At 44.5% G+C, this 72,089-nt stretch overlaps 1 long non-coding RNA gene across 1 annotated transcript; it reads right to left on the bottom strand.

Moving 5' to 3' along the window:
- Positions 1-26,651: 26,651 nt before the first annotated feature.
- On the bottom strand, positions 26,652-70,234 carry LOC135365882 (uncharacterized). The gene is made up of 3 exons (XR_010413983.1): positions 69,815-70,234; positions 28,022-28,102; positions 26,652-26,863 (listed from the first exon to the last, which is right to left on the bottom strand). It is a non-coding gene; the product is annotated as an uncharacterized LOC135365882 (long non-coding RNA).
- Positions 70,235-72,089: the final 1,855 nt, after the last annotated feature.

Genomic DNA, 72,089 nt, shown 5'->3' with positions numbered 1-72,089 from the left:
TTACAGATTATATACAGATGTTAATTTTCACTTCCGCGAAGTTCACTAAGCCGCGTTCCCATAGACTTGACAAGCTTGGCCTTGGTTGCGTCCCAGCCAGGTTTGTTCACACCTTCCATGGCAGTAAAATCTAAAACAATACAAATAACGCACACACGTTATACACTGGATGCTGTGAAAAAAGAAACCGCAGCGGCTCGTGCTTTCATACCTAAAATGGCCCACACTCCTGGTTCATACAGCGCCGGTCGTCTGATTTCCCACGGGGTCCCTTCGAAACACCGCCGTAAACGGAACATGTTCGCACTGCCTCCTCAGTGAAGATACGCCCCAGGAGGGCCCTAGCCATGACAGTGGCTGACCGAGCCAGCCGAACATCAGCTAGAACGGCAAATGGCACGAACACTCCCGAGCCGACAACAAGCTCAGCTACCTGCAACAAATGTACGTACATAAAAATAAACATACAGAATGGCGAATGAATAAACTGACCCCAGTGACACGGAAACTTCTGGTGGAAATGGGGGCAATTAACTTCTAAGATAGGAGGAAAAAGGCAAAGCAACAGTGCATTACCAATGATAACGTACCCCTTCCTCGGTGGCGTTGTACTTCAGATGGCAACATTCTGAGGCCCCAAAAGCAGCTGAGTGTCGCTCTGCTGCTGGTGTTGAATGGGTCGCCATCATGCATGGCTGCACAGTCGACGCTGAGGAGGGGGGCCGCAAAATTGAGGGAGTGCCTGTGTCATCCGCAACCACAGCACTCTGAAGCCTGCGTGTCAGTTTCCGGGCGTCGCGTAGTAGGCCGTCTAATTCTGTCAACGTGTTCATTGAGACAAAGATCAGGTCGCGGTAGTCACAACTAACACACTAGGAAAACGTTAGTACGATCGAGACATACACACCTTTATATTTTTCGTTTTCGTCTTCAAGTTCTGCAACTCGTTTTCTCAGGTTGGTGATCTCCTCGCGCATTTCTCGAACTTCATTGTTCGACTTAATCTCCGTCAGAATCTGTCGGGCTTGTAGGTTGGAGTAGTTTGCTTTTTCGCACCTGCCCTGCAGAGCCGAAATATGAGGAATAAGAATGCATAACTCATTCTCAATTTTCACTCGCGCAGTCCTGGAACCGCTAATAGAAACAGCATGCACGTAACGAAAACAGGTAAGAACTTAACAGAACGGCCGTACCTGCGCCGCAATACTTTCGGGGGCATCGTTTCTTCCTCTAATCAGGTCCTCCATCTTCTCTATCAGGGCGTCATGGCCATCTGGAAAAGTGTACGGTTAGCATTGCAGCCGAAAGAAACATGCGATGCTGTAATTAGCCGATGAACAGCTGACACATATAGGTGTTGGTTACATAAAATTGGCGTTATATACTTACCTGATATGTCCACCAGTTTAGCAGGGTAGTAGCCTTGGTCATTCCAGCGAACTTTGATTTTGTGCTCCAACTTACACCTGTACCCGATCTCTCTTTCGCTTGATGCAATCGAATTTACAAATATGGTACAAGTTTTCACTAAAAAAGTAAACTAAGGCAAACGCCATGACGGATTCTACGACAAGGAAATTGAGCGTCCTCTCCACGTGGCGTCCGCGTTTGAATGGGAATTTTCCAGGTCATCGGTGGCGTGGTCATCCATGTCATCGTCTTAGGTTGGAGCGCTGAACACGTGGCCCAATGAATAGACTTCTGTCCGCATGGGTGGAAAAACCCGCCACAATGTTGTTAGCCTAAGATATTTTTGTGGAGATAGTGCAGTGATTGCGTTTAATACCTTTGAATGTGCACCGTTTCTTTACCAAATGATTTATTGCAAGGATGAAGCCCAATAAAGGGAGAATAAGCTGTGTCTTCTCTGTCTGTTCTATCGGGGTTCCGTCGTTTTTAATCATATATCAAGCTCGCCTGCTGTAATCGATCCGACAATAAATCTTCCAGCAGACTTTGAAAAGCAGGTGCCGTGATTTCGAATTTTGCACCTACTGCTCTTGGAAAAATACTTGACGGGTGGGCTGCTGAGCTGCAACCCACTTGCTCAGTGTCACAAGTAAAACTGCATTATTTGACGTGAAACTATTTTCCGCATTTATTTGTTTTATTGTGTTCCTTTAAGAGGACGAAGAATTGACGAAATACAATGTCGGCCATTCGACTAAATGAGCTTACCCAAATAAATGAGCTCGAATAAATGAGCTTACCCTTCTAATAAATGTATATCCCCCCCCTTACTCAAATGCGTGAGAAATTTTGCTTCCATGGAATGTATTTTTGATCGCATAACACCAGCGAAAAGCAAAAATATATTCCACGCAAAATCACTCACTCTAGAGTTTTTATGTTGTGTTCTGCTGTCTTGAGATGCTGTGACGTCCGCTTGCACCATGAGTTCAGGCTTAAACCGAGTTGCGATACCGCAAAACTTGGTGACCCTCAACCATGTCCACAAACGCCGGATTTCGAATATTACCGTTAAGACGAGTCAAATGTGGCTGTTAGTAGCACATCATTACCGATTAAACCAGAGTTTAGCGAACGCTAATCGCTGTCTGAACTAGCGTTCGTGCAACCGGGCGTAATCCCATCCGTGAGGATCTGATTCGGAGGTAGTCAGCCCTCCAGCATGCAGAATGCGAAGGCATCAAAGCCTTCTGTGCTAGTAGAAATCACGGTAACACGGTAACCGTCTACGGTATGTTTCCATTAATGCCAAATAGCATAAAACCGCGTTCGGGGGTAAGAAAATGCGAGTTAATTAAATTAGGCATTAGTAGTCTAGTCGGCATTAGTAGAAGCCGGCCCAAAGTTCACTATTGCTGGCTAGCAAAGGAAACTCTTGCTTGCGTCAGAGGTTGCAAAGCTAGGCAACGACGAGCCTGCCTGATGGCATAAGTGCTTTGCTGTGGTGGCTGGAACGGTCTTTGAAGCAACGTCCAGAAAGAAACACGCCGTGCTGCTGGCAACGTTGAGTAAAACTTGCTAGCCTAATGTAATGTTTGAAGCATGGTTTGAAACGGTGTACTTTTTTCCTCGGACGTCATAGTTCACTGTGGTACATTACTATGCGCCAGGTATAGTCCAAGGTCAAATATCCAGTGCGAGAAGTATGAACGGTCATCGAAAGAGAGGACCTTACAATAAATTTCTTTCTGGCAGCGCTCCGGTAAGCCATTGTTGATTCTAGCGTGGTTCCCTTTTGTGTGGCATTTGGGTTTGGGCTCTGTTTGAGACTACGTCTGTGTGGGCCTGTTGCCCTTCGGCTCCAAGTCACGAGCGGTTCTGCAGTCGTCCATCGAAGAGGCGATGAGATGAAGACTGCACAAACACAATGATTCCTAGTCACCAGCTCGCTTGCTTTCTAGTTTTGGTATTCCTTCAGTTCGATTTGTGAAAAAGAGACACACTTAATAGAGAGCTGTACTCGCATGGGCTGCGGTAAAAATTATACAGCGCCACACATGCTGTCTTACTCTTTCTGCCTTGAGTAAAGTGTTTTGTCCGAAAAGTGACGCAGATCTAAAACGAGGTACCAAGCATTTCTCAAATTTAGGCCTTCTTAAATGAGACCGTAGAGCTGATCTCATCTAACTGTACGAACGCTCCGCACGAATTTAACAAAATCTGCAGTACGGGGGATTTGTAATGTAATGCAAGTGTTACTTTTTATGGAGAAGAAGAGACATACACTTTATCTTGGACTTTATCTTGTATTTATTGTACTGTGATCTACAAAACATGAAGTCCAATAAGATTTTGCAACATTTTCAAGGGCAATAAGATTTTTGCAGCGCCCTTCAACATTTTCTCCAACGTAGCCAGTAATATGTGACAATGTCGGATTAAAACTGTGTGTGACATTCCTAGAAACGGCAGGTGCTAGAAGCGAAACAGCATAGTATCTCGAGTAGGTACATATGGCGAGAAAATGATATCTTGTATGCATTCACAGGTACCACGCCAAACGCAGAAAAGATATCAGAGAGCAGTAGTTCCTGATGCGTGCCCTGAAAGACTCACTGTTGAAGACAGCTCCTCAGATGAATCTCAAGATGTTCCTGCAAATGAATCTTCCTGTACACCAGCCTTTTGCGATCAGACTGTGTTCTCGACAAGTCCTGATCATCACACATCTCCACATGAGATACCGTCAACCCCCGAAACACTCTGCACTACGATAGACAGTGAAAGTGAGTTCGAAGAAGGAACTTCTACACCAGAGACACCTCGAGGACTACACGATACTGAGGAACCCCTCTATGCCGGCTCTGGAGTGACAAACACTGAAGTGTGCCTCCTCCTAGTGACGCTGGCAACAAAATTTTCACTGACAAAGGGATGTTTGGGGCATCTTCTGCACCTCATTGGTAGCATTCTTCCGTGTCCAAACGCACTTCCGAAGACAAGCTTCCTCTTCTTCAAGCTGTTGTCAAGTCTTTCAAAACGGACTCGGACTGTCACTTACTACTACTGTACAGTCTGCAACGCGTACCTGGAGCATGGCACGTCGGAGCGATGTCCCTGCTGTGGACAAAGCGACAAATTTGGGACCTTCCTCTACCTTCCACTCGCAGACACCCTCCGTACTTTCTTGAAACAAGAAAAGCTGTATCTGTATTTAAACTACCCAGAGACAAGACGAAAGAAAAAAGCTGGAGCCATTGAAGATCTGGTGGACGGCAAGGCCTACCATCGTGAAGAATCAAGGTGCTCGCGAATATTAACTTTTCATTGTTTTGGAACAATGATGGTGTCAAAGCGTTTAAAAGCTCGAGGGCATCACTGTGGCCGGTTCACTGTGTTATTGCTCAACTAACCTCCTCTTCTGCGCAAACGGTTTCAGATCCTCACATCTGTATGGTTCGGAGCCAAATCCATTATCAGCACCTACCTAGTGCCATTTTGCAGAGAAGTTGCGCAGCTGTATTCTACCGGACTGAAATGGACTCATCCCGAAACAGGAAAAGAAATGGTGTCGTACCTTACAGCGCAAGTTTGTTCTGTGGATGCCGTCGCCAGAGCGATGATGCAGAACATCAAGCAATATAATGCAACGTATAGATGCTCACTATGTGAACATCCTGGGGAAAACTACTTTCGACCGACAGGTACCGCAGGACGACTGCACATATATCCACCATCATCGACACACCGCTTGCGGATCGGATCAAGAATGAAAAGCCAGGCTGTGAAAGCAGTAAATGAAAACAAAGTAATCAAGGGTGTCAAGGGGCCCTCAGTGCTTTGCCTTCTGCCTCATTTTGATCTTGCCACCAGCTTTCCAGTTGACTATATGCACACAGTGCTTCTTGGAGTAGTACGCATGTTCATGTCAAACTGGTTTGATAGTAAGAACAGCAAAAAAAGCTGGTACCTTGGAAGACATAAGTAAGCCGTTGACAAGAAACTGACGCAAGTAAAACCACCTCATTTCATTACTCGAACACCACGCTCTATTAAAGCCAGAATATACTGGAAAACTAATGAATACCGAGCGTGGCTTCTGTACTACTCTCTCCCCGTTTTGTCTGGCATATTGCCACAAGAGCACTTCGAGCAGTTCATGCTTTTGGTTGCAGCCATTTACTTGTTGCTTCAAAATTCCATATGCCGTAAGGACTTCATTTACGCTGAACAGTTGCTAATGAAATTCGTAAGTGAAGTTGGCGACCTGTATGGTGACCACTTCTACACATTCAACGTTCACCAACTTCTGTACACAACACTGGCTGTGCGAAGATGGGGTCCACTGTGGTCAACGTCAGCATTTTCATTCGAAGGCAGAAATGGGGACCTTCTTCGAATGGTCCACGGCACACAGAACGTTGCCAAACAGTTGGCGTCAGTAGCTGGAGTGGGAAATGCTCTAGCGTGTTTGGAGAATCGTATAAAAATGTCGCCAGATAGCAGATGTCATCCTCGAACCGCAGTTCACTTTCAAAAATCATCATGTGATAGTGAAACCATCTTGCTTCATTGCAAGGACAGCCAAGCTAGTGAAAATGTAATTTCAGTCATATCACCGCTTCAGCAATCGAGGAACACTGTAAGGGTCCATAAGAGGACCACCAAGGGTACATGTACCTACACATGGAAAGCATACAGGAACAAACTTCGCCGAAATCACTTTTTTTACTTTCGTGTTAGCGCCGCGAAGCAACTGTGGCTACGAGCGGTGTACAGATGAGGACAGATGGAGAGAGAACAGCAGGAAGGAGTGGGGGACAAGGCGGTTAGTATGCGTTCTGCGCCGACTGCAGGGGGAATTGTGCTGACATTCGTCTGGAAAGCCTCCGGAAAACCCTAGGAAAACCTCAGACAGCACAGCCGGTGGTAGGATTCGAACCCACCAGCTTCCAGTCAGCACGACACCAACAAGCGAGATGCCTTAACCCACTCGGCCATGCCGCTGGCGCCGAAATAACTACACTGTCATGTTCACAACGGTACATGGAGCAGAACATGGTAACATTTTGTGTTTCGCTCATGTGGATAGTGAGGTGTATGTAGTGCTAGAGGAACTTACATACGACGAGGAAGGATATTTCCGGAACAGGAGCATTTCCTTGGTGGTGCCAAGTGTAATTCCTGTAATTGAGAGTAGACAACTGGTAGCGATTAGTGCGGACGTACAGCTCCCGTCAACCTTAATAATAACACCGGAAAAAATATGGTCTCGCTACCGAGCGCGATTACAGCCACCCTTGGGGACATGAGGAAATCCTAGTTGAACAAAATTATTCTGTTAGTTTAACGCAAGGATTTTGTTCCTTTAACCTTCCCCCAGTGACCCCAGGGTGGCTGTTATCGCGCTCGGAAACGAGACCGAATTTTTTCCAATGTTATTGTTAAGGTTGACGGGAGCTGTACCTATTGTAAAATATGTTCGTGTGCTGTGCTATGTGTGCACACAACCTAATACAACAGAGCAGAACCTTTAGTAGCATAGCTTGCTAAATGGTAAAACTCTACAAGCACTACTGAGATTTGTTAGCGGTAGCTTGGTTTTCAAATATTCAAGTTTGAGTAGCCCAAACCCATGTTCTACAGAGCACAAAGTGCAGCAAATGGACTATCCATGCTTTACTGTGGGGGACACGGCTATCTGCAATCTTGAGTCTCGGGTTCACCAGCCTGTATTCATTTATCTACTTCAAGATAGTTCGGTCAATACTGAATTTGAGAATGGACTATATCCTGCACGTTTCTTATTTGTTGCAAACAATGTTGCGATATTTGGAGATTCCAGTAAGGACAAACCACGAGTTGTAAATTTCAGTTAGCCATGTCCCCGATAGTAAATATGTATTGTGTATATATTTTGGCCTTTTCTCGTATGATCATGATCTTTTAGGTGTGTGTGGAATATTCATAGTCACTTTGTGCAGCTATACTTCTCATGTGTTTGTTAAGGCTACGGTCTCACGGTAGCCATCTTGAATTTACTTACGGACTTCCTACGGCGGGGCGCCACCGTCGCGGTTTCCGTGGATGACCCCGTTAGGGAGAAACGCGCGTGGGACAGCTTCTGACTGGACCCTTTTGTCAAGATAGTAGGCGCACCTATCGCCATCGGCATCTCCAAGCCAAAGAAGGAGCCAAAGCCAGACTCCAGATCAATCATCAGATGTACTCGATATGTCGATATACTCAGACATGCCTTTGTAAATATGTAATCATTAAACATCGTTTCTGACATGGTGTCAGAAGCGGGGTTAGAAACAGCAGACAGAAGACCTCGAGAAGAAACAATGTAGCGCAAAAGAACGGATAGAAGACAGCGCCGGAAAAGACAGGCAAGAAAATACGCAAGTAGGAATTCCGAAACTATGGCAGACTGTGGTCTGAAAACGCCCAAGCCTCTCGATGTGTCATCGCAGTCGCCGAACACATGGGACGATTGACTAGAGAGCTATGAGTGGTATGCTACAGCCATACAACTGCACAAGAAACCCCCAGAAGTCCAAGTCGCCAACTTCATGACAGTTATCGGTCCCGACGCGCAAAATGTGTACAGAACGCTTTCCCTCAGCGGCGAAGAAAAGAAGCAATTGGAAGTCGTGAAACAGAGATTCAAGGAACACTTCACGCCAAAAGCTAATCACGCCTATGAAAGATACAAGTTTCACGAAATGAAGCAGAAAGAAGGCGAGACGTTCAACGAATTCCTTACCGCCGCACGACTCCAAGCGAAGAAATGTCAGTTTGGCGAGCTGACAGACGAGCTACCTAGAGACCGTATTATCGTCGGTATCAGGAACGACGACGTCAGAGAAAAATTACTGAGCGATCCGACGATCGATCTGCAGAAAACGGTCAACACGTGTAGGGCAAGTGAACAGGCATCTCAACAGCTCAAAGAGATAGCGAACAAAGATACAAAGGTAGTGGACTCCATTACGAAGAAGAAAACGAAGAGTACACAAAAGATGGACACAGAGATGAAAGAGCAAACACAAAAAAAAAAAAAAAAAAGACGGGACCAAGAAAAGCGTGTACGTTTTGTGGAAGGTTCCACAAACCTAGAGAATTTCCCGCATATGGCAAAACTTGTAACAAATGCCATAAGATGGGACACTTTGCAGCTGTGTGCCGAACGAGCAGGAACTTAGCACAACACAACGTCCACACGATTGATGAACAACATGACACAGAAGAGATGTACGTGTCCGAATTGAAGACTGAGGAAAACAAGACGGCGTGGCATGAAGAAATCCAATTTAAACATGGAACCAAGGTCACTATGAAGTTAGACACTGGAGCCCAGTGCAATGTCCTCCCATACAAAGTAGTCCAAGAAATGGGATTACAGGTGTTTGAGACATCTGTCAAGAGGATCTCGTCCTACAGCAATCACAAAATTCCTGTGATTGGAGAAGTAAGAGCTACAGGCATTGTACATGGACAGACAGCAGAGATGAGATTCCTCGTTGTGGACTCAGATGTAACACCAGTTTTAGGTCATAACACGTGCGAGACCCTCAACTTGGTACGAAGAGTGCACACTGTCCAAACAGTACAAGAGGACGACAAAATATTTCAAGGTATGGGATGCATAAAAGACTTTGTGTATGATACTGACATAAAAGAAGAAGCAACTAAGACTTTGGTGAACAGGCCACCAAGAAAAGTTCCGTATGCGATTATGGAGGAAGTCAAGCAGGAACTCCTCAGCATGGAACAGAAAGGAATAGTTGAAAAAGTCGTGGAACCAACACCATTTTGCAGCGAAATGGTCGTGGTGAAACAGAAAGGAAAAATAACGATCTGCCTCGAACCAGTAGAACTAAATAAGGTTCTAATCAGACGTAACTACCCACTCAAGACTCTGGAAGAGATTGTTGCACACCTCAGAGGTGCCAAGCGGTTCACTCTCTTAGAGCTAAAGAAAGGTTTCTGGCAAATGAAAGTGTCAGAACGCACAAAGAAGTATCTGGCCTTCAGCACACCCTGGGGCAGGTACTGCTTCAAGAGAGTCCCATTTGGCATAGCTACAGCACCAGAGGTTTTCCAACAGGTTGTCAGCAGAATCCTAGAAGGTATGTCAAACACAGTCAACTCCATGGATGACATCCTGGTGTATGCTGAAACAAGCGAGAAGCTACAAGAATATACACACAAAGTCATGGAAGCACTGAAAGAAGCTGGCGCAAAGCTTAACAGAGACAAGTGTGTGTTTGACAGCAATTCGGTCAAGTTTCTTGGTCATACGGTAACTGCAGATGGACTCAAGATTGACCAAGACAAAGTAGCCGCAATTGATCAAGTCAGCGAGCCAAAGAACAAGACTGAACTACAAAGGCTACTAGGTATGATACAGTACTTGCAAAAGTTTGTGTCAAACCTTGCAGACAAGACGGCACCGCTCAGAAAGCTCATTACAAAGGATTCAGATTTCCTTTGGACGTCAGAACAGATGCAAGCGCTAGCAGAAATAAAACAGGTACTAAAGACTGCCCCGACGCTGCAGTATTACAACGTCAATGGCGCAGTAACCATATCGGTTGATGCCAGCTCCAAAGCCTTGGGAGCAGTGCTGTTACAAGAAGGAAATCCTGTCGCATATGCATCTGCAGCAATCACAGAAGCTCAGCAGAATTATCCACAAATCGAGAAAGAGGCACTGGCAATCAGATATGGGTGCAAGAAATTCCATCAATATATATATGGAAGACCACTGACCATTGAGACTGATCACAAACCAATAGAGAGCATCGCAAGAAAGCCATTGAGTAGAGCATCTCCCCGATTACAAAGGTTTCTGCTGGATATACAACAGTACGCACCAACAATAGTCTACAAGAAAGGAAAAGAGCTTGTCATTGCAGACTTGCTTAGCAGAGACTGTGTCGATAACGAGTCCGCCGACATTTGCACACAAGACCTACAAGTCTTGGCAATAGCACCTATGTCGCCAGAAACGATGAACGAACTCAAAAAGGATCTTGCAGAAGACAAAGACATTCAAGAGGTCATGGAAACCACAAAAAACAGCTGGCCAAGTGACCCAAAAGGGCTCAGTGAAACACGAAAAAACCATACTGGTCCTTTAGAGACGAACTTACAGTTTACGAGGACATACTTTTCAGGAATGACAGAATTGTCATCCTCAAAGCGTCGAGGAAAAGACTACTATCACAGATACATGCAGGACACCTTTGCAGCAACAGTTGCCTGAAAAGGGCACGTGAAACAGTATACTGGCCTGGCCTAACAACAGACGTCAGAAATTATGTAGAAAGATGTAAAACATGCCAAGCCACAGAAAGAAAACCAGCAAAGGAACCATTCCACATGAAAGAGATACCCGATCTACCCTGGGAAAGAGTGGCATCAGACCTATTCAATTTTGGAGGACAATCATATATTATCATAGTAGACAGCTATTCGGGTTACCTGGATTTCAGAAAACTACGTGGAGAGTCTGCACAGGAAGTTGTCAATGTCATGAAGGAATTGTTAGCCACTCACGGTATACCAAAGGTCCTTGAAACCGACAACGGCCCCTGCTACACAGCGAAGGAGTTCAAGAACTTCACCAAAGACTGGGAATTCCATCATATCACCTCAAGTCCGAGATACCCACAATCTAACGGCCTCGCTGAACGAGCAGTGCAGACAGCCAAGAGTGTACTTCGAAAATGTGCCTTAGATGGAAGTGACATACAAATGGCCCTCCTCAACCTAAGACACACCAAGGAATGAAGGGCTGGGATCACCAGCACAGAGACTGTACAGCCGAAGAACAAAGACCACCATTCCAATGCACAGCAAACTACTACAGCCAAAGGTAATACAAGGTGTGAGACACAAATTGAATACAGAGCGTGACCGGCAGAAGAGGTATGGTGATCAGCACACAAGGCAAGCACCGAAAATGGCTGTAGGCCAATCAGTCAAAGTGTGGGAAGGACACTGACACTGGATCCCTGGTACGGTCATACGACACTTGGACGAACCCCGTTCGGTAATTGTTAAAACACAGAAAGGTCTACATCGCCGCAATACATCTTTCGTCCGTCCAATAAAAGCAGAACAGCAGAGGACAGACACTCAGACAAGAAGTGCCGAGCACTGTGTGCCCCAGCAAGTCACCCATTCAACTTTCCACGACGACACAGAAGACGACAGAACTCTGACCAGATCTGGTCGCTCTGTCAAGCCTGTCGTGAGACTCAACCTCTAAAAAGAGAAAAAGGGGGATGTCAAGATAGTAGGCGCACCTATCGCCATCGGCATCTCCAAGCCAAAGAAGGAGCCGAAGCCAGACTCCAGATCGATCATCAGATGTACTCGATACTCAGACATGCCTTTGTAACTAGGTAATCATTAAACATCGTTTCTGACACCTTTGACCTTGAGTCTCTTCTCTATGCTATTGTACCCGGTGTTTATACGCGTGTAGAAGGGACGATTGTCTCGTAAAAGTCTTCGGAAACTGCCGTGCAAGACGGCGAGTTGATTTTCGTGCCTTCCTGCTTTGAGTAGCACGAGGGTAGCTGTCGCGCGCGTAGCGTGTGACGAAGACTGTGCAAAATATAATATATTTGATATATATAAAAATATATATCTCAAATGCAAAATGGTCAAACAACCGTCATAAAAATTGGACGCAAATACTAAATAATTGCACTCAGCTGTGAAGAGTCTGTTCACGTGCCGATCGGTAGCAGTTTTATCGCAATACAGCTTACAGAAACAGGATTTCTTGAAATGAATTATGAAATTACCAGTTCTGTTGAAACTAGAAGTTCAACTCACAGTGCGCACACAAAATGATAAGAATCAAAGGAAAGGCATAACCGAAGTAAACTAGGGAAGTCGACAATTATACGCTATGTAACCTGTCCGTATTCGGCATAGCAGCGGCTGCGACTAGTAGGCAGTGGCGTAGCCAGACCTCCCAGGTAGGGGGGCTGGATACGAAAACTCGCCACCCCCCTCCGCTGATCCTGTGTCGACAACACACATATACTTGTGCACACTGCAAACTGAGGATAAAAAAAGGAGCGAAAATAGTTGATTTAGACGTTCACAGTACGATTGCACGTCTAAGCTGTCATGACCAATGAGGTGGTGTCACGAGATTGGAAGTATTTTGAAAAGCTCATACTTTGAAAACCATTCAAGAGTGCTTCTTAGATAGACGCCATGAACTGCAAGAACTTTCGCGATCGTCACACTGGTCCCCCTCCCCCACATATATTATGTTCTCGGATTTGCACGATTTGTGTGGGTCGGTCCGTGGCAGGTAGGGGGGGGGGGGACTGGAGCCCCCCTAGCCCCCCCCCCCACGTGGCTACGCCACTGCTAGTAGATGAAGATAACTTTTTTTTCTATTTGGCTGCGATTCGTGTTATCGCTTTGTGAGATGACGAGAGGTGTGATCTTTCGCCACGAAATGTGGTCATTTCACTAGTTTATTTCAGTCGTCTCCATCCCATTACGCGGCGCTGATTGCCCACAGTTTGTCGTGAGACGATCGTTGTACTTGCGAGTAAACGGAGGATCCGTCTACAGACTTCAGAGTTCAATCCAAGAAATTGCATTTGCATTGCAAGATAGTTATCGTGCGACAAAAATTCCTCGTAGCAAAATGGATGCGACAGCACTCCTTCCCCTTGCCTACATAATAAACATTTACCGTGGTGCCCCCTCCTTCCATGATCCGGTTCTTCATTCAGTTCCCCCACATGTAGAAAACAAAGAAACCAGTAGGAAAGAAAAAGGAACGAGACAAAGACGCGCGTGCTCTGGGGAAGGGGATTGGCTTATATTCTTTTCTCTCTGGGCAATAGTATTCACGCCTAGCACTGACAATTGTTTTGTAACAGCCTGCTTTCCGCCCCTAACAGGCTTCGCTGTCATAGAAGTTGTCAGTGGCACTGGGAGACCGAAGTTGATTCGTCATGCGCAGCGAAGGGCGCAATTGTTATGATTCGAGCCTATTGTGATAATCGCAGTTTCATTGTGATAAGTATTATAATAATAACGAATACAGTTCTATATGCCATTTGACAGCAGGGCTGCTTGTCCGTCGCGTAGCGAAAAGATTGCAACGAAACAGCTGTTGCACGAACTGCCGCAAGCGTTCATTGTACACGTACTCATTGCTTACTAGGGGCAACAATAGGATAGTAGGAAAAATACGATTTTTAGTTCTGTCCACAACAGTTGTTTCGATCCAAAGCCAATATGTTACTCTGTGGAAACCTTGCAAGAATGTCAGAAATACAAGCGAAGAGACACTCAAGAGCCAAGCTCTAAACAACAGCTTTGTTGCGTTCTCCTGTGATTCTCTCTTACAATGACAAATGAAATACAACAACCGAAGTAATGTCAACGCGTGCGCATTCTCGTTGTTTTTCCTCGGTCGTTCGTCCTGTGGCCATGTGTCACGTTGACCCGGTTGCAGCAGCACAGTGGATGCCAATCTCCCGTGAGGTGGTCTATTTCCAGGTCTCGCGTAACGGACTGTTACACTGGTTGCACACTGGTCATTTCAGATCTATCCGCTGCGCCGTGGAGCACTACGTAGAAGGTAAAAAGCATGTTGGTTGGAACTCATCAAAGGAAGACGTCACCTTTGCCGAGAAACACGCCCCCGGGTAGCGGTAGGGAGGATTTGTGTCAGATAAACCTGGGTTGCTAGTTGAACGCCGTCCGTGTCTGTCGTGTTTGTGTTCGTCCACCACAATGCGTCGCCGAGAAAGCACGAATTCAGCTGAAATCGCCCGCAGAGCGCTGTCGTCACTTCCGCACTTCGTTCGCAGATCATGGCGCAGACGATATCCCCAGGGTTCAACTAATTTCGGTATTATCGCTGCTGAGTCGACTTTTCATGCTGCTCTCATTTGTTTTGAGCAACGACCGCTCGTCAAAAACCCTTAGGAAACGTTCCTGGGTGGGTTTCCGCGAATCTGCAGTTGTGAATGTAGAAAGGCGCGTGTAAAAAAGGGAAAAATAGATTTCCCCCATTTCCTGTCTTTTTCTTTTTTTCGCTAATAGAAAAATCGGGAACTCAGACTCGATGAAAAGCATGGCGGCAAATGATGCGCAATGGTTCGTTGTGCTTTGTTTCTATGATGTTGTTTTACGCTTGATACACATAACCAACCAACCAAGCAAATACAGTCGACACTACAGTACGAGAATACAGTAGCATTTTAGTAGTTATATTATTTTTCTCTTTGGAATACAGCGTACTGAGGAACGTAGACCGGGACAACGTCACACGCGAAATTGATACATTAGGGAAACGGCAAAGGGAAATGTGACAGGGTTTTCATTTCGTCATTTCGACTGGGACATTTTACCCAACGCCGTTTCATCGAACGCCGATTTATCATCCCTTGCCTTTCGTCGTCCCTCGTCTCGGGATTTTACTGTCAGGCAAAGACAATTCTCCAAAGCATCGGGGTGCACAATCGGTTATGAAAAGCAGAAAAGCGTGAACGCAAATACAAGAAAACGTACATCTGGTAAAAACGTCTGTGATCTTGTCAGCCTGCTGGCCGGCATCAGCCCCACGCCATCATCATGTCTTCGTGTGCGTGTCTTGTTGTAATCTTGTATTTTGTTTCGTTAGAACGGATGCGGAAATGTTTTCTTCCCTGTCTCGCAATAATTATACTTGAGCCACTACACGAGGAGTTCCTCGTGACATTCGCACTTTAGGAATTAGCTAACTCTGAAATTAGCCGCAGGAATACCGCTGGTAGCCTGAATAACGCGGTCAGTCGGGGACATTTTTGGGGCGGGAACGGGACATTTCGGTGTGGAAGTTTCGGTGTACGGACTTTTTTTTTTTTTCGGGGATATTGTTTCCTACAACCATTCTTCGCTGTTTGCGAAGGCAACGCCGATAGCCACTGTCATAATAATAATAATTCGAGGCTTTACGTCGCGAGACAACTGCGATCAGTTACTGTCATGAAACAGGTTCTCCGTTCATGGGCTTATCCCCTTTACTATATACTGAGCCTATACTGATATTGTGACAATAACGTGAAGGTGGCAAATGCTATGAGCACAACATGGAGAAATGCAACGAAATAAAAGCAAGTTTCTCACAGACACGTAGCTGATTGACGTACTGTCACTGTCACTTCCCTGAGAGAAACATGCGGCGCATATGACACGCTACTGCTATTTCCTCTTCATGTTCACTCCCAAAATCGAAAATTCTCTTTCCACACCCAAGTCATCCAGTATAGCTTTAGAACAGGTTTTCTAGCCAATTTTAGATAGCTTTTGATTATGACACCCAAGTACTCATAACGTTGTACTAGCGCGCTTTAGCCCGAAGAGGAAAAGCCAGTTCGCCGCGTGACTCCGAAGAGGCACCCGAACATATGTATGTATATCCAATATCTTGTACTTCCTCGAAGGAGGAGCAGCAGTCGCCAAGTAAAGATGCTCCAGAGCAGTCGTGTGTTTTGAGCATCTAGACGAGCGAGAGGTTGTCTACACATTGAGCACGCGACCATTAGGATATCCCCCGAAACGTTCGTTTAGGGCGAGGGCAGTACTATTTTTGAACCGTGATGTGGGCAAGCTTACGCTTGTCCCATCCTACAGTTGGCGATACGAAGCGTTCGTCCTGAGTGTCAGCTGGATAGACTGCTTGGAGGGGACCTTGCCCCAGCATGATAAAGTTCCGAGGGGCAGTGGGGCAGACACTCAAGCCCCCACGTAGTTGTGTTAGTGTATATCACACAAACAAATGTCGTTGACTAACAACTCAGTGTGGGGTTGGTATGACATTTCAGACGCGACGGAGCTACGGCAGACGAGGACAATACGGAAAAGGGCGGTGTGGTGCCTTTCCGTCCTTTCCGTACTGTCCCGTCTGCCGTAGCTCCGTCGTGTCTAAATGCCGTTGATCACAAATTTTCCGCGGCACCCTTTTTTTTTTTCTTTTCTTCTTGTCTTGATGGGAAAGTTATGCATCAACTTGTACAACTTCAGGAAGGTGAATTGCATTGTTGCATTTTTGGTGATACGATATGCCATGTAAAACAGTTGACATGGTTACAGAAATACAATGTTTTTATTTTTATTTTACTAAGTTATTTAACTGACTAACTACTAACTACCACGTTTTTGTGGCTTCATAAGAAGAACTATTAGCTGGGAAGCCACATATGTAAGGACGCGTATATGTTCACTTGCAAGAGTCAAGGACGTCGGCAGATGGAAGGAACGTTATACGGAAGGTTTTCGAGATCGTGCAATGCGAAAGACAAGAATACAAAACACAGAAGTAGTCCCATAGCATATGCCTAATCTAATTTTATGAATCCCCCCCCCCCCCAAAAAAAAGGTAAATTTTATCACGATTTGCTGTTTCTTGTTCTCTTTCTTTTGTTTTTCTTTTTGCCATAAAAAAAGGATTTGACCGACAAAATCCCCTTGCCTACATAACGAATGTTTATCATGGTGCAGACGGTACCTGAATTCAGTCATACGCGTTACATTACGGCACACACGTGCGTGATTCGGGGACGGTTTTTTCTTTTGTGTGTTTGCGTGTGTGGCTGGACACGTTTCCTTGTCGACAGACAGTGCTGTGCGTAGCGGCGCTACTAACAGAGCAGCTCTTTTCGCTACTTTTTCAGTAGCGGAGGAGCGCTCGCGCTAAATTTCTAACCAATAGCGGAAAAATAATTCCCGCTACAAATTTTGGTAACGTGTCCGATGCTGCTACCGCTACTTTAGTGGGCAAGACAAAAGAAGTAACTCGTATTCCACGCCATTTCACTTCGACAAGGCAGTATCCGTGTCACAATCCGGCACGACCAAAGTGATATTTTCTAATTTCTGTACGCTCTTATTCTGCCTAGAATAAAGTTCAGAGCTGGTATCGACATTTTTCGTGCTTATTGTTCCTGCATAAAACAATATTTTATTGCCTAAGCGTTGTGTGGGCTCTATACTCATCATGGTTACATGTTCGTTATAAAAAAATATCTTACGAGGCAGCTTGGGAGTAGCGCCGGTACATATTTCCTTCCGGTAGCGGTACCGCGCTACGTTTCGGAATGAGTAGCGGCGTTTCAGAGGAGTAGCGAATAGCGGTACTCCGCTACCTAACTGCCGACCGAAGAGACAGGACGCAGGCAAACTGGTGCATAACCCGGTTCCTTCCGTTCGACTAGAAACAATGAAGAAAAAAAGAAATAAAGGAACAACACGAAGAAGCGTGTGTTTGGGAGACGGAAGAGAATTAGCTCGTAGCCTTTTCTGTGTTCACATTCATTGCCTAGCAGTGACAATTCTTTTGTAGGAGCCTGCTTGTTGCCCCTAACAGCTTTATCTAACACGCAGGATGTCAGTGACACTTGCAGTAACCGGATATGATTCTGCATGCGCGGCGAGGTGTGCAACTGTTCAAACGTATTGCGATAATTAGGTTCATTACGATAATTATGTTGATGATACCGATTACAGTTTTGTATTTCCTTGAGGCCATGGCTGCTTGCGCACCGAAGATAGTGCTGCACGAAATGCTACAGTCGTTCATTGTACCGCTAGATTTGGTCCACAGGCACACTACACGCACGTATTGCTCTCTAGGCGCAAACATAGGGTCCTACGATTTTTAGTTCGTTCACAACGGGATCCGGACATTTCGGTGCGGACATTTCGGTGCACGGACGTTTCGGTGCACGGACGTTTCGGTGCACGGACATTTCGGTGCACGGACATTTCGATGCACGGACGTTTCGGTACACGGACATTTTGGTGCAAAACGTTGCTGAGGGGTCCCAGAAAAATGGTCCCGAAAACGGCTGTCACAATGTCGACATATCATAATAAAACAAAGGGAAGGGGGCGGTTGCCATTGGAAGTAGTGTTGTAAAGAAATTTGGTTTACATAGAGAAGAACGTGCTTTATGTATTTTGTGCACTATTATAGCTATATTTCAGACCTGATCCGCATGTGTTCGTGGTCTGTCGTGACTTTTAAACTTTTGGGGCATTTTCTTTTTTAATATTTTGCGCCCCATGTTCTGGTCGGTGCTGTACAGATATTCATTTTTTTATTTCTTTTTTCGAGAGTAGATGAAGAATTGCTTTTTTAATTTTGTAGTGAGTATTATCTCGAAGGGGGCATCTTCAAGGTACGGATATTATGCAATTTTAATTCCATTTTTTGAGGGCGTGCCGGTTACATCTGTGGTGGAAGCATTTGATTAGACTTTATTCCCCTTGTATTCCTACATAATCTTTCCTCGGTGATTGCCGCGTATTTTCAAGGCCTAAACAACCACATAATATTACCGTGGTGCCCCAACAAAGCCTGTTAGACTCGCTGAGCCATAAACTGGTCGTCTTTTCAACAGTAAAAGCAGGGCTTTCATGGGTTATGCACTTATGCTTCATAGTGTCACGAAGCGAAATGGGTCGTCGAGTCGTCGAATAAACATCAAACGGTTTATTAGACTACTTGGTAGCAAAACACAAGAGTGATAGCTCTCTGAACACAACTGAGTCCAAAGAATGAATGCTCCAGCTTGGAGCGCACAAGCATTTAAGCGTTGCGCCGAAAAGTCTAGAAACAGCATGTGCGTCTGCCAGAGAGCAGGCGATGTGTCTGGAAGCTTCTTGCCTCCTCTTCAGCATGCGCCGGGATGAGATGTACCGTTTCGTGCCTGCCCTGGAAGTTTCACGATGATGATTCGTGGCATTGCCCCCTCCGTAGACGTGGCATCGTCCCGATGTCAGAACCTGTGTCGGCTCATCGCATTTCGTTTGCACCCTGCGAAGCCTCGTAGGCAACGTCGTCGTCTTTAGCATTGTCGTCGGCGCCGTTATCGATTAATGCAGTTGTCTCGTGGTCGTCGATGAGTATTTGCAGGTCACTGGTAAGGTTTTGAGCGTCGCGGCGGTCTGTATTGCTGTTCGTCGAGCTCGGAGACTGATCGCGTCGTGAGTCAGCAGAAGCATGCTGCTGCCGTAGAGAGTCTTCGATTGGGGCAGGATGACTATGCGCTGAGGGGGGGGGGGAGGCATCGGGTGAAAATCCGGGAAGGCCAAGGCGTCGGTACGGGACACGGCGGTGGACCCGGGTGGCTTCTTCACAGTGGTAGCAGAGCGGCCTCAAGTCTGACGTTCGCCGTACGTCTGTCTTGCGAGTTCCTTGTGCGCGTGGCTGGTAGCTGAGTGGTGCAAGGCTGGGTGGGTCGCGAATACGCCCAGCTGTTGCCGTGCCGCGCTGCCGATGGTGGCTGTCGTATTCATCTTCTTGCGGGTTGGGTGTCCCAATGGCCTGAATTCCGAAGGTAGACCACGCTGTCTTCGACTCAGTCGTTTCTGTTCTTCCAGGCCGTTGAGCAGGTGCCCCGCACCTCCACCAGAAATGTCACGAAGCGAAATGGGTCGGCGAGTCGTCGAATAAACATCAAACGGTTTATTAGACTACTTGGTAGCAAAACACAAGAGCGATAGCTCTCAACACAGGCTGAGTCCAAAGAATGAATGAATGCTCCAGCTTGGAGCGCACAAGCATTTAAGCGTTGCGCCGAAAAGTCTAGAAACAGCATGTGCGTCTGCCAGAGAGCAGGCGATGTGTCTGGAAGCTTCTTGCCTCCTCTTCAGCATGCGCCGGGATGAGATGTACCGTTTCGTACCTGCTCTGGAAGTTTCACGATGATGATTCGTGGCAATAGGTATGTCGAAGAGGCGGTTGTGGAAAGTATTGCTAAAGTAAGATGTGATAGTCATAAATTTAATTTTAATAATCAACAATTGTTTGCTGGTTTATTTTTAACATAGCTCATCACAATGGATGAGATCATGGATCCCTCACGGGATGGCCATGATGCGATAAAACGGCTTATTTCATGCTTGAAGACTTTTGTTCCATTTATGCAAACTTGAAGAGCCACGGAAAGGTGCAGAGTTTTTATCCAAACGGGAACACACGAACTGCTATATTCCCTTCTGAACACCGGGACATGGTAACTTGGTAACTTTTTGGAATACAATGGGAATAACGTCTTGTCATATGCTTCCACCAAAGATGTAACCGACACGTCCTCAACAGATGGAATTCAAATTGCATAATATCCGCACCTTGAAGATACCCTCTTCGAGATAATACGCACTACAAAATGACAAAGCAATTCTTCAACTACTCTTCAAAAAAGAAATTAAAAAATGAATATCTGTACAGCACCGACTAGAACGTGTGGCGCAAAATATTAAAGAAGAAAATGCCCCAAAAGTTTAGCCATGACAGACCACGAACACATCCAGATTATGTTTTAAAGCTATAATAGGGCACAAAAATACATAAAGCACGTTCTTCTCTATGTAAATCAAATTTTCTGACAACACTACTTCGGATGCCAAGCCGCCCTCTTCCTTTTGTTTATGACGATATGTCGACATCGTGACAGCCATTCCCGGGACTATTTTTCCCGGAACCGGCGTTGCAGTGATCCCCTGCCGCTGTAACGCTTTGCACCGAAACGTCCGTGCACCGAAATGTCCGTACACCGAGACGTCCGTGCACCGAAATGCCCGTACACCGAGACGTCCGTGCACCGAAATGTCCGTGCACCGAAATGCCCGTGCATCGAAATGCCCGTGCATCGAAATGCCCGTGCACCGAAATGTCGGTGCACCGAAATGTCCGTGCACCGAAATGTCCGCACCGAAATGTCCTAGACCCGTTCACAACAACGATTATGAGCCAAGGCCAATATGTTAGGCCGAGGACACGTTGCGAGAGACAAGGAACAAACAAGGAAGCACACAAGAAACACGTTTCGAATAACAGCCTTATGCGTTCCCCCACGATTTTCTTTTACAATTCGACAGGTGGTACAACAACCGAAGGAATGTGAACGGGCGCGCTTTCCCATTATTTGTCTCGGTCATCTGTCCTCCTCTGGCCGTGTGCCATGCTAACCGGATTGCAGCAGGTCAGTGGTCGGAAATCTCGCGCAAGTTGGTGTATTTGCTGCTCTTGCATAACGTACTCAAAGTGTTAGAAGACTTTTGTGGGAGAAGAATATATACGATAACTTTTCACGAGACCGCAGGACGTTGGAGAAGGTAAAAAAAGAAAGAAGACGAGAACATATGGTGAGACTAAACGGGTCAAATTTCAGGTATGTTAGTACGGGCATTGTGATATTGCTATGAACATGCCCATGCTGAGTTCATCGTACTGCGGAAGCGGCCATTCGCTTGGCGAGGGTAAAACAACGGGATGAGGCAGTGAGGCAACTGTAGCAAACATAGAAAAAGAGGAGATGGAACACAGCCATTATAAATTGGTAAATGCATATATTGTTTATGATAACATCCGGGTCGACCTGAACCGCATCACATCGTACGCTCTTGGATAGCCGCAAGTGAAAGTTGGCACCACTGTGGTAATCTGAAAAAGTCAAAATGCACAAAAACTTGGCAATGCTCTCATGGGCAGAAATGAAATATCGAAGTGAGATATACAGCAGAAGACAGTTCCAAACCTAGAGAACGCTGTCCATCCTCACCCTTTTACTCCTGTGCTGCACCTCAGACTATCAAAAAAAATCATCGGGGGAGAGTCGTAATACAGGTGCTTCTCAGTCCTGCCCCCAGAGTCAAGGCAATGACACTACACTCTAAATCTTTTCACACCTCTAAAGGTGTAAAATGGGTGGAAAATGGTTGTACACAGGAGTAATACACCCTTTGTGCATCCCAAAAATCTGTTTGAGAGCTCTTGAGGGTGTAAGAATGGTGTATTACACCCTTTTCTGGAAAATCTCGGTGAGGGTGTGATACAGGGTATATTCTAGGGTGTGTTTGAATCTTGAACATACATTTACTTTGGTCACTGAAAGGAGATCGAGTACTGCAGACATGACAGGGGAAGGAGCGCATTACGTAACAACAACAACAATTATATTTTGACGATGAAGTGGGCAGGTTTTCCACATTACATAAAATTACTTACGAAACACTAGAAGAACGCACGACATGACGAAATAATAAACACATTGCATGATTAACAGCCAGGCGTGGATTAATTCAGGCACACTAAGGAGAGATTGACGCCAGTTAAGAAATAACATAGGGAATCAGAGAGCGCGTCACATGAGTTGGCATAAGTAAGGCACACTACAGAAGCGCATGACATGGATTGATAACGCGCCTGCCATCCGGGAGTTTGTGCAGGTTCAGCACGTCAGGTGAAACGCTCTTCCAATTTTTCAAAACAGTGGATTCCTGAGTGGTAGCTACCACATGGACATGCAAGTGGCAATCGTATTCAACGGTGGTTAAACACAGGGCAATGAAAATAATCTGACAATTTACAACATATATTCCTAAGATCTCTGAAAATACCGGGAAGTCATTTTCAGCCATTTCTTTTACAATTACACAACTTGCTGAAACTGCAAAGCTATCAATCGTGACACTTCTGACAGAAGCTTTCTTATGTGACATTCTGGTACCTGTTCAAGTGACACGTCTCTTCTTCCATCAGTTTTCAGTAAAAAACAACAACAAAGCCGAGCAAACAATTCAGAGCATATAACAGGCCATACATACCATTTTTCATATAGCTCATTGAAGTGTGTCCTGGTGAATTGGCTATTCTTGAGTTGCCTATGTATAGCCGTATATATTTCCTTAACATAGTTGATCGCATTAGAGTTCACCAATTACCATCCTCCATGCCATACCACCATATGCTGCATGAGCAGAGCAACTTTTACTGAATACTTTAGATGCAGTGAAACTTTTTATAGATATGTTCATTTGGTGGTTATCAAAATGACATACAAATACACTTCATTCCTAGATGATCCTGGGCATATGCCCAGAAAGTGTTGTCAGCTCGACGCGAAAAAAGATTTTTCGCATCAAGCTGACAACTTTTCTACGTATTTTCTTATTCGCCGTTGAGAATCACGCCCTTCCACATGATTACGCCCTAGCTATGTTGACGGTGTTAAACTACACCTTAAAGGGTGCGTGCCCTGCACATTTGGGTTTACACCCTTTAAGGTGTAAAAAGATTTAGAGTGTAGACTAAGACCACTGATGCCTAAGACCATACAAGGCGGCAAAGGCCACAGTTTGGATTGCCTACGGGGAATAACAAATAAATAAGAGCAAGCGCACTGCACCAGTACAAAGTTACAATCACTTGGTTACAACTTACCGTTTCTCTCTCGCCAGCCGCCGACGCAGGACTGATTTCCGACCGCAACTCCACGGTTTCCGAGGATTCTTGCACGGCCGTGTCATTGCCGCGCGTTTCCAGTTTGTGCGAAGCGGCAGCAGCAACGATACTATGAACGTGCAGCCTACCGCAGTATCAACAGTTCAAATCAGAACACGACGGTCAGCACCTGCCAACACGGCATGAATGAATGCGTCCCGCAGCACAGCGGCGGCACAGCCAGAGCTGTACGCAACCAACGTGACGTAACGAACACAAGTGACGCAAGCGCCACCTTTCGCAGAATACTGGAGTTGATCACACGGTAGTTACATGCTCCGCCACGATGTGGCCACCGAAAATCCTGTATAGTTTCAATTTGGTCGGAATGCTTTGGAATGCTTTGGAATGCTTTGGTCGGAATGCTTGGGAACGTAATAACCTGCGCTGTGCTCTTCCAATCATGCTGAAATTTTCAGCAATTGTTTTGCGCATAATTGCCCATCCACTGCCACTTCTAGGCTGGTGTGGTGACATTAGAACACCTCGAAACAGGAAGCCAAAGAAAGGCATTTTTCATGTTTTTCTGAAGGCGCTTCCGGATTATCGGCGTCATATATCAATAAGAGCGAGACGGTCCACCCTCCACGTATCACAGAACAACACAACGCAACAAATTGTGTGCCGCTATCTGCTCTCCCTTTTGCGCCAGTTTCGTACAAAGACCACCCATAATCGAAAATATTGGCATGCTCCAGGCCTTGGCGCCGCAACCGCATGCCTGGCCGAAAATCAGAAGACGGTCCCCCCAAGTCAAGAATCATAGCTTCCGAATGGCACCAGTTTCACCACCAACAGACGAAAATGAGAGCTACAGGTCTGGTACAAAGTTGCCTCTTTTTAAGAGGGGAGTGAGATCATAGCCTTATCTGTATTTAGATGCAAATTTGTCTCACTGAATTGTAATTTTCGCAAGAGGTAATGTTCCGGACAGTGCTATGTTACTATTGTGTCCATGCACAGCACGAGGTCATAAATAAAATGGGCAGTTACTTCGTGTTGTTCGTTTTCACTTTGTTTCCTTCTTCGGGGCATTGCGACAGTGTACTATTTTTGGTTCATTGGCGCAAGCATGTAAAATTTGCTGTAAATGTATGCCGGTGGAGCATATCAATGTTGCCACGAAACCGGATGTCGTCAGCAGAGTTGTTTTTATTTGGTCTCTCGAAAACCACGCCATTTTGTTAGCTGAAATTTTCCACACAACATGTAAGCCTGCGTGGCAGTTGGACAAAATCAACTGCCGGGTTTCCCAGACTGTCCCTTTAATTACGAGGTGCGTTCAAGTCAAACCGGGACTTTCTGTCTCCTGAGTGTACAAATGACTTGCGCTACTTCTTTTTCGTCATTTTCACACGCGACAGGCCTCCGCATTCACCACGTGGTGGTCCAAAGTTTGTGCAAAACAGAGGGCACGTGCTGCACAAGATGGCCGACAACAAGGTGAGCGCGCACATCCAACAGCGAATTGTGAAGGCATATAGTCATCTGAAATTCACAGAAGACTTCAGGCTCAGTATGGCCACGATACACTTAGCCACAGCAAAGCGTTTGAGTGGTGCAAACGGTTCCGAGACGGCCGTACATCAGTGCAGGACGACCCCGCCCGGGGCGGCTCAGAGCCCGGTGTCAGAGTTCCTGAGAACATCCAACTTGTGGGGCGCCTATTCCTCAAGGACCGACGGATAACATGTCTCGATATCAATAGTGCATATAATGCGATCAATATTGCATATTACTGCCAGGTTCTCAGGGATGTGCATAAGACGCTGCAGCAAAAGCGGCCGGGCCTCATCACCAAAAGAGTCATCCTCTTACAGGACAATGCACGCCCGCATACCGCACATCTCACGACACGCACCTTACAGGAACTTGGCTGGGAGTTGCTGCCACATCCCCCTTGTATGTATGTAGTTAGAGGTTTTTAGAGGCGCAAGGGCTACGCCACATCCCCTTTACAGTCCAGACCTCGCCCCCGGCGATTTCCATCTCTTCGGGCCACTGAAGGCGTTCCTTGGGGGCCGCCACTTCAACTGCGACGATGAGGTCAACAATACAGTCCGATCATGGCTGCTACGCGCCGGTAAGGATTTCTACGCTGCTGGCATCCAAGCCCTCGTGAAACGCTGGGACAAGTGCATTAGTGCAGCTGGAGATTACGTTGGAAAATAAAACTAATTTCTCGCCTATAAGTTCATTTTACTTTTGCGAAAAATGAGAAGTCCCGGTTTGACTTGAACACCCCTCGTATCTTGCATATATGTAATTTACATTTGTAGCTGGATATATTTAGAAAATACACGCCTTTCTGAGGCCTCGGACGCTCCTCTGATTAACTGCGATGCAATGTGTTCATCGTGGTCCAGTAGGTTTTGTGACGTATATCTGCTCTGAAAAATAGGGCACAATTTGTGTTAAGGTTCTGCCATGGCTGCTGCCCTGTGCTGTTGTTTCCTCCCTCACAGCATTCTCAATTTCAGGTGCCCTGCAGTGCTAACAAGCGGGTTCTTGTTTGTCTTTCTGCCTGCGCATTCTCTACCGGTCAAAGTATGCAGTTACGGAAAAACGCGCAACATAAATTTACAGATGCAGTAACCTGCATGCAGCAGTGCATTTTCAGGCACTTTAACTAGTATTACTGCATCCATATGGTCAAACATGCTATTATGCTCTACGGGAGTTCCCCTATGCAAGAAAAAAGAAAAGAAAAGGAGAATCATGCAAAATAACCAAAACCACACTGAAGATGGCGTATGTCTGCATTAAAGTTGTAGCATTTGAAATACAAGCACAGCAATATTAATCTAGGTGATTTAGGTAGAAAGCTCTGTACGTCTTCGGCGTAGTTGTAGCCCGATGTAGTAAATAATCACTCGTATTTAAATGTTTTTGCACCTATCAACGTATAGCGTATTTTTCTACTACATGATTTATTTTGCAATGTCACAATTACCATACACATAAACAGTTACAGGCCAGCATTTTTGCTGTATCCAGAGCGTAGCCATTTTGCAGGGACGGTGGAGCCACAATGCGAGCATTTCCTGTGGGGACTGTGGGTACCTCGGCTCAATCGATTGACGAAGACGTGCGCTTGGGATACAGCTTGTCGTCTGGGGGGCCCTTTGGATTTAAAGATGGATAAATGCATGTTTTCCCACGTGACTGCGTTTTATAAGACTTAGGAATAAAACAGAGCAAAAACTGGGGTCGGCAAATAACGTGCTATTTATTTATTTATCTATCTAATAACTTCTGCGCTGCTGCAAATGCTATATTCGGTACCCAGTTTGTTGAACAATTTATCGAACATAGTTATTATTCTATGTTTATGTGGCCTAGTCTTATAACGTATATAACTGTATATAACCTGTCTATAATCTAACCTTATAACTAATGTGTGACATGGTTTTTAAAATGCTTGCAAATCCCACTACGTGGCGTAAACAAGGTGTTCATAATTTTATTGTTGGTGTTGCTTACTCACACTTGATGACGATGTGCATAACATGAATTTTGTAGTTTGCGAAGAACACGAAGATGTTAGCTGTGGATCCTGAGTAGTTCAAATTTGATTGAAAATAATGGCTGATGATTACGGAAAGCTTAATTGGACAAAGCATTGGCTGCTGTGTAAAGATTTTGTATTACAACGTGTAATGAAAGAATCTTCAGACTTAATCTGGCAATGTGCAAGCAATGCAGGCAAATTTAACGCATTGTTACCTACTGCACCACAATTTCATTTGAGTGAATGCGCAAAATACTGTGCGTCAACATGAGAGCGTTAGTTATTAGTAGAGTCAACCACACTGCAGTCCTGTCCAGATAAATATATGTTCACCTGCCGTCACCATTACGCCACTGGCTGTAGGTTGTGTACTGTGTCGAAAGTAAGGGCGTGTTCTCGGTCACGCTGGTCCCTAGCTAAAATTATGGTCTATACGAAGACGTGACCAGTATTATGTATACGAAAGATGTTACGAAGACATCGCTCAGTTTCTCTAGATCCTGAAAGGTCGCGATTGCTGCTTTACACGGGAAATAAGGAATGACGTTGTGCTAGAATGTCACAGTCGTGCATCAGGATTAAGCTCACATTAATTTACTACATCAAATTCGACCAACTTTAAACAGTATTTATTTTTACTGGTGTATTGGTGGATATTCGGCTTTTTGGTGGAGTGGCTCTCTTACACTACTGTGTGTATCTCGATAGTAACAGGACCCACATGCAATGATAATGTGCACAACTGCAAACAGAGAGAAAACACAACTAACTTAGCCATACTTCCACGCGTACCAAGGGGTAGTCCCACCCTCAGCAACAAATTTCTGCACATGTGCGCATACTGTGGTCATCTGTAAGAATAAAATATATTAAACGAGCAGAAAATATGCCAGTGAAATGCTATTAAGACATTGACAAGACAGACACAATTCTCATTTTGATTTACAGAAACAAGATGATGACAATGATACAATGATGATTCTGACCATAATGAGGTCATCACAATCTGCATTCGACATGGTTCTAAAAAAATGAGCGAGGAAATTACGGCGAAAAAATTGAGGCGAAAAAATGACGAAAGAAGTCGACCCAGGCCGACAATGCGCGACGATAAGCGCACGCGCAGCCCTCCGCCCACGGGTAAGCGCGCGGTCAACCCTCCGCATATGCGCAGCGGAAAAAATTGGCGAGTGAATTCAGCCCAGGGGTCAATAAACGCGCCTATGACTCTCATTGCCTGTGTTTCTCATAACTTCTATACTACTTTACCCATCATTCAACATCAAACTCCACATCGCATCACATCATTGCCCATCATTCAACATCAAACTCAACATCACATAACATCATTGCCCATCATTCAACATCACACAACATCATTGTCCATCACTCAACATCACATGATTCTGAGTGATGCGATGGTGAATGATGTCGGTAATGGCCATCATGAGTGAATGCGGTGTATTTTTTTCAGCGCAGTTACACACCCCGGCGGCTGACTGAAGCTGGCGAGTTCACACATCGGGGGAGGAGGGAATGTCTTTCTTCTTTCGTTGGTTTATTCACCAGCTCGGTGACTCACCTCGATAGCGGAGAGCAGCCATTCTGATAAGTGGGTCAGAAGCAGGGTGTTCTACAGTCGCCTACCCCTTTTGAGGTGTGAACTCGCCAGCTTCCGCCCCCCGCCAGGGTGTCGCTGTGCTGAAGAAAATGCCACTCCCGCGTTCCGTGGACTTTTGTCGAGACATGTACATGTCACGTTATGTCAAGCCATGAATAGGTTTCAAAGATGATGACGCTAGCTGCCGAATAAACCTTCTCATTTTCCCGTACGCCCTTCACGAACGCATTTTGAGTGGTGAACATAGTGCCATATAGTGCCCACAAAAAAGAAAGAAAAGGCCCAGATGGCACAAGTGTGCGTTTGTTCTAGATGATATCAGAGCAGTAACGTGGTTACAGCATCAACGTGATAAGCTAGGATGCGTTAAACCCTCGATGTTCCCAGCACCGGCAAGTAAGAAATGTCGATGAGAAGAAAGCAGAAAAGGATAACGGACGTGTTTTCGTTACCGTTTCCATTTTCGTCACTGCTTTATTTTCGTTTCCGTTATCCGTTTCTGATACCAGCCTTTGGTTTCTGTTATCCGCTTTTGATACCGGCCTTTCAATTTCGTTTCTGTTACGTTTCCGTTACTGTTTCCGGTAGTGGAAAGGCCGTTACAGAGCTCCGGGACACAGCCCGTCCGGCTCTGTCAGCACCCTGTTTTGCCGAAGTGCTGCTTCGGTGTCACGCGTACACACTACACAAGTAATTTGACGTCGTTGGGATGCGCACATCTTGCAAGATGTTTTTAAAAATGTAGGAACATGTCTTCAATCTTCACTCACTCTGAGTCCAGCAACTCAAGATGGGCGTAACCTTCATCCAATGTCGCATTCCTAAGCGGACGCTCACTGTAGCCATAGCCACGGCGAAATGAAAAAAATAAAAAAAAAAAATAAAGAACTAAATATTGTAGGCTGTTATCCTCGTGCTATGGTGGAGTATAGTCATGTGTTGATCTCATGGGTTATGAGGACAGGGACGAGGTAAGCGAGGGATGCACCCGCGAGATCCAATATTGCACCTTGTTTCCATGCTCTCGTGTAGTATTTAGAGCATTACAGGGAATGGAGTCCTCAAACTACAAAAATAAAGTGAAAAGTCACTCAAATGTCATCGCACAATAGGAACAGCCATTACCCGAATTCAATACCGGACAATAATTTTCGTTTCCGTTTCTGTTTCCGGTAATGGAGGACCGTGCTATGCGTTTCTTTTTCCGTTATCAGTACAATCTTCAATTACCGTAATATACCGTTTCTGTTTCCGTTACCATTACTGTTACCCTTCCCTGCAAGAAAGCTCAACTGCTTACATTTCATCTATAGGCCTGTTCCGCTGGAGCGCTGGTCTGTTCATTTTTAATTATTTATGATTTGGAGATCTACAGAGTGGAAAATGTTTGTTTTCTCGTCTGTCCCTATCGCAAAGCCAACTAGGGGCTAACAGGAAATCTAGTCCCTAGTTCAGCAGTCTAGCGGCGTAGTTTTCCTGCTTGACAACATCGCAATATTAAAATTGTGTTGTTATTCTTGTTAGGTTGTACCCTAAGTTATAGATATTCAGAAGATGAACATTTCTCTATAGCTTTCCAAACAAACCGCTCGAAAGGTTTCGCCACCGTTGGATTAGCGCTGTTCGCGGTGTGCAAAGTCAACAACAACTTTGTCCATTAGGCTTTTCGAGGCTGTACGTGTTGTGTTTGTCCATAGATGGAGCTCGCGTCCACTAGTTTTCCTACCTGCTCTCAGCAGTCGCCGGCCCTGTCTGTGAACATGTGAGTGAGTGACAAAACATGTAAGAGAGAGCGGGAGGAGTGTATCACCTGCCTGTTCCGATTTCTTGAGCCTCTCCAATTCTCGATCATGCCATGCCAATGTGGTGTAAAGGTATCATCCCCGGCCGGTAATCAGTATAGGCTCTAGGTTGTAGCGCTGGCTTTCATTGACTTTTTCCTGAATTACTTGTAAACAACCTTTTGTTTGCAGGGCACCAAAGGCTGTCTATGCTTGACACCACAGACTTCGATTTTTGAAGAAATCGGAGCCATGCGACTCAGTTGGAAGGCATTCGAAAGAAACAATTTTGATGCCGTAACGCTTGGCAACCGCTAAAATTTTCTGTGAACACAAAATGAAAGTAAGGAATCACGACAACGTACTGCGTGCATGCATCATTATTAGAAGCGTTTTTAAGCCATGTGCAAGTCATGCGTGCTCTGTGGTTTTTGCGGGGTGGCGCTGATATAAACCATTTCAAACGTTGGAAAATAAATCTCTCCAAAATCCAGCTCCCAACATGAACTTTTAAAAATAAATATGAATATATATATATATATATATATATATAGTTGAAATAAATGGGAGACAGAAGACGAAAGTAGGGGAAGTAATAAAAAAGGGGTTTATTAAAACTTAAAAATCATAAAAGTTAGGGAGGATGTCTACGTTACGGCGGAAGCTCCGCCTTCTTCGGGACAAAAGAGCTAAATGTGGCCACGAGGCTGATAAGGGGCTTGAGAATGACGTGGTCGGTTGGGGGAATTCCCGCCACCTGGCGGTTGTTAATTGGGGAAATTCCATATATATATATATATATATATATATATAGGGTGAGGTAAAAGGATTATCAAACGGCCACGAAGTTTTACAGAAGTTCAAAAAAAGACGCGGAAACAGATTTTAGGGAAGTTAAAAACACTAGTTTATTACATGGGGAGACGTTAAAAAGTAAAATGGGCAAGGGGTCGACGTTTCGACAGTGGCACTGTCTTCGTCAGGGCAAAAAAGCCCTTTTGCCTTTTTGCCCTGACGAAGCTAAATGTGGCCACGAGGCTGATAAGGGGCTTGAGATTCTCAAGCCCCTTATCAGCCTCGTGGCCACATTTAGCTCTTTTGTCCCGAAGAAGGCGGAGCTTCCGCCGTAACGTAGACATCCTCCCTAACTTTTATGATTTTTAAGTTTTAATAAACCCCTTTTTTGTTACTTCCCCTACTTTCGTCTTCTGTCTCCCATTTATTTCAACTATAATTACGTAGCCGTCCGATCCAACTCCAACTTTTCAAGATATATATATACATATATATTCATACGCTCCTATCCAGGATAAAAGATGTGCATCTTTTGTCCTGACGAAGACAGTGCCACTGTGGAAACGTCGACCCCTTTTTTTCATTCAACTTTTAATTTCTGCCCATTAAATGAACTAGTGTTTCTCACTTCCCTAAAATCTGTTGTCCGCGTCTTTTTCCTTCCACAACTATATATATATATATATATACGCTACAAAATTTAGGTTCGAACGACCAGGATGTTGAATATAGATAGGGGAGAAAAGACACCAGAGACTGAAGTAGGGAGTAGGGGAAGTTATTTATTAAGCTGGCATTTAAACTAAGGGTCTGGGGAAGTCTACGTTTCGGCGGAAGCTCCGCCTTCTTCGGGACTGAGACCCGAAGAAGGCGGAGCTTCCGCCGAAACGTAGACTTCCCCAGACCCTTAGTTTAAATGCCAGCTTAATAAATAACTTCCCCTACTCCCTACTTCAGTCTCTGGTGTCTTTTCTCCCCTATATATATATATATATATATATATATAGATAGGGGAGAAGTATATATATATATATATATATATATATATATATATATACACACAGGTGTTCAAAAAGCCATTAAAGAAACAAGTAAATGACACTAGACGTGTTTGAAATTCAAAATTACAGATTAAGATGGCTTCTATGGCTCCACGCAGAGAAACAGATACTCATGGAACGATGCGACAGCACCAGAGGACACGTGTTTCGCCGTGTTTGCGACTCGTCAGCTCTGGGTAGCTGCGCATCGTTCGGAATTGGCAAACCAGGGGTCTCTCAGCGAGCGATATACACCTGGGAGTGTGACTGAGCACTCCTCAATGCCACAGTGCAAGCCAGTGAATTATAATGAGGCAAAAAAAAACGTTAAAGAAACAAGTAAATTACTCTAGACGTGTTTGAAATTCAAAATTAAGGATTAAGATGGCTTGTATGGCTGCACGCTGTGGCATTGAGGAGTGCTCAGTCACCCTCCCAGGTGTATATCGCTCACTGAGCGACCCCTGGTTTGCCAATTCCGAATGATGCGCAGCTACCCAGAGCCGATGAGCCGCAAACACGGCGAAACACGTGTCCTCTGGTGCTGTCGCATCGTTCCATGAGTATCTGTTTCTCTGCGTGCAGCCATAGAAGCCATCTTAATCTGTAATTTTGAATTTCAAACACATCTAGTGTCATTTACTTGTTTCTTTAATGGCTTTTTTCCCTCCTTATAATTCACTGGCTTGCACTGTGGCATTGAGGAGTGCTCAGTCACCCTCCCAGGTGTATAACGTTCGCTGAGCGACCCCTGGTTTGCCAATTCCGAACGATGCGCAGCTACCCAGAGCTGACGAGCCGCAAGCACTGCGAAACACGTGTCCTCTTGTGCTGTCGCATCGTTCCATGAGTATCTGTTTCTCTGCGTGCAGCCATAGAAGCCATCTTAATCTGTAATCTTGAAGTTCAAACACGTCTAGTTTCATTTACTTGTTTCTTTAATGGCTTTTTCTCCCTCATTATAATTCACTGGCTTGCACAGTGGCATTGAGGAGTTCTCAGTCACCCTCCCAGGTGTATATCGCTCGCTGAGCCACCCCTGGTTTGCCAATACCGAACGAAGCGCAGCTACCCAGAGCTGACGAGCCGCAAACACGACGAAACACGTGTCCTCTGCTGCTGTCGCATCGTTCCATGAGTATCTGTTTCTCTGTGTGCAGCCATAGAAGCCATCTTAATCTGTAATTTTGAATTTCAAACACGTCTAGTGTCATTTACTTCTCTCTTTAATGGCTTTCCCCCCTCATTATAATTCACTGGCTTGCACTGTGGCATTGAGGAGTGCTCAGTCACCCTCCCAGGTGTATATCGTTCGCTGAGCCACCCCTGGTTTGCCAATACCGAACGAAGCGCAGCTACCCAGAGCTGATGAGCCGCAAACACGACGAAACACGTGTCCTCTGCTGCTGTCGCATCGTTCCATGAGTATCTGTTTCGCTGTGTGCAGCCATAGAAGCCATCTTAATCTGTAATTTTGAATTTCAAACACGTCTCGTGTTCATTTACTTCTCTCTTTAATGGCTTTCCCCCCTCATTATAATTCACTGGCTTGCACTGTGGCATTGAGGAGTGCTCAGTCACCCTCCCAGGTGTATATCGTTCGCTGAGCGACCCCTGGTTTGCCAATTCCGAACGATGCGCAGCTACCCAGAGCTGATGAGCCGCAAGCACTGCGAAACACGTGTCCTCTGGTGCTGTCGCATCGTTCCACGAGTATCTGTTTCTCTGCGTGCAGCCATAGAAGCCATCTTAATCTGTAATCTTGAATTTCAAACACGTCTAGTGTCATTTACTTGTTTCTTTAACGGCTTTTTTTTCCTCATAATTCACTGGCGTGCACTGTGGCATTGAGGAGTGCTCAGTCACCCTCCAAGGTGTATATCCAGTGCCGTGTATGCCAAAGGGAGTCTGGCCATTAATGGAACCTGCCTATACCTGGAGCTCCACCCACTTTTTGAGCTCTCTGGCCAATCACGAGCCACAATACAGTTCGCTATTAGCCCCAGGCTATACAAGCTATATATCATCTGTATTAACTGGGTGCCGACATTTTCGGGAAACTGGATTGGATTAGATTGAATAGGATATTCCCTGACGACCTAGCAACATAATGGATTTTGCGCCCACTTTTAACGGCGCCATCTGGATGGTGAGGGGCACGCTGGGAAGACGCAGAATAGCAGAAGAGCAGAATTAGCAGAAGCAGAAGTGCTTGCTAGCAGAACTGATTGGCCCGCAGAACCGCTAGTTGGAACAGACTGCAGGTATTATGCGTATTTTAACTATTGGCGAATTCGGGTGGTTATTTCGGAGCAACTTTTTTTTGCCAGATCTCGAGCAGTCATATTCGCTTGGTCAAAATGAAGCAAATCTCGCATGTTCGCGTGGCGCTTTCCGAGCGCTCGGAATTTGCTAGCTAGCACTTTTTTGCCCGGTCTCAAAACGATCGAGCAGCAGATTGCTCAACTTTATCCGGTGTCATCACATCCGCACTGCAACGGTGGCGAGTGCCCTCATTGGCTCGCATGTTGAAATCACGTGGTTTAGCTGACGACAGAACTCGAAGACTTGCGACCGCGACGCCCCTAGCGTGATCCAAGTACCTAAAACCGCTAGATTCCTAGCAATCATGTTCGGGTGGCAACGGTCACGTGATCCAGCTCGGTCGCCGACCTAGCAATTTCCGAGCGCTCGGCCGTTTTGCTACGAAATGACCACCCGAATTCGCTATATGAAACATAACAAGATTGAACCAAGAACGGGCAAAGGTGTGTATATGAATAAAAGTATGTCATAAAATGAAAATTTTTGGCCATCCGTAGCGTTTTTCTTGCTATTTGCCTGTGATCGCTGTCGTTACTAGGCCTAACAAGGACGACGAAACATATTATTTTCAGGTAAACATCGACGCTGGAGCGTAATTTAAAGGTGATTTGCAAGATAATTGCAACAGAATGTACACTTACGGAATAAAATTGACGTAATCTGTGAAAAAAAAATTGTCATGAAATCCTCGCTTCGCCGTTCCCAGCTACGCCGCCATTTTCGGGAAAATTTTGGTGTCATGGCGGCCCGCATAGAAAACAACAGCCAATGAAAAACGGTCAATCTGATTGACAGGTCGAGCCCCTTTTTTAGGCTCCTCCTAATGGCCAGACTCCCTTTGGCATACACGGGACTGTGTATATCGTTCGCTGAGCGACCCCTGGTTTGCCAATTCTGAACGATGCGCAGCTACCCAGAGCTGACGAGCCGCAAACACGACGAAACACGTGCCTCTGGTGCTGTCGCATCGTTCCATGAGTATCTGTTTCTCCGCGTGCAGCCATAGAAGCCATCTTAACCTGCAGTTTTGAATTTTAAACACGTCCAGTGTCATTTACTTGTTTCTTTAATGGCTTTTTTTCCCTCATTATATATATATATATTAGGTATATAGGTATATATATATATATACTTTATATTACAAGAGTAGCATTCAGGGACACCCCCTCTGAAACCCGGCTTGACCTGATAGCAGAGGACTACGCAAGGAAGCTAAGTTTACAGGGTGGTGCGTGAGTACGTGAGGAGGAATAGATCTGGGCAGGGAGAGGAGGACATATCTGAGGCGAACAATTCCCTTTTCGCGCCCCGACCTGATAACAACACCGATAACACGCCCGGGAGCATTCGCGTAAGATAAAGAATAAGACGTGATGTATAACTGTGGGAACGAGCATCAGACTTTCCAGATATCGGGAGATTGCCGGATGAAATTGGCAGGTTGGCGCCTGTGATAGCCTTCTGGACGACAATGCACTACGGCACTAAATGCGAGTTCTAAGAGTGCAGCAAGGACAGCAGCTACGGTCCGCAGACGATACACAGACTACGTAATTTTATGATGATACCGTCAATATCAAATTGGTATCAAGAGTTATTACGAGCTAAAATAGAGGAAACTGACAAATTGGTGCCAGTGAGTGGCACTTGGGCGACGATTTGGCAAAATGTCTGAAGTATATAGATTGGGCTGGTTGATGTAAATCCACAAGCGACCAAAGAACAAACACGAAACAACAACAAAGCGACTTGTGTCTGATCTTGTCTCGTGTTTGTTCTTTGGTCCCTTGAAAATGAATGATTTGACCAAACGCTACTTCGCAGGCTCTGGCAAGGGAACCAGGTATGGGCCGCGGACTCATAGCTATTAAGCATGGATATACAGACTACGTAATTAAGTGATGACATCTTCGATATCACGTTTATATCCAGAGTTATTAATAAATGAAATGGAAGATACGGACAGTTTGGCGTCTGCGAGTGCTGTGGCGATGCGAGTGGCAATGATTTGATCAAACGCGACTTCTTTGGACCAGATATTTTGGAGCAGAACTAAATACCAGATTTGGAGATAACGCTAAACAAGTGCTACGCGTCCTCGAGTACATTATTTATTTCTCGCTTAAGATGAAGTAATGCTTAGATCAGGGCAATCAGGGCTCTCACACACGCGGGCCGCATGTGCATGGCTTGCAGTCAGCTATTCTGTGTCCCGAGGGCTCTTGACCACTAAATAGGATAAAGCTGCCCCCCCCCCCCCTCCCACACACACACACACGCGCGCGCACACCAATAATGAAGAATTCGGAATGAAACCAGGTCTTCAGGCATTGTTTTTACCCTTGCTCGATGTAGTGCTGCTCCTGTCGACGTTAGGAAGGACATTCACATTCGAGCAGTTCTTGTGACTCATGAACCTCAACTAGTAGTTATAGCGATTAGCGATCTGGTCTGAACGTGCATTTTGATAAACTACACTGTAAGTAATATGATAATTGAGAAGTAATAGTGGAGACAAGTGCAGAGAATGACATCATCTTAATTATTACACTAAGTTTATGTGCTTACAGCATAGCAGCAGCCTCTCCCGATATCATGCGCGAAAAACTGTATACTGAGCACAGAGAGGCGCAGTGAAAAAAAAAGAAAATAAATCGATGGAGTAGTTATGTTCGAGGGTCATTGTGTGAATATTTTTAATTATTTCTCTTGCCCTGATTTTCTTTTTCTTTTTCACGTTGAAAATGCAAGCAAAATCAGCAATACAGTGTGTAAACCGACAATTTCAGTGCTCCTGAACGTTGGGATAATCGTTCGTGAAGAACTATGTACGAAGAACTTACAACGCCTTTCAAATTTTCGATGTCTCACTTGGAAAAGAAGCTCGTTTGTCTCTGCTGGTGTGTCAAGTGAAGTTTTTCATTGACGAATTGTATATGCGAATGCCTAATAACTATACCGCTCAGCTGTTTACGCTAAGGTACTTTGCTATAATTGCGGTCCTTTCCAGGGTCATTACCCCCACCCCCAGGGAGGTGTACACTCCCCCTGAATTTTTCCAACCACTCCCCTGTAATTCATGAGATTTCCCGATACACCTTGGCCACCAATGCATATACGCATAGATATGTATCCATATAGATATACCACCCTATGGTTCTCTCCACTCGAAATCACGCAGACATCTTATCACGCCGGGTACCGCATCTTGGCTTCTATGCGCATTGATGATAGTGCCAGCCGCAACAACAATGACAAAGAAGAAATTGTCGTTCCTCTTCGCTGCTGATACGAGTTGCGCAACGGACCCAAGGCTGATACCTTCCGTTTGAATTCAGCGTGAGAGAGCCGCGACGATATGGCAAGGCAAAAAACTTGCCAAGATACGGGGCACAAAAGTGAACTTGCACAGCAAATCGCCGGCAGTCCGAACATTTACACGGCAACAGACACCTACGAGCACTGGTGCTAAAGTCTGAGGAAAAGACATCATAGATGAAAATACATATCCGTTACAAAAACAACAACAAATAAATCATGACTATGGCCTGGGGTGGTTCACCGCTTGAGAGCATATCCGTTACGAAGCCGTTTGAATTTCACTGTTCATGGTAATCAACCAATTTTTCTCGAAGTGCAGCACGCATAAACAAGTCCATGATTCGCTTACATCTCGACCTGCAAGAAATGACCCATAGTGTCCTTCTGAAACATTGCATCACTTGCCAACTTCTTTGAGAAAAGTAAAAAGTAACCTTTCTGCAACCCCGATGATGGCAGGGGCAACCAAGGAATACACCACAAAGAGTCACTGGTGTATTCTGCATAGCGAAGCCATTATCAACGACTTATACTAGGCCCTTGTACTGGGATTTTAACAGTGGTGACCGCAAAATTTGGAAGAGGCGCCGGCAGAGCCCTCTAAAACGGGCAAAACCCTTTGTATCATGGTGCCAAAGGCATATTCGAGACGGCTTATGCTATTGGCCTTCCCACTGGGATTGTAACGGAGGCGACCGCAAAATCCGTAAAAGACCGCAACAGAGCCCTTTAGAACGGGCAAAACCTCTTTAATCATGATTCCTAACAGATATTATCAACGGCTTATGACGCTCTTCTACAGGGATCGCAACAGAAGCGATCACCAAATGCAGAAAAGGCAGCAACAGAGTCCTTTAAAACGTACGAAACCCCTTGTATCATGGTACCAAAGGCATATTAATGACGGCTTATGCTATGCCTTTCTACCGGGATTGCGCAAGAGGAGACCGCATAATTTGGATACGGCGGCAGCAAGGCCTTTTAAAACGGGCGAAACTCCCTGTATCATGGAGCGAAAGAAAGAAAGTTATCAGTGGCTTGGGTAATCCTATTCTGCTGGAGTTATAACACAGGCGATCGCCAAATTCGGAAAACGTGGCAGCAGAGCCCTCTTAAACGAGCAAAACCCCTTGTGTCATGCTGTCAAAGACATATTATCAACAACTTATACTATGTCATTCTACCGAGATCATAACACAGGCGACCGCAAATATCGGGAAAAGGATGCAGCATAGCCCTTCAGAACGGGCGAGACCCCTTGTATCATGCTGCCGATGACATGTCATCAATGGCTTGTGCAATGCTGTTCTACTGGGATTGTAACAGAGACTACCGCAAAATAGGGAAAATGCGGCAGATGAGCCCTTTAAAACGGTCGATACCCTTTGTATCATAGTTCCAAAGTCATATAAGTATACGCAACGGCTTATGCTATTGCCATTCTACTGGAATTATAGTGGGATGCGGCCGCAAACTCCATAAAAGGCTACAACAGAGCCATTTAAAACGGACAAAAACCCCTTTAATCATGGTGGCAGACATTTTACACACCTATAAAGACGCGACGGCTTATGTTATGCCCCTCTCCTGTGATTGCATCGGAAACCACCGCAAAATTTGGAAAAGGCGGCAGCAGGGCCCTTTACAATGACTCAAATGATATGTATCGTGGTGCCAAAAAGGTACTATGAACGGCTTGTACTGGGATTGTAACAGAGGCTACCGCAACGTTCGGCAGCAGATCAAGCCCTTTAAAACGTGCGAAGCCCCTTTAATCCTGGTGCCAGGCCGTACATGGAGAGGTCGCGTTTGAAGAAACTGCTTCCGAAACGACACTCCCTAAGCAAAAAGCTTCCTAAGCTGATTTTGTAGTATGTATATGTGAAAGGAAGATCACGGGGTTTGAACCCCGTACCTTGTTCCCCTGTTGCACCCTGAGAGGTCGCGTTTGACAAAATGGCTTCCAAACCGGCACTCGAAATGGCCAAATGGCCAATTTCGTCAACTTCGGTGCTTAATATCATTTGATATAACAATAATATTAAAGATGTCCTAAGCTAATTTTGTAATATGTATATGTGAAAGGGAGATCACGGGGTTTGAACCCCGTACCTTGTTCCCCTGTTGCACCCTGAGAGGTCGCGTTTGACAAAATCGCTTCCAAAACGGCACTCGAAATGGCCAAGTGGCAAATTTCGTCAACTTCGGGGCTTAATATTATTTAATATAAAAATAATATTAAAGATGTCCTAAGCGGATTTTGTAGTACGTATATGTGAAAGTAAGATCACGGGGTTTGAACCCCGTATCTTGTTCCCCTGTTGCACCCTGAGAGGTCGCGTTTCACAAAATGGCTTCCAAACCGGCACTCGAAATGGCCAAATGGCCAATTTCGTGAACTTCGGGGCTTAATATCATTTGATATAAAAATAATATTAAATATCTCCTAAGCTGATTTTATAATATGTATATGTGAAAGTAAGATCACGGGGTTAGAACCCCGTATCTTCCCCTGTTGCTCCCTGAGAGGTCGCGTTTGACAAAATCGCTTCCAAAACGGCCAAATGGCGAATTTCATCAAGTTCGGGGCTTAATATCATTTGATATAACGATGATAATAAATATATCCTAAGCTGATTATGTAATGTAATGTATATGTGTATGTATATGTGAAAGTAAGAGCACGGGGTTTGAACCCCGTACCTTGTTCTCCTGTTGCACCCTGAAAGGTCGTGTTTGACAAAATCACTTCCAAAACGGCACTGGACAGTTTTATCAAGTTGTATAGTTTAATATAAAAGCGATATAAAATACAAAACGGTATCATTTGTATATTACTCACTCAAAATAAAGTTGTCTGTTCTGTGAGCCACTTCGAGTTCTGGAAAAAATGACCGTTCTCGTTTCGAACTCCTTCAGACCGGCCGTACAGTCTCAGCGCATGCGTATTACGATAAAACTTAGTCCGTCGAGCGCCTAGGAGGGAACCCTGTCTCTAATCGCAACTTTGAAGGCCCTGGGTTTATCAGTATTAACACTCACACATCGTGCCGTGGTTGGTATGTGGCCTGGAGGACGTACTGAACGAAAATTGGCGATGACATTTCCAGAATTTGACTGCCTTTGTCGAAAAATCGTAGTCTAAACATGGGCGATGTGCAAAAATCGACGGAATCCCCATAGGCGCAATGCATTAAATTTCATTTGGCGAGGGTGCACTAGGCTTATATTCTGCTGGTGCCTTTCATGTCTCCAGGGGTTCTTTACATGGTGTTTTTCGCTATTAGACGATGACATCTTCAGAATTTTATTCTGTTTTGCTGTTAATTGGCATAAACGCTGTCTCCCATTGAATTAACATCCTGTAAGGCAGCTTCCCGCATAGCGGCTGAGTATAGTGACGGAGTGCGCCGGCGGGGGGTGACCACGAATTTTGGGATTGTATATATATAACTTGGTGGCCGTTTGATAATCCTTTTACCTCAAACTATATATATATATATATATTTATATATGTACATGCAGGGTGTTTCTTTTTAGCTGCAACGAATTGTCATAAAAAGGGCAGTTGCCTTGGGACGCTTTTACTTTTCTCATTGGATTAGTCGACGGGGCTGCTACTGGAAACCGTATTTTCTCTCAATCAATGGACTAATTAACAGATATATTTTAACCAAATTTTTTATGATTGACTTTAGGGAGCACATTGCAATTGCGATATTAAAGCCCGATCTCCACATGATGCGCTTGAGCCACTGATGTAGCACAATAGTAATCACAGCGTGCGCTACAGACCTAAGTATTTTACTTCCGTCGTCCAGTGCAAAGGAGCAAAGGAGCGACAGTGATAGTACTTCAGCCATAGTACTTCAGTGACAGTAGCGATAGTGAAAGTACTTCTGGTGCATAGGAATTGCCCCGTTCACAGCTCAACGCAGGGATATGTGCGTTATGATAGTGTTCATATACGCATCGTCCTCTGAATTTAAAAACTGGAAAATTTCATTTCTTCAATAGAAGAAAATAAGGAAGAAACATGCTTAACTAAGGTACATTTTTGAATGTGAAACGTTAATATCGTGAGTTTCGCTGAACAGTACATTGTGGTCATCAAGTGGTCATCATTGTCATCATCATAAAAAATCAAGGTCGTGTCGTCAGCATGAGGTTCGAGGGCAGCTGCTATATTTCCTGGCATCCACCCGTCTGTTCAAACACTTCTTTCCTGCTTCAGCGCAAACGGAAAAGGGGAATATGTGCATTGTCATCAAGTATGAAGGGGAAAGTTGTTCGGTTACACTTCTTCTAGCAGCATGTTGGGCAGCACTGTTGCCAATATTGTTATTATCGCGTATCTCGGGGTGACATTTACTTCTGGACGTTCACAACAAATGCGCTGGTGCGGGAAGAAATTGAGTAAGTTGCGTCGCCATTATAGTACATTATTTTTTTATTCACAGCTTAAAATTGATTTACACATAGGTCACTCGATATTCAAGTAGTAATGTTATTTACTTCGCTTGTTCGTATGGGAGCTGCCTCTTGTAGCCTGCCAGTCCAGGTATAAAATGGACGTCTTGCGGGACTGGTCGTAGAAACAATAGACTAGTTGTCGTCGTGGTAATCACACTTACCCTATTTATTCATTATACGTTGAAGACCCCACAGTGGTATTATACAGGATCTTTTAGCGACAATGTCTCAAAAAGTTTTAATAGCACAAGAAATACGAAAAAAATGCGATCAAGTCATTTATCTGTAGGGCGCTTTTTCCAGGTGCTGCAAGTAACTTTATTAAATTTTCATTGTAATAAATTTAATTATCTGAACTGAACCCTTTATTTTGTTTTCTTTCTTTTCTTTTTTTTTTTTTGCCAGAAACAGAAAGCGCATGTTGGACTTGCCCCACACTACTACGAAACACATTCCTTCTACTGTAGTAATAGGTTAAAAAAAGTTGCGAAACCCGTCGTTTTCAAACGCGCAAATTGTCGGTGGCCTTCACTTCCCTGTCAAGATTTCAGGCAAAGACGACGAGGAGGGCACGGACCTCACCTCTTCAGATTTCTTAGCAATGTTAGAACGCCATGTTCAGCCATAGGGAGCAACCGTGAGAGGGAAACGGGAATTCGTGGGCCATCGTTTTATTTCGACGATTCTTGCATTAACTTCACGGAGAATTGAGCGCGGCTAACAATTTGCGGGTCTCGAAACGACAGTCTTCGCACTATTATAAATGTAGTAGGGAATGTATTTTGTAGAGCGGAATGGGGTAAACACGACACGTGCTCGCTGTTTGTCGCAAAAAAAAAATAATGTTCCAGTTAAACAAATTAAATGTATTCCATGGATATTTGATAAACTTACTCGTAGCAGGTGGCAAAAGTTCCCCGCAGATAAATTTCAAATCGTTGATCGCATATTTTTTCCGCAGTGCGCATTATTTTATTTTATTTTTTTACTAAAGTTTATTTTACATGGTTAGTGAAACACCCGTATAACGACATGATATAAGCGACATCGTAGAAGCGAAGGTATATTTATGTTCGGATGGGGTGCATTGCGGTGGCATTGAAGCGGTTGGTGAGAAATATTCCAGTCCAAGCGGTTGGCAGGAGGCGTTTTGTTAACGAGCGGTCTGCCTGTCCTGTATAATACCGAATAGGGTAAAGTTGGGCTACTTGAAGACTGGGGCAAGTTTAGAACAGTTTGGATTTTTCGCGTGGCATTTTCTTAACAATATTTTTTCTCGTCCGTGACACCAGGGTGAGCACAGTCGTTGTCTGGGCTTTGAAGTAACGTCTTGACGATCTGCTCCTGGCCTTTTTGACACACGTGAGACGCTGTTTTGCAGATGTGGTCGAGGTAAAAGGGGCTTTTTTCGTCCCATCTGTAACTTTCGCGATCATTGACTTCCAATTTACTCATTTCTGCTCCTCGGCTAATAAAATATGACCTCACCGTTATGATGCTGCGTCACTGCCCTGTGTTTCCATGTGCACTACTCGTGGCTGACCGTTTCGGCTGGCCCAAACAAAAGACAAAATTTAAACCCGGCATTAATTTTTTGATGTCGTCAACTTACCCATAGAGTGGAGTAAGGTGATGAAAATATGTAGCCTGTCATTTTTGGCTCGTACGAAATAAATATCTGGTTTAGCACCACCAGTAATTTCTGCATCATTTCTCAAAGATTTGGGAATTCAGTTAACAATTTATGGTACAATTTAAGCGATTATTCTGACTGCTATTAACAAAATAGCTGAACTGTCTTCAACATAGACCACCTTACCCTAATTGGGGATTGATGTTGCGAGACAACTGAGAGTTCTTTAACGTGCGATGAAAGTTCATCACACGGCACCATGTATATAACGTCGCTCGCGGAAGACGGCGTGTCTAAGCAACGTGTACCCTGCCACCAAGTTGCTGGCGTCCTCGGCCGGGTTCGAACCACCGATCTCGGGATCAGAAGGCGAACACGCTACCAACTGAGCCACCGAGGCCGGTGCCTGTCCTGTGTGGCAGGATCTTGTGCGACGGTGCTCGTGCGTCCTCGGCCAATTTCGCAGGGAACTGTGACGACAGTCGTCTTACGGCGTCTGATGCAAACTCAGAAAAGACAGCCAGACAGCACACTCGATGCTGACATTCAAAACTCCGGTTCACCTACCCGAAATGACCAGTGAACATGTGGTCAGCACTCTCAAAATAGAATTTCGTCGCATGACTCGCACCTAGCTGATTCCCCCCCCCCCCAATTCCGCTTGGCTAACATCTCTATAATCCCATAATAAAGAAAGAAAAAGACGTGGTTCTCCTACGGCCATTTTGAGACAGTGGCCTCAAAAGAGGGTCGTGGACAGGGATATTGTTAAAAGGAGTACAGAGGGCCATCCAAAAAAATTTCAGATTAAGACATCTGATGAAAGTGTGTGTGTCATTACACCGAATAGCGCGAAAAGTTTTGATGTGTGCAATTTGTTTCCCAGAAAAAAACTCACATAAACATAGCTCCGGGCCTTCACCCTTAACTCGCCAAACCAGCCATAACGAGGATGAGGAGGCATGATGGCACGTCACCGATGACGGCATAAGGAGACTCGTTCTGGTTTGCCGGGCAGTGGGGGTCAGCGCATTGTCCCTTAGCCGCCGTAAACCTGTTTTGCCAGTTCTCCCGGAGAATTGGGGATAGAAGGAGCGGCCGAAGCATTACCGAGCAAGGAGAAAGGCTTTATCAGAACCCCGAACAGCCGAGTAGCAGACGACAGCGGAGTAGCAGACAACATCTCTCTAGGCCAATCAGCGAGCGTTCTCCTTATAGCGTCAGCGCGAGGTTCCAGGCAGATCACAGGCTGGTACTGCTCTTCACCACCGTTGCGCACGGTCGCTTATTGCGGCGTATTTTAAATTAAATTTCTGCGATAATTATGACTCTGTGGTGTAAATTACTTCGTATGGTGCATCTTACTGGCAAACTTAACAGTTTTATAGGAAGAAAACTGGGTGTTAAAAATGACTTCTGTGCTACTTTAAGCGTGGCGTAGTGACGCTTATGCAGTTATGCAAATTGTCCCCAAAACACGTACGCCCCGCGCTCTCCGCGAATTGATGATGATAATGATGATTTCTTGCATAAGCATCGAGGCCATAATGCGCCAAGACAATGATAAGGAAAGTACTAGTTAAAAGTATAGTGATTCAGCTAAGATAAAACTGTACAGTTAGAGAATAAAAGGACATAAAGCTAAAACTACAATGCGTTTAAAACACCAACGTCTTCAAAGAAACTAAACACCCGTTCAAATGGTAGAAGAGCCTCATCCCCCAGCAAAAGGGATGGATGTAGAGGTGTGTGGTATGTGTAGAGCTCGTGGAAATGGTGAAGTCGGTGTGTTTCATGTGATGGACATGTAATAGGCATGTGGAGGACAGACTTCATCTCGCCGCATCGAGTGTAATGTGGAGCCTCTTCATTGCAGAGGAGGTGACTGTGGGTCAAATGAGTGTGCCCAATTCTCAACCTGGCAGAAACAACTTCATGAAGACGACTGTTAAAAATCTGTGTCGGTTTTACAATGGTGGGCTTAACCAGGTGAAGTTTGTTGGCGTGTAGTGTATCCCAGTGCTGCTGCCATCTGCTATTTATGGCCCTCATAAGTGTAGGTCGGAGGTCTTGGGCCGGTACATCAAAAGGATTCACCTCAGATGAAAGAGCATCTGTAGCAGCTCCATCAGCGAGTTCATTCCCGTGTATACCCACATGACTGGGTACCCAGCAGAATGTTAAAGAGAGACCCTTTTTAATTACCTTACCAGCAAGGCACTGTGCCTTCTGCACAAGGAGGTTTTTGGACATCACTATGTTGCCTATTGCTTGAAAAGAGCTCAGAGAATCTGTGTAAATGACTGACGACTTGGTGTGACTTTCTAAGATGTAGTTCAGTGCAAGGATTATTCCGTATACTTCGGCATTAAAAACTGAGAGCATGTAGGTAGACGATATGACTGTGTGAGTCCATCGGTTACCATTGCACATGAGACTGAGGTGCGTGTTTTGGAACCGTCAGTGTAAAAAGCTCTGTGTTGCCCAAGGCTTTCTTTAAGGGACTCAAACTTCTGCTGGAGCACAACAGGTGGTGTGTTCTGTTTCTTCAACATAGTCAGGGAGCTATTGAAACATAGAGGTGATTGCCACGGCAGGACCCGAGGACTAGCCTCTACTATGGTGAAATCATTATGTGGGAAACTGTAATCCTCACATCCCTGAAGAACACGCATGCTAAATGGGGGAACAATGCTGGGCTTATTAAGAAACAGCTGCTTGAAGCGCGTGCCTCCAACGCAGGTAATAACTGGGTTATTGGGATAACCTCTTACCCTCAAAGAGTACGAAACAGATAAGTAAAATCGCCTTCTTTCGAGTGACCATTCGTTGCTCTCAACATAGAGGCTTTCCACTGGCGACGTGCGGAAAGCACCAGTTATCAAACGCAGCCCCTGATGATGTACTGGGTCTAAAATCTTCAGGACAGATTTCCGCGCAGACCCAAAAACAACACATCCATAGTCCATTCTAGACAGCACTGTGGACACATAGACCCTGTGCAGGGTGTCACGATCTGCTCCCCAAGATTTATGGGACAGCACCTTCAATATTTTAAGTGACTTAATGCATTTTGTTTTAAGGCTCTTGATGTGGGGTAAGAAAGTGAGCTTGCTATCAAAGATGACCCCAAGAAATTTGTGTTCACCCCTAACAGCAAGGTCCTGTCCGTTCAGCTTAAGAGTAGGTGAAGGAAACAGCCCTCTGACCCTCGAGAAGTGAACACATACGGTTTTGTCATGTGAGAACTTGAACCCATTCTCGAGGGACCATTTGGTAAGTTTATTTAAAGCTACCTGCACCTGTCGCTCACATGCTGCTAGATTCGTGGAAGAGAAGGAAATCTGAATGTCATCCACGTACAATGAATAAGACATGGAAGGTGGGATTATGCTAGATACTGAATTGATTTTCACGAGAAACAGAGTGACGCTAAGGACAGATCCCTGCGGCACCCCGTTTTCTTGGATGAAAGGACGGGATAGTATCATTCCAAGCCGTACTCGGAATGTCCTGCTTTGAAGGAAGTTTGTTATACACCTAAGAAGGCGCCCCCTGATTCCGAAGGAGTATAGATCTTGTAGAATGCCATACCGCCAAGCGGTGTCATATGCCCTTTCAAGATCAAAAAATACTGACAGGCAGTGTTGTCTTCGGACGAACGCTTCACGAATCATCATTGTTTCCACTCGAACGAGGTGGTCTGTTGTGGAACGTCCAGCGCGAAAACCACACTGTAGTTCAGAAAGGCATTTATTTTCCTCTAGGAAATGGACGAGTCGAGCATTGACCATACGCTCAAACGTTTTGCCAATGCAGCTCGTGAGAGCGATTGGTCGATAACTGGCCGGGCTCGAAGTTTCCCTTCCGGGTTTTAACAGAGGAATTACAGTTGAAATTTTCCAGGCTGAGGGTAATGCACACTGGGTCCAAACTTGGCTAAAAAATTCAGATTAAAGATTCATAGATGCATCAGACAGATGACTCAACATAGAATACATCACCCTGTCCGGGACTGGTGAAGTTCCTTTTGTACACCTTAAGGAACGATGAAGCTCTATTTTCGTGAAAGGTTGATTATACATAAGATTGTCTTCAGAATGCATTGGAATTTTCCTCTTCTCTGCACTACTCTTTAATTTAAGGAACTCACTGGTGTAGTTGTAGGAAGAGGAGACGCTTTCAGAATGCTCACCGAGAACGTTAGCTTGTTCCTGTAGGCTTTCACATGGCTGACCATTCATTACTAAAAGAGGGGTAGCGCGGTTCATGTGTACACCTCTGATCTTATGAAGGCGATCCCAAACATGATTAGAAGGAGAATTGGAAGACAGGGATGATACAAAGCTCTGCCAAGAGGACAGCTTGGGTTGCTTGCGAGTCCACCTTGCTTTGGCTCTCGCCTTTTTAAAGAAAACAAGGTTTTCACTGGTGGGGTATCTTCGAAATCTACCCCACGCACGATTTTGAGATTTTCGTGTTTCTTCACACTCCTTGTTCCACCAGGGTTTTGGTCGCTTAGGCAAGCGACCAGAAGTTTCAGGAATACATTGTGTTGCTGCGTCAAGGATGACATGAGTTATGACATCGTTTGCTTCGTCAGTTGTCATCCTATCAACAGGGATTAAAGACAGGTCGCATTTCTCAGAAAAAGTCTTCCAGTCGGCTTGTTCCAGTTTCCATCTAGGGGAACACGTCAAGATACCTACTTGAGGCAGATACTTCAATACCACTGGAAAATGATCACTTCCCATTGGATTTTCTTTTACTGACCACTCTAAAACTCCAAAAAGAGATGGACTACATAAAGACAGATCTAATGCCGAGAAAGATTGTGTAGCGGAATGTACGTACGTATGTGACCCTGTATTCAAAAGACAGATGGAAGATGATAGTAAGACCTTTTCTATCATCTTTCCCCGACAGTCGGTCCTTGTACTACCCCAGAGTGGGTTGTGCGCGTTAAAATCGCCTAAAAGAATGAAATGATTTTGAAGTTGGCTGCATAAATCTTCTATGTCGTTTTGCGTGATGGATGCTGTTGGGGGTAGATAAACGGAGCAGACAGTGATTACTCTGTCCAGGCACACCTGCACTGCTACAGCCTCCAACTGTGTGTTGAGGTTAACTGCTTTGGCTGGAATAGACGCTCGTGTGACAATCGCCACACCTCCAGATGAACGATTCGTGTCATTTCGATCCTTTCGGAATATGTTGTGTCTACGTAAAGGAGTTGGAGAGGTAGTATTCAAATAAGTTTCCTGTAGACAAAAGCATGCTGCATTATAGGTATCGAAAAGATCATTTACGTCATCTAGGTTTGAGAACAAACCACGGCAATTCCATTGGAGGAAGTGGTTCATAGTCGCGCTTATTCCAAGAAGAAAGAAAATGAAGCGCAGCAGTTGGTTATGCCGACTAAGTAACACTTGTTTCATTTAGGGGGTTGCACCCTTCGCAGGGGTGGCTTCTGTGGTTCACCTGTCTTTATATCTCTTCCTCTGCCTTTTTCTCGTTTTTCTTTTGGGTGCATTTCAGGGAGGCTTGATCATGACTTTTGCGACATTCTGTCGTCATCATCAACCTCCATGCTTTGAGTACCTTTCTGGGAGGGAGCTGTCACGCCTCCGTCCCAAATCGACTGCAGACCATCGGCTTTCGAAAAAGCCGTGGCTGCTTCTTTTTGGCCAGTTGGACGGCTGACCTCCGTTGCAGCAGGAGACACCTGAGTGCCCCCGCTCTCCGCGAATTAGAAGTGGTAAAGGTATCATTGCGTGCAATGGGTAGCCTTCAGCGTGGTATGGCGTCAAGTTCCATTTTAAGCCTGTGGGGTACTTGGTAGCTGGGTTTCGGCGCAAATGCAATTTTACTGCTACTTTAATGTCCCCTCATGGAGTGTACCCCACTGAATAATATATATTCAACATAATTATTCAATACAACCGATATTCAACAAAATTAAAATACAACGTAAGTAGCAATTTGTCACGGAAAACCGTGCTGTCAATGCGTAGGGCTGTGTTGCGTCATCTACATTCGGCTTGAACAGTGCTTACGAATAAGACCTGGGCCACAGATTCTCGTGCTGTTCGTCAGTCCAACATGCATATGTTAATCAACTGCGACAGTTGTATCAAGTGCATGCACGTGAAATTGACTCAGCCTGCCCTGTAGCCGCAGTGCAAAGCAGACACCATGGGGGTTTGTTGCAAATGTAAATGGCGTCGTGGCCATTTAAAATCAACGGGATTTAAAGTGTCGACTGACCACATATATGTGTAACGTGTAAACCAGCAATACTTTTTCGCGTCTTGATTTCTGAGAGGTTCCGCAATCTTCGAGCGAGCCGCGCTTTATGTCATTAAGGTGGGATATGATCACATTTTAGCGAGTTACATTTTGGGGAGAGGGGAAAGGTTTGTTTGTGCTAATTATGTTAAAGGAAACTATAGCAGAAACTACAAAGCAGAGCGTTCTAGCGAATACTGGTTCAACGGAGACTGGTTCAGTATCCCGCGCATAGTGGCGGTGTGTGTCGTTCTCACAGGTCACTATCTTAAAGGAGCATGGAAGACCTAAAAAATATGCCAGGGGGAGTAGTGATTGGAATTGCAAACCGTGTGACACATATCACACAAAATATCCTGGGTTTTCCTCAGACGCTTTCAGATGTATGTCGGCACAGTTCTCTTAGAAGTCGGTCCAGAACGCACATTCCCCCAGGGCGTTAGTCGTGACGTTGCCCACCTTTGTGAGGCAGACAACGGCGAGCTCTTTCACCACCACCACCACCACACAAAATATACGATCCAACGCTCAATACTGGTGTGCGAAAGAGCTTTCAATCCCGTGGGTCAGAAAAGCTCCTTCCCTCGGCTGTCAGTCTGTGACGTCATCTCATCCCGCCAATAGCGAGGAGTGAGCATTTTTCCCTCGCGCTTCTTGCGTCTGACACAGGGTAGTCGACCGCTCGTCTTGCTCCCGTATTGTAGCAGGCGATTCTCGACACCCAATAAAATATTTCGGATGAGTTGGTCGTCACAACACGGCAAGGGAAATGGGAGAAAATGGTTAAAAATTGGGCTGTTCGGTGTAGCATACTTTAAAAGCGATAAAACCCGCGTGCCGGGGAACAAGTCAAAAGACGACACAACACACAGGCACACACACTGTGCCTGTGTGTTGTGTCGTCTTTTGACTTGTTTCCCGGTACGGGGGTTTTATCGCTTTTAAAGAAATGGGAGAGTTTTCCGCCGCTGCACGCATTCTTGTAAACTATCTTTCTCGGGAAATACGCGCATCCCAAAGGAAATATTGGGCGTGACAGTTTGTGAAGGTAGTATATTCATATGACGTGGTAATGTATATACAAGGTTGTCCAAGATAAAGTTCGGGGTTTGTAATGACAATAACGCAATGTATATGGCCTTTCGGGAGCTGAACTATGCATCGGACGGCGTATCATGCACTAAAATTTTATGTCAGTAGAGTCACTCTGTTAAACTTATTGTAAATAAATAGTGATAATAAAAAATCGCCAGATCTCTGACATTTTCTATGGTCCTTAACTGTTTCTGTTCCTTCCGCTAGATGGCACCACTGTCGGAAGGTGCGTTGCGGACGGCATTCAAACTACGTAGAGAACAAAGGGAAAACGTGATGTCGTGGTTTTTCTAGAGACGTCTTGTCTCCGTGGCATGACATGGTCGGCTCAGAAAAGGGAGTTTTCGAAATAGAAACTTCTAGTCGTTCATGAAAGTCGGTATGCCCCAGCCTGCGCCCCGCGAAGACTGATGCAGCGACGAAGTCTTCGTTCGTACATCTTCAGTACGCGCTCTCGCATGCCAACATAAATGGAGAGAAACGCTTGAGTAGTAGTACTAGGAAGAGACTGGTAACCGAAGATACTGGTGACCATCGGTCCCCACCTCTCTAGATAGAAAGGTATTTGGAGCAAGATCGTTCGCGCCAAGGAGGAGCACGCACCAAGACCGCCCCGCGCGTTTCGCGGCCGCACGTCGCGTAGAGAGGGGTTTCCTTCTCACATTCGAGCATGCATGAACATGCAAAGTACATAACCACCAACCAAAATGTTATTGCCCGCCATCTTATTCCCCCTCCGGCCCAGTTCCACATACAATACATCCTGAGTGAGGAAGAGTGTTTCATTTCCCCATGCTTCCCCTTAACATAGCGTACTTTCCTTCTCGCGTCCAGACGTGCAAGCAACAGACATACACATTTGTACAAGTGAAAATATTTTATTAATCTAAAGTACTAGCAATCAGCATAGAGAGGTGTAAAGTTGAAACGAACAATTTCTGCAGGCAACATTCACATCCTACACACACACACACACACTACAAATTTTATGATATTGTAATATCTGCAGTTAAACCAATTTAATATCAAATGGATAGATTGGATAACTCGAGTGCGCAGACAATCGCTTCCCCAGAGCAGATAATATTTATTAAAGAACATTCAGGAACACAACTTTTAATTAAGGAAGAGATTCTTAGTCCATACAACAATAATTAAAATTAAAATTTCTACCATAACAAGTCTGAGCTTCTTCTATGTGACGTCCATCTTCGTGTTGTAAATCAACATAAAAAAATCATACATGTAAATAATTAATTATTCCATGCTCAAATCATTTCAATGCTATTAAATACGAGTCATTTCGATTGAAGAGCACAACAGGGGGGACACACCGCACCATCCAGGAAAGCACTAATTAAACAAACAATAGTTAACACGGTCGGAGGGACATCATTAGCACAACTTTTAATTAAAGAATCTTTAACTTCGAAGCTTGCTATCAATACGACCTGAGCTAGGACGAATGCCGAGTAACGCGAACTATATAGGGAGAACAATTTTCATTGATATGAAAGAAATACAGCCCGCACTTTCTTGTGCATTCAGAATCATTACATGTACACACATTACATACAATTCCGACTCACATTTACGCACTTTTGTCGAACATTTCCATGAGAAGAACACAGTGACACACACACGCACACACACAAGCTCAGATAAACTTAATACCTGACCCCAGTCCGCTAGAACCGGTTTCACCTCTCCTTTCACACATCCCTCTTTCACTCTTTCCTCGAAACGCGCGGGAGATCTCCCTCAACCCCAATCGACGATTCCATCCCAAAGTCAAAATACATATTGGGTGACATCATCATTAGAGTGAAGGATGATATCAAACCACAAGTAACACCATAAATGCAACGACTGATCTTGCTGTTATATGAAGGCGATATTTTTTTATTATCCTAATTGAACAATATACAATGATCACAAATACTCTATATGTAAGCATCTTCAGGGTGGCCAATTCGAATTTTGTTGTAACTCACACCCCCGTTTTGTTTGTTTGTTTGTTTATCAGATCACCATCACAAATAGGTGTAAGAAAATAATAATTAACTACTTATAGCTACCAAATACGAATCTCCCAAGTGAAGAGCAAAACGCAGGAACATGTGGATAGTTGGAGAAGTAGAATCAGACACACGATCACAGCAACAATTATCATTAGTCAACACTACAAATATTATGCTAAAAAGAAGAGCACAAGTTAAGAACATGTATATAGATGGAGAAAGTATGGAGGAGTAAAATCAGACACACAGAATATTAGCAACAATTAGCAATAGTCAATGCTTAAAGAATTAATAATAATTATCTACGTATATCAATCGAAGGCTACCAAATACGAATCTATCAAGTGAAGAGAAAAAACAGGAACATATAGACAGATGGAGGATTTATATCAAACACGCAGAATCGTAGCAACCATTATCGTTTGTCATTGCTTGGAGGAATAATAATTCTCAACGTATATTAATCGAAAGCTACCAAATACGAATCTGTCAAGTGAAGAGCAAAACACAGGAACATGTAGATAGTCTGGAGGAGTAGAATCAAACACACAGAATCGTAGCAACAATTATCAATAGTCAATGTTAGAAATAACATGCTAACAGGGGAACATCGAATAATCATTAAAGGGATAGAATCGCGGCGAGCAGTCATAGAGGTAATTAAAACAATCAATAGTCAATGCTAAAAACTGCCAGAGGGATATTATTAACACAACTTTTAATTAAAGAAGAATTAACTTTTATGCACGCTGTCATTGCGACCTGACCTAGGGCAAACACGAAGCAACACGAATTTCTATAGCAGGACAGTGTTCATCAATCTGAAAGAGGCTACAAAGCCTACATTCTTTTGCATTCGGGATCATTACATGTGCACAGATTAAACGCAATTTTGACTCACGCATTCTCGGATTTTGTTGAATATTTCCATGAGAAGGACAAAATAGCATACACACAGAGACAAGTTCACTGTCCCCCAGTCCCTACAGAACCGGTTTCCCCCGTCTTTTCATTTGTCCCTCTCCATTCTTTTCTGGAAACCTACGGGAGACGTCCCCCACCGCAACCTACGGTTTCCCCATGGCCGAAATTCCTATTGCATGGCAAAGCAGTGGACTGAAGGATGATATCAACGCACAAGTAACGTCATAGATTTTTTAACAATACGATGGTAAAAGCAAACGACGTGCTTTAATTGAACGTAGAATCCCCAAGTGAAGAAGTTATAACACAAAGTAAACATCACCGCTTTTCTTTGCTTTTTCTCTCTGTAGCATTCATTATCACTACAGATTTTAAATATACTCATACCGTTTTTTTTAACGTTATGGATAAACAACCGCTTCACATGTATCGAATCATTATTCTCTCCCTTAATCAGGAGCATAAATTTGAAAATGAAAGAACATATGATAATACATCTATAAGCTTACTTTTATTTTTTTGAGCAGTTTCATGGCTTCGAAGACTATTTCAAGACAACTGCCAAAATAGTCCAATGCATAATCGAAAGAATGAGCATGACCTCATTTATCAACATATAATGTAAGGATCACTGTCCCAAATTTACATCACATGATACAAATGCAACGAAAGCAGGTAAAATGAGAACAACGAACATGACCATTTAGTGATGGGAAGCTCTTTTTTGTATACTTAGACAGTCATAAACAGCCTATGTCAGGAACTGATTTTCTGGCGGTGAAATGACAAAACATATGCATATCTAAGCAACAAACATGTATTTTTCATTGACCTACAAGAACGAGCTGGGCTGGAAATATTCCTACAAAGCCCACGAGTTCTCTCATGTATTCCTCGCTACATGCAAGCAACCTTTTCTCAGTTGTGAGGAGGCACAGACAAAACCTTTCTAGTTGGCTACAACACAATTGACCATAAGCTCCCCATCCCGTCAACAATAGAACGTGGAGATGTACGGTCTTTTTACGACTTCAAACGCCCCAAGGATGGAAGTAATTGATGGTGGGGGAGAATCGGTACACAGGATGACGATAAAATTCTCTCCACACACACCTCAAACCAACGCTTTTTCTTCTTTACACATTACTATCATGTTTCAAACTTAACAAAAAAACTCAATCGAAAATATTTTTGAGTGTCAAAACAGACCAACCAATGCTATATGAGGAAGAACTGTTTACATCAGCATATGGAATCAACAAGGCAAGCAGGACGAGCGAAAGCTTTGTGAAGCTTCTAAAGCAACTGTGAAAATAAACAATTCCACAGCTGAGAAAAAAGAACGAGTGTAGATTATTTCCTCTATACATCGCATGTCAATGAATGTTCAACTGGAATCTTGTAAACTACTCCACTTCTTTGCCAATCAACCAAACGAATTTGATTACATTAGAAGGAGAACACATAATTATTAATCATCTTTTCCAAATCGTACGGAGATTCATAGAGATGCTCCCCAAATGCCACAGTCGAGGCCTCTGTTGGAATCAGCGCGCAGACGAAATAGTGTTCTCACATATATTTCTTGTAAACTGCTCTAACTTTGCCCATCATCCAAATGAATTTGATTTCATTAGAAGGAGACAATGTAGTAATTTTAGACAAGCACCCAGAATGGCTTAATTTAGAACTCGTGAAAATAGATGATTATCATCTATAATGGTCTTTCAAATTCAAAATAGTATGCAGATACACATAAATACCCTAAATACTGCAATTGAATCCGTTTTCTTTTTTCTTCACTTTTAGAAAATTAGCATTCAGAGGGAATAGTGTGATGATGATGATTGGAGTTTAATGGCGCATTGACAACAAAGATCATAATGCGCCACAAACGGGAATAGTGTTCCTACACAAAACTATTGTCACATGTTAACATTGTCGTTAAGGCATTTTTCATCCTAGTAATCTAGTGTTGACATTAGAACATTCTCACTTTTTTTGTGTGCGAAAACTTGCAACAGTATGTAATCTGGATGTCTGAAAGCAACAACAATATAGCGGACGGAAAAAGTGATTTCATGGTCGACATGCAATCTCATTCATGACAATCATTTCAATATGGTGAGCATGTCAAAGGATGTGTAATCACAAAAGGCCTTTGCATCTCAATTGTCTCGCAACGTAAACCCCCAGTTATTATTATTATTAAAAAAAATGGAAAACCTGTGTTCCAGGTTACGAATACATTTACGAAGAGTGCGATTTTAGCAATATACAAGCTTTAGTCATGTGACTGATACGAGGACACGACAAGAGGACACGAAGGTCACACTGACATAGAATTTTGTCGATAACCGACGATATGATCAAGAAGAAGCTTGATTAAGAAGATATGATTAAACAGAAGCAAACTTGAAGAGGCAACTGCATTGGAATGATGTGCGTTCGTGAAGACGTATCTCCGACGATGAAGAAAGCGATTTCAAAGCAACACTCACGGTTTCAGCGATGCGCCCGAATCCCCGATGCGCAATGCCGGGCACCCATGTGGCAACATGTGCGAGTCACGCACGACGCATCCAAGCCCCCCCACAAACGCGCAATCGCAAGCCCAACGCGGTATCCCGACTGTGTTGCTTGTCTCCTGAAACGACTTCGTCATCGTCTTCACGAACGCACATCATTCCAATGCAGTTGCCTCTTCAAGTTTGCTTCTGTTTAATCATACCTTCTTAATCAAGCTTCTTCTTAATCATATCGTCGGTTATCGACAAAATTCTATGTCAGTGTGACATTCTGGGTGCTTGTCTAAAATTACTACATTGTCTCCTTCTAATGAAATCAAATTCATTTGGATGATGGGCAAAGTTAGAGGAGTTTACAAGAAATATATGTGAGAACACTATTTCGTCTGCGCGCTGATTCCAACAGAGGCCTCGACTGTGGCATTTGGGGAGCATCTCTATGAATCTCCGTACGATTTGGAAAAGATGATTAATAATTATGTGTTCTCCTTCTAATGTAATCAAATTCGTTTGGTTGATTGGCAAAGAAGTGGAGTAGTTTACAAGATTCCAGTTGAACATTCATTGGCGTGCGATGTATAGAGAAAATCTACACTCGTTCTTTTTTCTCAGCTGTGGAATTGTTTATTTTCACAGTTGCTTTAGAAGCTTCACAAAGCTTTCGCTCGTCCTGCTTGTCTTGTTCATTCCATATGCTGATGTAAACAGTTCTTCCTCATATAGCATTGGTTGGTCTGTTTTGACACTCAAAAATATTTTCGATTGAGTTTTTTTGTTAAGTTTGAAACATGATAGTAATGTGTAAAGAAGAAAAAGCGTTGGTTTGAGGTGTGTGTGGAGAGAATTTTATCGTCATCCTGTATACCGATTCTCCCCCACCATCAATTACTTCCATCCTTGGGGCGTTTGAAGTCGTAAAAAGACCGTACATCTCCACGTTCTATTGTTGACGGGATGGGGAGTTTATGGTCAATTGTGTTGTAGCCAACTAGAAAGGTTTTGTCTGTGCCTCCTCACAACTGAGAAAAGGTTGCTTGCATGCAGCGAGGAATACATGAGAGAACTCGTGGGCTTTGTAGGAATATTTCCAGCCCAGCTCGTTCTTGTAGGTCAATGAAAAATACATGTTTGTTGCTTAGATATGCATATGGTTTGCCATTTCACCGCCAGAAAATCAGTTCCTGACATAGGCTGTTTATGACTGTCTAAGTATACAAAAAAGAGCTTCCCATCACTAAATGGTCATGTTCGTTGTTCTCATTTTACCTGCTTTCGTTGCATTTGTATCATGTGATGTAAATTTGGGACAGTGATCCTTACATTATATGTTGATAAATGAGGTCATGCTCATTCTTTCAATTATGCATTCTTTCAATTATGCATTGGACTATTTTGGCAGTTGTCTTGAAATAGTCTTCGAAGCCATGAAACTGCTCAAAAAAATAAAAGTAAGCTTATAGATGTATTATCATATGTTCTTTCATTTTCAAATTTATGCTCCTGATTAAGGGAGAGAATAATGATTCGATACATGTGAAGCGGTTGTTTATCCATAACGTTAAAAAAAACGGTATGAGTATATTTAAAATCTGTAGTGATAATGAATGCTACAGAGAGAAAAAGCAAAGAAAAGCGGTGATGTTTACTTTGTGTTATAACTTCTTCACTTGGGGATTCTACGTTCAATTAAAGCACGTCGTTTGCTTTTACCATCGTATTGTTAAAAAATCTATGACGTTACTTGTGCGTTGATATCATCCTTCAGTCCACTGCTTTGCCATGCAATAGGAATTTCGGCCATGGGGAAACCGTAGGTTGCGGTGGGGGACGTCTCCCGTAGGTTTCCAGAAAAGAATGGAGAGGGACAAATGAAAAGACGGGGGAAACCGGTTCTGTAGGGACTGGGGGACAGTGAACTTGTCTCTGTGTGTATGCTATTTTGTCCTTCTCATGGAAATATTCAACAAAATCCGAGAATGCGTGAGTCAAAATTGCGTTTAATCTGTGCACATGTAATGATCCCGAATGCAAAAGAATGTAGGCTTTGTAGCCTCTTTCAGATTGATGAACACTGTCCTGCTATAGAAATTCGTGTTGCTTCGTGTTTGCCCTAGGTCAGGTCGCAATGACAGCGTGCATAAAAGTTAATTCTTCTTTAATTAAAAGTTGTGTTAATAATATCCCTCTGACAGTTTTTAGCATTGACTATTGATTGTTTTAATTACCTCTATGACTGCTCGCCGTGATTCTATCCCTTTAATGATTATTCGATGTTCCCCTGTTAGCATGTTATTTCTAACATTGACTATTGATAATTGTTGCCACGATTCTGTGTGTTTGATTCTACTCCTCCAGACTATCTACATGTTCCTGTGTTTTGCTCTTCACTTGACAGATTCGTATTTGGTAGCTTTCGATTAATATACGTTGAGAATTATTATTCCTCCAAGCAATGACAAACGATAATGGTTGCTACGATTCTGCGTGTTTGATATAAATCCTCCATCTGTCTATATGTTCCTGTTTTTTCTCTTCACTTGATAGATTCGTATTTGGTAGCCTTCGATTGATATACGTAGATAATTATTATTAATTCTTTAAGCATTGACTATTGCTAATTGTTGCTAATATTCTGTGTGTCTGATTTTACTCCTCCATACTTTCTCCATCTATATACATGTTCTTAACTTGTGCTCCTCTTTTTAGCATAATATTTGTAGTGTTGACTAATGATAATTGTTGCTGTGATCGTGTGTCTGATTCTACTTCTCCAACTATCCACATGTTCCTGCGTTTTGCTCTTCACTTGGGAGATTCGTATTTGGTAGCTATAAGTAGTTAATTATTATTTTCTTACACCTATTTGTGATGGTGATCTGATAAACAAACAAACAAACAAAACGGGGGTGTGAGTTACAACAAAATTCGAATTGGCCACCCTGAAGATGCTTACATATAGAGTATTTGTGATCATTGTATATTGTTCAATTAGGATAATAAAAAAAATATCGCCTTCATATAACAGCAAGATCAGTCGTTGCATTTATGGTGTTACTTGTGGTTTGATATCATCCTTCACTCTAATGATGATGTCACCCAATATGTATTTTGACTTTGGGATGGAATCGTCGATTGGGGTTGAGGGAGATCTCCCGCGCGTTTCGAGGAAAGAGTGAAAGAGGGATGTGTGAAAGGAGAGGTGAAACCGGTTCTAGCGGACTGGGGTCAGGTATTACTAAGTTTATCTGAGCTTGTGTGTGTGCGTGTGTGTGTCACTGTGTTCTTCTCATGGAAATGTTCGGCAAAAGTGCGTAAATGTGAGTCGGAATTGTATGTAATGTGTGTACATGTAATGATTCTGAATGCACAAGAAAGTGCGGGCTGTATTTCTTTCATATCAATGAAAATTGTCCTCCCTATATAGTTCGCGTTACTCGGCATTCGTCCTAGCTCAGGTCGTATTGATAGCAAGCTTCGAAGTTAAAGATTCTTTAATTAAAAGTTGTGCTAATGATGTCCCTCCGACCGTGTTAACTATTGTTTGTTTAATTAGTGCTTTCCTGGATGGTGCGGTGTGTCCCCCTGCTGTGCTCTTCAATCGAAATGACTCGTATTTAATAGCATTGAAATGATTTGAGCATGGAATAATTAATTATTTACATGTATGATTTTTTTATGTTGATTTACAACATGAAGATGGAGGTCACATACAAGAAGCTCAGACTTGTTATGGTAGAAATTTTAATTTTAATTATTGTTGTATGGACTAAGAATCTCTTCCTTAATTAAAAGTTGTGTTCCTGAATGTTCTTTAATAAATATTATCTGTTCTGGGGAAGCGATTGTCTGCGCGCTCGAGTTATCCAATCTATCCATTTGATATTAAATTGGTTTAACTGCAGATATTACAATATCGTAAAATTTGTAGTGTGTGTGTGTGTGTGTAGGATGTGAATGTTGCCTGCAGAAATTGTTCGTTTCAACTTTACACCTCTCTATGCTGATTGCTAGTACTTTAGATTAATAAAATATTTTCACTTGTACAAATGTGTATGTCTGTTGCTTGCATGTCTGGACGCGAGAAGGAAAGTACGCTATGTTAAGGGGAAGCATGGGGAGATGAAACACTCTTCCATGGAGTGGACTTCCTCACTCAGGATGTATTGTATGTGGAACTGGGCCGGAGAGGGAATAAGATGGGCGGGCAATAACATTTTGGTTGGTGGTTATGTACTTTGCATGTTCATGCATGCTCGAATGTGAGAAGGAAACCCCTCTCTACGCGACGCGCGGCCGCGAAACGCGCGGGGCGGTCTTGGTGCGTGCTCCTCCTTGGCGCGAACGATCTTGCTCCAAATACCTTCCTATCTAGAGTGGTGGGGACCGATGGTCACCAGTATCTTCGGTTACCAGTCTCTTCCTAGTACTACTCGCTTGCTCAATTCTGTGCTTGATATCTCCTACCGTGTTGATAGTCCCGCGGTACACCTCATCTTTGACGTAACCCCAAAGGAAGAAGTCACATGGGGTAAGGCCTGGTGATCGGGGTGGTGACGCCAGTGTGGAGGTGCCTCATCTTGCATGAATATGCAGACTTCTTTCTGTATGTGCAGTGCTTCGAGTTCTGGCAAGAACTCATACTGGAGCATGGCAAGGTAGCTTTCGCCAGTCACGGTGCCACTGAAAAGGGACCAACAACCCCTTGCATCCACAACCCGCCCCACACAACGACCTTTGGGGACTGCAGATGGCATTGTAACGCCCAATCTGGGTTGTTCGCGGACCAATATCGGTACTTATGGCGATTTACGTAGCCTTTGAGATGGAAGTTCGCCTTGGCGTTAAACAAAATTAACTCTAAGTGAGCTGGGCTGTCAGCGATGCGCCGCAGCCCACCACAGCAGAACTGCACACGGCGATCGCAGTCTCCTCACCCCAGTTCGTGAAGCCCTTGAAGTTTATATGGAAAGAAGGAACTGTCTTTGAGAGTCCTTTCTACATTTCCGACGCCGAACAGTCGCGCGGCGCTGGTTGTGGACATGCCAGGACGGTCTTCGAACGTGCCCAATACAGCGTTGACGAGTTCGTCTGTCGGTTTGCTTTTCGGGTAACCGTGCGTCTTGTTCTTGGCAGAACCTTCGTCGGTGAATCACTTTGCCTTCGTTTTTTTTTATTTTTCTATGGGGTGTTCTGACGGCGCAAGGCGGTTGCAATTCGCTCTGAATTTTCATTGCATGAGTGCGACACTTCTTAGCTCCGTATACCAGAGCACTATGTCTGTGCGCTCCTGTACAGCTAGTTGGCGTATTGTACGCAATGTGAATAAAGTGGAAACGCGGTACATACAGGTTCTGACAGCAGATGAATGAACATTGAGAAAACGGTTAACGATAGGATGAAAACAAGTGCACGTCGAATAACTCGAAGAGGTTTGCAGACGATTGCTAGAAGACAGAATCGTCTGCTTCAGTGATTGCTTGCTGGTTGCCTTCATTTTCCTATTTCACCTGCGCCACTGCGCCCACACACCTCGTCGCAAGCCCATTGGCCGGGCGGCTGTGCGCGTTGCGTTTGATAGACAATGTTTTGAAATCGCATTTTGTACGCACGCATGTGCGTGCATCGTCTCGGCCGTTTCAGCGGTTCCAGCATAGTTTCGAAATTGCACGGCCACACGGCGGTCTCCTATGTTCCGTGTTCTGGTGGTGTCAATCGACAGTACAGTTTCTAGAAATATGTTCGCGGGTTTATTCGTGTGTCACAGTGATTCTACTCGTGCTGTGCTCTTTCTTGACATAACTATCATGCCACGAACAGCCTATGAACTGCGAAACTGGAATGCTGTCATGAGTTGGAGCGTAAAGAACACGTTCGGGCGCCGTCGGATCTCCAGGACTGACAACAGACAGCATTACGTGCCATACAAGCGCTTTCTGCTTCGCTGTAACGTATGATGCACTATATGCAGCGCAAGAAGACGACCATCATGAAATGGTACGCACTCATGAGACTGGCTCGGTATTAGGGAGGAACGGTGTGTTCTTTTAGCTTCAAGTCCCAACTTGGTTACAGTGTGCCAGCAACGCGGTGGGCTTTGTATGAACAGTGTACCCATGTATCGGATCTTTGAATCAGTGCTTTGTGTCAAATAAATGCTTCTTTTAGCCAGAAGTCGCTCGAGTTATTTTAAATACCAAATAACGGCGGCAGGCGTGAAATCCAGTAGAAATCGATGGTAGCCAGGACCAGTCGAAAGGCCAGCAAAACATTGAGGCTCCTGATTGGCTGACTGGCTATGTATACAATGTCGTAATCCCATTGGTCGTCTGCCCAGTTTTGTGTCAATTATCTCAAACTATGGGCTCTATGGGGAGATGTTGGAGCCTGGTTTCACGTTACGTATTGCAATCATACTTTTTTTTTTCTACTTACAAATTTGCTTTATGCAGCTGTGTCATCGAGTTCGACACACTTAGTTGCTTTCAATGTTGAAATGCCGTCCGCAACGCCGCTTCAGACTGTGGCGTCATCTAGCGGAGGTAACGGAAACAGATAAGGGCCATAGAAAATATTAAGGAGCTGGCGTTTTATTTTGTTTTTCTTTGTTGTTGTTGTTTGTTTGTTTGTTTTTTCACGAATTCTTCACGGAAGTTTGAACGGAGTGACTGTACTTGACATGAAATGTTAGTGCATGATACGTCGTCCGATTCATAGTTCAGCTCCCGAAAGGCCGTATTCTTTGTGTTATCGTCATTGCAATCCCCGAACTTTATCTTGGGCCACCCTGTATATCCGAGGTGCCCTTCACGCTCCTTTAAACAATGGCAGACACATAAAAATGCACCAGCAGTGGGACTCAAAACTGCCCCCTCCGTTTTCCGGTGAGAGATGCTACTAGTTACGCAAACTACCTTTTCACCAACATAAGAAGCCACGCTAGGGAATACTGGGACACGCGCTCACCCTCAACACGTTCTCTCTTACATTGTTACCAGTGACAATCACATTCACACGGAGAAACACACTCGTGGCGAGCGGCATCGTGTGCGAGGCGTTGCGAGGCTTAGGTGTCCCTTTTGGAAGAGACACCAGAAAGATTCTGGTATTTTCTAGTGCCTTTGATTTGGGACATTTCTAGTATTTGTGCTCTCGGTTGCAAACACCAGGATTCCTTCTTTCCTTTTCCGATGCTCCCATAGGCGGAGAGTTTTCAATCTGCCGAAGGGGGCCGGGGCACAACATCACCCCCCCTCCCCCTTTCATATACAGAGGTCGGACAGGATGTCGGGAATTCCGTGTTGCGACGTTGTGAGGCAAATTTTTACAGGATTTTCATGATCACTCGCATGAAACACGCAATGTACAGGATATCCCTCGAAACTTTCATCTTTAGTGTCAGCTGAGTAGACTTCCCGGAGGGGGCCTGGCTCCCCTGGGAAAGTTCCGGTGGGGAGGGGGGGCTCAGGTCACCAAGCCCCCCTCCCCCCGCAGTCGGCGCGTATGGATGCTCCTATGTTGTGCGTTATGATTTCGTGCACTTGACCCAGTCAGCTGCTTGGTTCCTCGGCAACCTCACCTGGAACCAACACTTGCTTGGGTACTCTTTATGCATCTTGCACAGCAAAGTTTGTTTTGCTGACAAAGCGTCCGAGATCCAGCTGTGACAGGCTGTTAAATGCTTGCCATACAGTATGTGTGTCTGAATATCTATAAGCAGAAATAGAAACAGACAAGTGCATGCCACGAAACTGTCTGTGTTATGGCTACCTTTACTGGTACACGTTCAAGAGAAGCCTGCAAACGACAATCTAAAAGAACGACAAGGTAACATGCATAATACAACACTTGCGAAAAAGCACTTCCGAAACGATGTTCTTACATTTTTGCACGTTTTCAAGTTTTGAAATGCAGGGTGCGACGCCAATGAGACGCTAATCGCTAGGCGCGCGTCTTTGCACTTCGAAGCTCACCGAGCGAATGCGAAACAGCTTCTGATACCGACGGCTCCAGGTCTGACATGACAATGCGAAAGTAAAGTTTTGGTTTCAAAGTGGAATGCTGACAGCAGTTTCAATTTCGACAGTCGAGCGAGCTATTTACGTGACGTTGGCATAATAGTCATTGTCAATATACGTATATATATTATCGAAATGGTTCTATAATCTTCAGCGTTCGAACGTTCAAAGCCTCCTTTAGCGACCGCAATAATGCAGAACCGACGACAAAATTGTCTCTTTCGTCATCCTAGACAACTGTTGCACTGGTTCATTTGACATGAGTCGGTCTTATCTACACCGAATTTTAAATTTTTGAGTTGACTAAATAACGTTTGACTTTCTTTATTTATACTGTGAACGCTGGTACGCGTAAATCTTGCCAATAAAAAGTTATGCAGTGCAGTTATGTGCAGAACACGAGGGAAAGTAACTGTCCTGAGGTTGGAACACGCAACAAACGAACACAACACAAGCCTCAATGTGCTTAAAATCATGAACAGTGGCGGAACTCGAACTACGCACCTCTTGACTGCCGGTGAAGTGCGTTAACCAATTATGCTACGCTGGCATCTGCTTTCCAGCGACTTACCAACATGCCTCCTCATTCAACTAACGGGACACGCACTCACTTTCTTCGCATTCTCTCCAACATTCCTTCTCCCACACGCACATATTTATTTATTTATTTATTTATTTATTTAAATACCCTCAGGGCTTGCGCGTTACAGAGGGGAGTGGTAGTTAGAATAAATGGGTTACAGAAGCAAAAACAATCGAACAAACAAAACTGAGTACAAAATATAACAATGATGTCAAAACAACGAAGATGATTACAATGCAATAAAATCACTAATGACACTTTTGAACTGAGCAATGGGCGAGATTGACGTTAGTGAACCGGGGAGGTTGTTCCAGTCGACGGCAGTACGGTAGAAAAATGAGTCAGCGTGAGTCTTGGTTGAACAAGATGGAATGTGGACCTTTTGACGATGGTCAGTGCGGTTTGATATGTACGCGGGCGGAAAAATAAAGCGAGATCGCAAGCTATCGTTATGGTAGTAAATTTTATGGAACAAGCACAGACGGGAAATTTTTCGTCTGGAAGCTAGGTTAGTAAGCTGCAGGTTACGTTTCATGGAGGTTACGCTGGCTGTGCGTTGGTAGTTGCCAAATATGAAGCGGGCAGCCCTGTTCTGAATGGTTTCAATGGCCTGAACAAGGACTGATGAACCTGGATCCCAGACCGAAACAGCATATTCAAGCTTCGGACGGACAATGGATGTGTACAAGGATAACTTCAGATGCTGAGGTGCCTGATGAAAGGTGCGCCTAAGATAACCCAAAGTACGGTTAGCGTTGCTTACAACATACTCGACATGTGCTTTCCAAGACAAATCAGATGAGATGAAGACGCCCAGGTATTTGTAGGAAAGAACCAAATCTAATGTAAAGTTATCAAGAGTGTACGACTGGCAGTGTCCACGGACTCGTGTTATTCTCATGTGTTTACATTTGTTAATATTGAGTTCCATGCTCCAAGTGTGGCACCATGTTAATATGTTATTAAGATCAGACTGAAGAAGCAGGGCATCAGACTCCTGTAAAATTTCTTTGTATAGAACACAATCATCGGCGAATAGACAAATAGACGATGACGAAATACACTGCGGCAGGTCGTTAATGTAGATTAGGAAAAGGAGAGGACCAAGCACGGAACCCTGGGGCACACCAGAGAGTACGGGAGCTAGACAAGAATCAGCGTCGTTAATGGTTACGTATTGGCTCCTATCAGAAAGGAAGCAATGCAGCCAGGACAGTACGTTAGTATCAATGTTGAGTGCACCGAGTTTATGAAGTAGGAGACGGTGCGATACTTTATCAAATGCCTTCGAGAAGTCAAGGAATATGCAGTCGGTCTGGGACCCTTGGTCAAGAACAAAGCTTAAGTCGTGCACGAATGACACCAGTTGAGTTTCGCAGGAAAATGATTTCCGAAATCCATGTTGACTATGATGAAAGAAAGAGTTGGATTCGAGGAACTGTACCAAGTGGGAATATATGACATGCTCAAGAACTTTGCATGGGATGCTGGTAAGAGATATTGGACGATAATTGGCTGGGGAGTGTTTGTCACCGGATTTGTGAAGGGGAACTACCTTTCCAGTTTTCCAGTCGCTCGGAAGACAACCATCTTCTAATGACTGCTTGTAAATCATAGATAACATTAATGAAGAATAACAAGAAGTATTTTTTAGGAACTTTGAATTGATACCATCTGCACCGGAACTTGATGACAGCCTTAACGACTCTATGACCGTTTTAATCCCATAGGGATCAATGGCAATGGGTTCCATGACAACGTGATTCGAAGTAGGAATGTGAGGTAGGACGGTTATTGCAGTGTGAGAAAACACACCACAAAAAACATTATTAAACACATCTGCACACTCAAGGGGAGGGATTGGCTCGTCGGATGAGTCGATTAAGGATATGCAGGAGTTGCGCTGCTGATGGTTATTAACTGTATTCCAGAACTGTTTCAAGTTATTTTTAAGCATGTCTGGCAATGAGACGGAAAAAAAAGTGTGCCTTAGCTTCCTTAATGGCGTTTTTGTACTGAGAAGCGGTCTCATGATATCTACTCCATTTGGTGGCGCATTGGGACGCTTTGGCCGCTTTGAAAAGTCGCTTCTTCCTATTACAGAGTCGCTTAATATGTCTGGTGTACCACGGAAGCTTTGAGTTGGAATGTATGTATACGAGAGGAATGTGTTTGTTGATGAGTTCTAAAGCTTTGGCTTTGAATAGTGACCAGTTATGCTCAACAGAGCGAGAAGTGAAATCCGTGATAAATGTATCCAGGAAAACACTGAGCTCATTGTTAATATCTGTGAAGTTAGCTCTGTTGTAATTCCTGATGGGCTTCATCCTTGACACGCGCTTTTGTATTGGAATGTTAATAAAGAAGTGAATAACGGAGTGATCACTAATCCCATCTATGCAAGATAAATTAGTGACAAGTTCAGGTGCAGATGTCAGAACAAGGTCAATGATATTTGCACTTGTGGATGTTATTCTTGTCGGGCAGTGTACAAGCTGATAAAGATTGAAATCGTGACACATGTTTACAAATGCATTCAATTGCACAGGCGACTGAGCTGCCTGGGGCACGACATCAAGCCAGTTAATATTCGGGTAATTAAAGTCACCCACTAAGAGCATAGGACATCCGGGAAATCTATTCACGAGGACATTTAACGCATCGTGCAACTCATTGACAAAGGTTGAGGCCGAAGATGGAGGACGATAACACACTCCAAGTAAGATACGTTTGAAATTATGGGTTACAGAAACCCATATCATTTCAAGGTCTGTGGGGAAGCTAATTATCGAGGATACAATCCCTTCAGCAACAGCTATAAGTACGCCCCCACCTGCCCTAAGACCTCTGTCTGCACGATATACATTGTAACGTTTGTGACACAGAAACAATTCATGACTAGACACTTTGGCTGACAGCCACGTTTCAGTTAAAAACACGAAATCAGCATCACATGAATCAATCAAAGAAGAAAGTTCATCGCGATGCTTCAACAACGATCTAGTATTAGTGTAAACAACAGAGATATTGGCATGAGAGGAATGCTATGCAGTGCTTTGCTTAGAGTTACGCCGTCAGGCAGCAACGGGCACTGGCCTACACGATTACCTTCAACTGGGGGAGGATTATGAGTATTGGAAACAGGCTGACCCGAAGTGGTTGTCAAAGCGTGAAGCTCCTGGATACAATTGTTATGACTATCATAACGATAAGAATGATTGTTCACGAACAATGTATTATACCTAAGCTTAAAAGGTGTTCCCATTGACTTGCCATATTCTATTAACTTTTTCCGTGCAAGTCTTGTGGCCGCACAGAAGTCTTCGGATATTGAAATGTCGGTCGACTTCAGCTTAGCCTTAGCCTGCAGAACCAACTCGCGTGTCTTGTAAGAAGAGAACTTTGCTATGATGGGATGTGATTTAACTGATTTGAACGCACCGATTCTATGCACTCGTTGAAAGGCGTCAATTGTGACGGCAAGGCCGAGCTTTTCAGATAGCACTGCAAGCACCTTCTCTTCTGATTGTATCCATGTTTCCAACGAGCTATCAGGAATCCCGTGGAAGATCAGATTATCACGCCTGGAGCGATCTTCAAGGTCGTCAAGCCGGGACCACAAGCGAATGTTTTGTTTCTGTAGTGTACAGAGTTTGTCTTGGATAGTATGTATAGAGGATGCCGTGTTCTCGACAGCAGTTAGCCTTGAACTCAATTCTGAAATTTGAGACGAGATATCGACCTGCGTTTTCTGTACTGAAGCAACAGCCTCCAGCACATCAGTCTGTGTTTTTTGTACTGACTGTACCGTTGCTAGAAGCTGGGCCTGACCGGATTCCAACGAACCAGATCGTGTGCTAAGGTTTTGTACTAACTCCAAAATCGTGTCAATTTGCTTTGTCTGGTCTTGCCTAGTATTTGGACCTGGGTTAAGTTCAACATTGCCGGACAATATAAGGAGACGTGGCACACAATCATAGACAAGGGCAATCAGGCATACGAGTAGCTGGTAAATAACACTGAGGCACTCGTTGAGCGTACGATACAGAGCATGTGGACAAGGCAGCTCCAAAAGTAATCTGTTGCTAGTTTTTTAGCAAGGAATGGTACACGGTCTCACCTGTGTGAAGAGCAGAAAATGGTTTAGCGTAACCCACATAACGGAGCTGCAATGCCCACTGCCGTCTTCAGACACTCCCGCGCTTTTTAAGAGGAAGGCGGAGGGTAAACAAATCCATTGTTGCCTGAGTCGGCGACGTGGTTCCACCAAATGGGATGCTCAGCTGGCGCATACGACGGCGTTGGATGGGTTGTTGTTCCAGTCGTCGATGTGTTCCTAAGATGTAGCTTGTCGGAGACATCAGGCGTCCACAAAGGAACGAACTGTGTGAAGAGCAGAAAATGGTTTAGCGTAACCCACATAACGGAGCTGCAATGCCCACTGCCGTCTTCAGACACTCCCGCGCTTTTAAGAGGAAGCGGAGGGTAAACAAATCCATTGTTGCCTGAGTCGGCGACGTGGTTCCACCAAATGGGATGCTCAGCGGCGCATACGACGGCGTTGGATGGTTGGCGTTCCAGTCGTCGATGTGTTCCAAAGATGTAGCTTGTCGGAGACATCAGGCGTCCACAAAGAACGAACTGTGTGAAGAGCAGAAAATGTTTAGCGTAACCCACATAACGGAGCATATATATCCAACACAAGTAGGGAGCCTACATACGCGACTCCATCTTTAGGGTGGTGTCACCTCCGGTGGAAGTCCCTCAGGCGGCCGCCAAATTTGGCTGGTTGCCATGTTTGGTCCTCGGCTTTAACCAATGGGGTGGCATCCAATGTATTGCTCCGTAGACGAAAGCGTGCTGGGCGAACGCAATGCATCCTGGGCCGGTCCTGGCCCACGTCACAGCAAACGTCAACGCACACGTGACCTATGACGCTATGTAATCTGAGCACTGCAGTCGCGGAATTTGGAATGGAATGGAGTTTGTGAAAACTGAAATATAGTTCACAAAATTGGAAGCATGTAGAGATACTTATCTTGATTCCATTGGACTGCAGCTCTAATGCACATGCGCTAGAGGAAAATTGAGCCAAATGTTGCTAAGCGGGAAATATTGAGATATGCGTATAGAAACAAACTTGTAACTTTCCAGAGCGATACAAGAACAGGGAGTTCAGGGGAACACCCGTTATTTTAATTATTGAAAATAGGGTGCGCTACATGAAAATCCGAATACGCTTGGGTGACGCGTATAACACCTTTGTGGTAGTCTGCATTCGTGTCACGCATTAGTCAAGCAAATTTTGTTAACTGGCCATGAGGAAAGCGAGAACTCGGTGCACGCAAAAAGGGACAACTCGACACGAACATCTTGTTACTGGATTTGCAAATTAGAGAACCAGTTAGTATTTTTTGTCACGAATTCCGAAGCCTATGGTTGTAGCACACTAGTATTTCAATCAAAATCACAGGGTTTCTCCACCAAAATTTTACCCCCAAAATCGATCACTTGAATTTGCGGTTTGCAGAACAACTGGCTCTGCTCAAGCTGTTGACCCCTGTATTGGCTGTTCCTCCGTCAAGCAGTCGGAAATGAAACCGGGTTCGACTCCGGGCGCCGGCTGTGCTGTCTGGGTGTTTTCCCTGGGTTTTTCTCAGATGCTTTAAGACAAATGTCGGCATAGTTCCCTGTGAAGTAGGCCCAATACGCACGATCCCCCCCCCCCCCCCTGCGATAGTCATGAGCGTGGCTGACTACGGCAAGCAGTTTCATCATCATCACCACCACCACCAAGCTGTTGGAGACTCGGTACAGCAAGGAGAGGGGGAAAAGGCGATGATGGTATACGAGAGGGAGGGGAGTGCTGCCCCTCTTGCGCTGGGATTCTAATAATTCCGCAGGACTACCTACCACCACGAAAAACGTGCGAACATGCCTCAGTAGCCTTCGTTGGGATGATCCCTGTACCATGGTAAGCGTCAGGATGATTGCCCACGTCGACTTTGAGGACCTCAATTCCGAGCCACAGTAACCATAGTGGTGGTGTTGATTATTACAGAGTGAGATGGATATTATATCAGATAATTATATAAGAGTGAGATGAATGAGATGGATACACCAGATGGGGATGGTGAATGTGAAGATCTGCAGATACGCAGAGATAGAGGGAGTTTGAGTAAAACTTTGTTGCACGTTTCTCCTTAGCTCTTGTGCATAGAGTGCTCACGGCAATATGCGGTCTGACAGGATTTATAGATGTAATCATTTCACTACTTTTTGCAAGCTTATTGTTACTGGATGGTGTTGCATGTACTGACCAGGCGCCCTAACGCCTCCGCTTTTCGGGTGTTCCTGTTCTTCCACTCTGTTCCGCTTCCCATGATTCTAATAAA

Source organism: Ornithodoros turicata, chromosome 1 (assembly GCF_037126465.1).
Source record: "Ornithodoros turicata isolate Travis chromosome 1, ASM3712646v1, whole genome shotgun sequence".
In the NCBI taxonomy this organism is placed as follows: domain Eukaryota; kingdom Metazoa; phylum Arthropoda; class Arachnida; order Ixodida; family Argasidae; genus Ornithodoros; species Ornithodoros turicata.
This window is presented reverse-complemented; position numbering and strand designations above follow the sequence as displayed.